General features: G+C 33.2%; 3 long non-coding RNA genes across 5 annotated transcripts; 2 read left to right on the top strand and 1 right to left on the bottom strand.

Moving 5' to 3' along the window:
• The first annotated feature begins 15,434 nt into the window (after positions 1 to 15,434).
• On the top strand, positions 15,435 to 19,034 carry LOC134251319 (uncharacterized). 2 transcript variants are annotated; one of them, XR_009988711.1, is made up of 4 exons: positions 15,435 to 15,563; positions 17,348 to 17,434; positions 17,799 to 17,885; positions 18,538 to 19,034. It is a non-coding gene; the product is annotated as an uncharacterized LOC134251319 (long non-coding RNA). The 2 variants fall into 2 exon arrangements; XR_009988712.1 differs by having other exon boundaries at positions 15,439 to 15,567.
• Positions 19,035 to 43,798: 24,764 nt separating this feature from the next.
• On the bottom strand, positions 43,799 to 49,079 carry LOC134251321 (uncharacterized). The gene is made up of 2 exons (XR_009988715.1): positions 48,470 to 49,079; positions 43,799 to 44,858 (listed from the first exon to the last, which is right to left on the bottom strand). It is a non-coding gene; the product is annotated as an uncharacterized LOC134251321 (long non-coding RNA).
• Positions 49,080 to 50,196: 1,117 nt separating this feature from the next.
• Positions 50,197 to 52,657, top strand: LOC134251320 (uncharacterized). Of its 2 annotated transcripts, none has more exons than XR_009988714.1 (3): positions 50,197 to 50,338; positions 52,117 to 52,203; positions 52,568 to 52,657. It is a non-coding gene; the product is annotated as an uncharacterized LOC134251320 (long non-coding RNA). The 2 variants fall into 2 exon arrangements; XR_009988713.1 differs by having other exon boundaries at positions 50,205 to 50,334.
• The last annotated feature ends 532 nt before the right edge of the window (positions 52,658 to 53,189 follow it).

Genomic DNA, 53,189 nt, shown 5'->3' with positions numbered 1-53,189 from the left:
AAATATATATCTAGATTTCTGTGTGTTTATTTTATAATACATTATGTGTATGGTTAATCTAGATCGAACAATTACAGTAGTAAGTACAAAACGTATGATTCTACCTACTAATAGGCAAGATGTAATTTACGTATACGTTGCGTAATCTACGTTGCCGTCCTATTAATAAAATCTAAGAGTCAAGCAGTATAGATTCTTTTTATGATATTAAAATGATGTTGGGTTATGTTATTGCACTGTATATGACCATCTACCACTTCTGGCTGAACGGCATGCCCGCTAAAGCTGTTCAACTGCGGATTTCAACGTCGAAAAAAGAAACAATAAAATATAGGCCTATGTCCTAATCCAAATTTAAAGGTTAGAAATTATATCTTTTAAATAAATTTTGATTTAATTTATATGCTCTAGATCATATGGTAGATAAGTTCACCCTTCGTAAATTGTAATCATTGAAAATTGTCGGCACGAACAACATGTAATTAAACAGTCATAGTATTGTAAGCTACGTTCTTTGCTTGCTTGTCTATGACTTATCAAGTAATGATTTATATACATGAAAAACTCTGTCTACGAAGTAATTTCATCATTTTATTCAGAAATTTGTAAGGATGAAGATTTAAATCTAACATAGTAACATAGAGTGTCGATAACGTAGCTTACGTTTTATCTCAGATAAAAGAGATATCGAAAACATCAATATAGACAAAGTATAGGGAAATATTGTTAAATTTTGCTAGTTATAGTCTTTTGTCTATCAAAGATCATTCATATATTCAAAAATTTTAGTATGTTATGGTTAACGTCGGTAGTAAATGATGTTTTTTGTAATCTACCTTGTGTACCCTGTAATCTACGTTACAGTAATGATACTCGGTGTTTCTCTTTTCATTTTAGCTTGAAGAAATCTGTGTTTTTGGAAATACATTGAATATGATTTAATCAAACATTTCATTTATTCAGTTTCTAATAATGATGATACTCAAAGTTCTGTTTTAACTTAAAAGATGAACGAAAAAAGTTTTTGTAATGAACAATTGGTGTTATACATTAATTAGTTTGTGTTATCGTAAATACTATAAATTGATTAAGTTTAGGACATTTTTCGAAGAAAAGTAGTTCAACTCATCACAAAACACACATTTTCTTTATTGTTATTAATTCTTATGAGAAATTCTCAGGTTTATCGTTAATGTAATTTTGGCAACGTAAGTTACCTGTAATTTTGATGGGTGTTACTTATGGATTCATATCTTTTACATTTATTTTACCCGAATGTTCAAATTTTGTGAACAAACAGGTGAAATACAAAGGTATAAAATAAAGCCAAAATCATAAAGATAAACCAAAAATATTATTTTCACAAACTCTGTTTGAAAATATCGACTTATTCTGAGAATGGGTGCTGTATTCCCGTTTATTTGTGATAAGACGAAAACATGTTCACATAATAAAATTATGTGTTCAGGTTCCAACCTTAAGATAAGTTGCTAAAAAATGAAAAAAGGAATGATGTTTCGTACAAAGTTAACAAAATTTAAGGTCATAAAATATTTAGTACCCCTTACCTCGCAGAGGAGATTAAATGTTTGTCATAGACGAAGAACAGAATTACTTGAATTCATTCTTTGATGTTAAGTATCGTTTGTATCATAATATTTCCATTTCTAATTTTTTTTCTCTGTAATAACTGTTTGAAAGTTGGGGAAATTTATTTCTTGATAATTCTGCCGGAATGTAAATTAGGCAGGTCGATAGGTCAGAAGCACGCAAATCTCGTGCGCATCTGTCTCTGTGTCTGACGCTAAGGAGGCCAAATATGCATGAAAATCTCGTGCGGCTGCCTTTGTGTTTGACGTCAGTGTGCGAGGACTATTGAAATTGGCATGAAAGTCTTCGTGTAATTTAAATCTATTTTCAATAATTTTTAATGTCTAAGTCTACAATTTTATTTCATAATGAAATCGAAATATCAGGAATCACTGTCTAGTTTTGAGAGTATGCCAGGGACATCAACAATAGTGGGAAACATGGGATAATTTTAGCATAACGGGCGAAGCCCGTTATGCAAATTAGTGATTCCTTAAATAATTAACAGATTCGTGCAATAACATCCCTTTTTTCATGTTAAGAAATGAAATTTGAAACTATTTCCTGTAACCTTTACATAGTATTGCATATAGACATAATATTATTATATTTACTTATTTCGATTCCATATACTGTATAGGGGATTAATTTCACGGGTTGTAATTTTCACGTTTTTCTCTCATCTGACACGATCGCGGTTTCTTGAATTCGCGGAATTTGTATGTATAATAAAGGTTACCTCCCTTGTCTATATCCGTTTTATCCATACCATAGCTGCATGTAAACGACATTAATCAGCCTTGTGTCTTTAACTCACGAACAACAGGGTAGATTAATATAAAATAGTTAGATTTAATAAATAATTGACAATTAATTATAACAAGTGCAGTTATCAAAAGTCCTTGACTAATAAACGTCAAATTGCTTTCCTATATGCTATATACACCCCAAGATCTTCAATACAACGCAGCGAAAAACCACTGGACGGTAATAAATGTGTTAATGTGGGTCGACAAAATAATATTCTTCCACATCTTCAGGTTCCATAGTTAGTTTGAATGATTTTTTAAAACCAAAATGTCGATAAAAAAAAAACTAATATGCTCGATAATGCAGGTAACAAATACACGTGGTAACACTTGTTACGCACGGGGAATCAAAACCCATGGCACACGTGTTTTGATTGAAGAAACATGTAGCGTTGGCAACTAAAAAAGGTTTTTAACAAATACAGGTTATTATCTGCCGATTAATTTGAATTTAATTAAAGCGTGATAATTAAAATAATTATATGACAGTACGGTACTACTCGTAATTACTGAAATGACCGAGATGTACTGCAGGTACATATATATAAACCTATCGTAGTCTATTCTCAAATTTCCAAATAAAACATGGAAATTATTGAAAAATTATTCACTGTTTCTTGAATTCACGGATTTATTAACACCGTGAATATAGCGAATATTAACACCGCGAGTTATTTCCCCCCTATACAGTATATGTAATGCCATCATAAAAACGGAAATATCAGGACACAGACACTTGTTTCAATTCAAGCATAAAAACAGAAAACCTTTTACATAAATTGTGTTTAATTTTCATTCTGTTGATTTTCCCAAAAATGAAAAAAAAAAAATCTTGATGCCTCCTACTAAAATCTCAAAAAGGTTATGAATTGTTTTGGAACACCTCCACCCCCACAATCCCCTAAAACAATGTTCATGTATTGTCATGAAAATTTCAATCGGTTGACTCCATCCAATGATACGAGGTCTAGAAATTATACTTTGAATGATAAATGTTTATATTGCATCACACAGCTCCCTTTCACATTTTTAAAGCTGACATGAATTCTTAAATACGCAACATTTCCATCTATATACGACTTGTTTCATACCAACTATAGCCGTATTCCGCCATATTTCTTTCAGATACCTTGTCTCATTGTAACGATATATACCCCAATGCACTTGTTACACTTGAATGATTTTTTGGATTGGGTATCGACTTGTGCACATCTTCGATGGTAAAGCATATGGGAACACATGAGGTGATCAAGAACATTTCAAAACCAAAATAAACAACATAATAATCATATATTTGAATGATTATTGATTTGAATCAAAAGAAAAAATGCAAGTTTGGAAGAGAAATTTACGAGATGCATGAGTACGTATTTTTACAGTGCGCTAATTTATGCAGAATATATAAACTTGAAATAAAAAGCAGTAAAATATGCAAACACATTTTGAAATTATATCATTTGAATGGAACAAAAGAACCAACGTCTTTGATTTGCAGGTCCTATGCAATTGATGCATATCGAGAAAACGCCTCGAACGCTGTAAACGTACCCATCCTGGTAATATGGTTACTGCATCGGTTCGAATATGTGCACAAGTCAAGTGATAAACACCCTGAATTGCATTTATTGAAATATGCATCATAAAAAACAAAATAAACTCCATAAAAGCTCAATAGTAAACACACTGTCATTTCTCCGTACAGACTAGCACGTCGATACACTTAGTCCGTGCTGATCAGATTTTGGTCAGGGAAAATATCACAAGTGGAGAGAGAAGTTATTTGGTATTTGCGCGGCTGAAAGGGGGGGGGGGGATTATAACTGCTGTTAATAATTGTGAATTGTTTATTTATATGTAATTCTAATATACATTCTATATAAATTCTATACATTCTATATAAAATATATATTCTATAAATTGAATAATCCCAAATTGAAAGACAAACTAGATGCACATTTATTATGAGCAATGAGCTCACTAAATGATACCCCCTGCCTCCCATATGGTTATAATGGCAAAGTCCATATTTTGCTGTTGTTGTTAAACCCGAAATACGTGTCAGATCAAAAAGTAAAATAGGAGGTACATAATGATAATATGTAATAAACTTAAGTTTCTGTGTTCTTAGGTGATATAAGAGGATTTGTGGGTACCCCAAAGCGTATCAGACAGACGGACGGATAACGATTACTATATGCCCTTCCACTTTTTAGGCGGGGGATATGATGAACGTAAAATATACATCACAGGAATGGGAACATTGGGAACTTTCTCGAATACCTTCTCAAACGTACGTGTCGAACTTGGACCTGGACAACAGACAAAAGAATTTTTAAAAAGCTTTTTTTAGGTAGAATGTGGATTTCTCACGAGGAGTTTGCTCTCTTTTCCTATATGCTTTTTCTAATAATCATTAATTATTTATGTCTAGAAATTTAATTCACATTAAATTCTATTTTCATTATCATTGTACCACAGAATCAAACTCGTTTATTATACCCCACTCGTAAGGTATAATAATTTTGACCCGTCAGTCAGTCAGTCTTTTTTTTTTGGTCAGCGCAACTTCTCATAAACCACTGTACAGAGTTTTGTCGGACTTTGCAGATATTTATAGTAGACAATGTGTGTGTAGATTCGCACATCACCAGGAAATTCCGCATTCTTTATTTTTCGGGAATTTCCGCACTTTTACATTTACATTTTGGTCATATCTTGAATATAGAGATGAGCAGATGGTCAGCGCAACTCCTCATAAACCGCTGCGCACAATTTCGTCAAACTTTGCAGATATTTAGGACACAATGTGTATAGATGTGCATATTACAAGGAAATTACGATTCCTTTACTTTTCTGGGAATTTCAGCACTTCGACCTTTGGGGGAGCATGGGGTATGTCAACTTGCTCACTTTTTTCTTTTATAGTGCATAAACTTATAAATAACTTTAAATCAAATTATATTAGGTCTAATAAAGCCAATACACAGTATCTATTTGATAATAACTGATCATAAAGAAATCCAATCTGTTTCAGACGTTTTTCTTACATTATTTTTATGAGAGTGTTATGTATGTTTTATTACGCCCACCCCCTCTCATATCACAGGAAAAAATATCTTCAAAAGTTGCATGAATGATTCGTAATAATGCATGCTTTATTATAAATTTGATGAAGTTAAACCATGTACTTAATCATAAATTTTCTTTACAACATGTACAGACAAGAGTAATGTTTATTATATTTTTTTCAATCAACCCAACTGAGCTTTCAACCTTTGATACTTTCCCTTACCAAATAAAATGATCGGTTGGGCCACGTGTGTCCAAGCATCTTTTACTGTTGAGTTAGCAATGGATTAGATGACTTCTGAGATGCATTTTTCAATAAAAGTAAAATAGGATAATTCTTTCGACATGTGCACATCCCTGTAACGACAGCTGTATTCAGGTAAATGTTTTTATCACTGCGTTTGACGCGTTTTCTCGACCTGCATGGGTGTTTGGTGTACATGTATGTATTCCGTGTTAGTTTATTTCTATATTGCAGCAAATGCATTCAAAAATAATTTAATTCTCGGTATAAATCTATTTTTTGTTGAATTTTTACTTTTCAAACATGTATTTGGTCAGTTTATGGACTTCTGAAAACTTTGTTATCGGAGATGTGTACATGTGGACAGTCAGGCTAGAAAATCACTTAAGTGAAGCAATTGTACAAGGCTATATATAGCAGGTAAAGGTGACCAAAAATTTTCAATTAAATATGGCGGAATCGAAGAAATATGGCGGACTAAGGCGTACAGGAATGTAGTAAGTCGTACAAAGATGAAAAATGATGGCTTTTTAAGAGTTCATGTCAGCTTTAATGACTGTGAGCATATAATCCTGAATGAAATTTAACCTACGCTGGCCAAATGTTAAGACATTGAGCGAACGCACTCGCCCTTAAAAAACAAAGTTTGCCGCAAAAAACAATCTCGGATGACTCACCTGAATGCCATGTCTAAAATATCCCATTATGTTATTGAAGGAGTTATGCTTTACTTTATGCAGTGGATTTGATTGTAAAAGACGTATACCTCATGAATTGTCTGAACAATTCTGATCAATCAATAGATTAGAAAATAAAAATCTTTGTTTACCTAATAGTGTAGGTAAAATAAAATGAAAGCCAAACAATGAAATATATTGTTGATTTATATTTTTGAATTCATTACAATATTTAGCCCCCAAATACCTAGATCAAATTAATAGCAGTTATACTTTGATTGATTTGCAATTAACAATTAAGAAAAGAAATCATTGTGTGAACAGATAATATACAAATTAGACTTTTTTTCTGCTATAATAACCTCTGACCTTGATCTACCCAACATTCTATACTCGTCACGTGATGCCTATTATAAATTTCATAGAATCTCTATTCCCAGTAAGGAAGTGTTAGGACCCTAAGTCCACCTGTTCATTTTTGATTATCTTTTATATTGTATATGGTGTATATTCACCTGGAGTCATATCTTTAATTATGAATTATAGCATGGAATATTACAAATGCAGACCGGACCTTATGCTTAATGAGTCAAGCAAACATCGATATGATCAAGCAAATATCATCATAATCAAGCAAATATTTGCGTGTTTAAGCTATTATTTACATGTATATGCTTATATCTGCATGTTGAAGCTAATATCTACATGATCAAGAAAATATGTACATTTCTTAAATAGTTGTCAGTCTCAACACTAATGGTTTATTATTGTATAAGGAAAGAATAATTTTAGCATTAAATATTAGAAATGAGTCCAGATCTGATGCTTAATGAACCAAGCAAACATCTAGCTAATATCTACATGATCAAGCTAATATCTGCACGTTCAGTCTATTATCTACATGATCAAACACATATGTACATAGTCAAGTAAATATCCACATAATCAAACAAATATCAGCATGATCAATGAAAATGTCTACATGTTCAGGCAGATTCCTACATGACCAAGCAATTAAAAAAGAAAATATTTACAAGATAAAAAAAATTACATGTTCATCCAAATATCTACATGAAACAATAATCTGATCGAGAAAATATCATCTGGACATGTACAAAATAATGTTCAGATAATCAGGGAAAATATGTACAAAACCAAGTTAATGTCTTCATATCGAAAAGATATGTACGTACATGATGATGCAAACATTTATATTTCTTACAATAATAAATTCCTCATCGAAATATATCGGATTATCAAGTTTTCATTTTTTCGTCCAAGTGTAATTGAAATACAGCTTCTACATTTTTATTTTATGGGAATTTTTGAACTGTTATCGTTTATCCAACTTGAGAATTCAAATATCCAGTAAAAGTTATCAAATTTGAACATTTGATCATCAGATGCTCATATCTGACCCTAGATATAAGGAGACCGTTATGCAATTGAATATACGAAGTTTTATATCTAGTAAATATGAATTCATAGAAAGAGTTTTATTTTTAAAAAAAATGTAATATTTGCCATAAAATTTGAAAAAAAAAATCATTTATGTCTGTCACCCAACTAATTAAATGTATTCGATAGTTTATATGCAGAGTGATGATGAAATTGGTAAGTAGCCTTGACATTGGAGAATAATGGGGTACAATTCAGTTTTCATAAAGAGAATGATGTTTGTTGATGATTCGCCCTTAATGCTGAATATTTGCACCGAGACAGATTCCATTTGGAGGGAAAAAAAATCCCAAATATGTGTTAATGAAATGAATTAAGTTAATAAATGTACCTTGTTAACAATATTTCAGAGATATTTAATCGAACTTCAAATAATAACGTAATAGAACATATCAACATGATTTTGAATCTCATTTTTTGCTTATTGTTATAACACCGAGTCGAGGTTTAAAAATTCAATTTACCTTGATGAATGATGTTTCAGTGGCTTCATACAACTTTTTTCACAATTTAAATGACTGTGATCTAACGACCCGGATTGAAACTGTACCTACGTTGGTCTGATCCATCCTTTCAGAAAAAAAAAACACAATGCTGCAGAAACGATCTATGATGACGAACCGTAATACTGTCTATTACTCACAAAGTATTGTGTAATGACGAGCCTCAAAATATGAAGAAATTATGCTTTATTTGTATTTAATGGAATTTTTTTTTTATATAAAAAACGACAGTTTATTTTATGAATTTTCTGAAAAAATCTGATCAATCACTAGATAACGAAATAAATTTTTTAATGCGTAATATTGTAAGTAAAATAAAAAGAATGTCTAACAAGTGAGTAACCATTGTGGTTTTGTTGCGGATGCCCAATATTGTTGTCTGATGAACCCATTGAAACGATTTTATTGCTCTGACGAGACAACATATGTATGGTGAAATACTTGGTTAGTGTGGCAGAATAAAATTCACTCTAAAAAAAAAAAGAACTCAGGTATATATATTTTAAATCTCATTTTCTTGAAAACCTAATAATTTCAGAGAGGTGTATACTTTCGTATTTACACATAACTGATTCTGTTAATTCTTATTTACTTTTATCGTGATTCTAAATTCTAAAAGAATTTTGTTCTATTTTTAAATTATCTATTTATTTATTGGAAAGTAATGTGAAGGCTATGCTTTCATTTACAATCTGGTTAAAACGAGAAAAGTCATGCTTTGGTGGATTTTCAATTAACAATGAAGAAAAAAACGTTGTATGAACAGTTTTTACAGGCATATTTTTGTAAAATGTTTCCAGCTGTAAGGACTTTTGACCCCGATGTACCCGACATAATATGGTCGTCACGGTGTGGCTTGTATAACATTTAAAGAAGCTCTCCAGTCCCAGTTAGGAAGTGCTCAGTACACCTGTTCGTGTTTGATATCCTTTATTCATTCCATATTATTAAATTATTACATAAATATTCCATTTGCCTGGATTCATACCTGTTATCCTCTTTTTAAGGTAAGGTGCAATTCATATTACTAATATGAAACATTAAAAACAGAATGATATTCATAAATTACATCGATAAATAAGGATATAGAGTTGTGTACCGATCGTAAATATTTGAATTTCAATGAAACAAGCAAATATTTACAAGATTAGGCAAACATCCCATTATCAAGCACATGCATATCTATATATATGATCAATTAAATATCTACATGATAATGAAAATATCTTCATAATCAAGCCAAAAAAAAAGATCTTCTTAACGAAGCAACTATGAACTTAGTCTGGCACATATCTTTACATTTATGATCAAGGAAATATAATACTAGTCATAATCATACTGAGCAAATATCTATATGAAGGAGTAAACATCTCCATCATCATCCAAAATTACATGATCGAGTAAAGATCTTCATGATCGAGTAAAGATCTTCATGATCGAGTAAAGATCTTCATGATCAAGTAAACATCTTCATGATCGAGTAAATATCTTCATGATGGAGTAAATATCTTCATGATCGAGTAAAGATCTTCATGATCAAGTAAAGATCTTCATGATCAAGTAAAGATCTTCATGATCGAGTAAACAACTACATGCTTATCAAACAATTCATCTACCTCTCGGCTTAATCCACAATTTAGATTCCTCATCCAGATCGCTCCTATCAGTGACGCCTCATTATAATCAAATAAAAAAAACAAATATTTTATAATTATCTTCATAGATTGCGCAGCATATTTTTAAGGCTGCATGTAGGGGCTTGTGGCTGAACTTTCACGAGAAATGTTCATTGTGTTCTCACGCACAAAAGCCCATTTTATCAATGCAAGAAAATGCAATAAGGTGCAATTTTATTATGTAATAGCGCATTAAACAATAACAAATCTTACCTATCCAGGTAACTCTTGATAGCTCGAACTTCGATTTCTCGAAGTTCTTGATCGCTCGAAGTGAGTCTCTGGTCCCGAATTTTTCCTCTATATAACTAAGCAAAGTCACTCTTGAATTTTCGAACTCTTGATCTCTCGAAACCCCTGATCCCTCGAAGTCAAAATGCAGTCCCGCTATGCATATTCTATTGGAATTTACCCATTCTACCTCGAAGTGGTTATGTGTGTACAAGGTTACATAATTAGCGAGTTTACCTGGACATTTATATGGCCCCAGGCAGAAGACGCGGGTCTCGAGAAACGAGATGTTTATTCAGCTGACACTTAAATTGCAAGGTGGTGATTGATTTATAATTAATCATGTTGCCTATTTGCTATTCAAATAACTATCATCAACTGTCTTACAATAATTTGGAGTGACATTGAAAAATAAATTACAAAACGGAAAACTTAATAAATTTTATTTTTATTTCGAGTCAGCGTCAAAGTGTAACGAAATATGAAAATCAATACATTTGGTAAGACTAATTTTAAAACGGGTTAATAATACCAGGAAAATTCCGGACTCTTGAAAAGTCGAATTCTTGATCTCTCGAAGTTTTTTCTCGGTCCCATGGACTTCGAGGTATCGAGAGTTACCTGTACATTACTTTCTCAAAAAGCAGATTGCAAACATAGCACTGATTACAATGAACCTGTCAACATGACAACATCAAGTTGGTTAAGACAAACCTATTGTATGTGCTATCAAAGGTAAATCAAATATTCTTTTTTTTTATTATAGTTTAATGCATTTCATGAATGAATAGCATTTGCTTTCAAGATTTTAGATGGGTTTGTAATGCAAAAGTAAATTATTTTAATGTGATTAATCAGTAATTGTCGAGAGAATGTATCTTATGTATGCATATTACTGTGTTTTTGTGAGCAGATCTGGCAAACTAAAATCGCGGTGCTTAATTGAATCACTTTATCGTAATGGCATATACATGTGTACTTAATAGATCTTAACCATTTTGAATACATGTATAAATAAAGGATAATATTCATAACTTGAAATGCTGTGCAGCTTTCCCGAATTCGTGAGCATAAATAAATAAATGCATTTAATACTTTGTAAAGGCCATCCATATTTCAACTGGAGCTTCATTACATGAAACAAATCCTAATAAACTACACATTTTATTTGAAATAAGAAGACTTTTTCAGAAAACACAAGGTATAAAGAACTGAACTTATTTTAATTCGCCATATATGTAGCAGTGCTGCTTGCAAAAAGAAAATGCAAAGTTGCATCAAATGTTATTTTCCTATAATACTTTGTTCGGAGAATGAGAGAAAATTGTACATTTTAGTATAAACTTTGCAAAAATACTTTTCCAAAACCAAAGGTACTGAATAATATTCACTATGTAATTTGGACGATAATGTAATTATTTGATCTATAGTACATTGTATTTCGATTCTTCAAAATTTTCACTTCGACTACTCTTTCACTCAGAATCTGATACTGCCAATTTACATGCATTTTCCTCCAATCAAAAGAACAGGAAATGAAATGTAATGGCGGAGAAGCAATAAAGAAGCCTTTGTCAAATATAATTTGGACTTTTAAAGTTTTCATTCTTCGTCCAAGTGTAATTGATATGCAAGGTTTAAATCAAAATTTCTAGGGCATTTTTGCACAGTTATCGTTTATTCCGCTTGATAAAAATAAAAGTATAGATACAATTATCAAATTTAAAAACAAACAAACAAGGAATTAAATTTGAAAACAAAGACAAACAAAAACATATCAATGGCATTGACGAAAATTTAAAATGATTAACTTCATCCATTGATCATGAGATGATCCTATCTGACGCTGGAGATATAAGGAAACCATTAACATGGTAAAGCATTTGATTACACGTATTTTTTTTATAAGTTTGGGGTATAAATTTATAGAAAGAGTTTTTATTAAAAGAGACTTTAACTGATACATGCCAAAAAAGTACAGTTATATCGTTCATCTCCCTTACCCCATAATTAGTCACAGTAACAGAATGTTTTCTTCATAAATATGCCTCTGTGAGGCATGTGCGAAAATTAAACTCTAATGTTTTAAGAAGGCTAGGGAATTGTTACCATTTCTAACCTATATGGATCTCCTTTAGAAGAAGATCTCCATATGCAGATACACACAAATGATCAAATTTTAAAATCTAAATGTATGAAATTTATCTTTGCCAATATAACTGGAAAACTTAAGATATAATAAATAAAAAAAAATTATATTTAAGGGTTTACCCCCCCCCTCCAGCTTCCTTTATAATTTGTATTGTGTAAATCAAACTGGCCGACTGTTCTTGTGCTAATATGACTAAATACATCCAGTTTTGTGCTAATATGACTAAATACATCCAGTTGGTAGTTTACATGGACAATTTTTGTTTCATTGGTAGCAACTCATGATAATAAAAATAAATGGGATGCAAACCAGTCTAAATAAATACTAGTAGACTGATGTTGTTAGATTTTTTTGTCTACTTTTATTTCTGTAGATGTTCCTTAATTGTTGAATATACACTAAAACAAAGAAGTGAAACTTATCCTTTTGAGTGAGAAATTAAAAGAAATTTGTCTTTTTTAAAGAGTTAAAGTTAATGAATCATCCGTGTTAATAATTTTAACAAACATGTTTGAAGTTTTAAATTTTATTTTTGTAAAAGCAAACCTAAAAGTGACTTAAAGTACGAACATTTCTTTTAAGATTAAGAATTCAAATGAATTTTTTATTTAATTTTTCAGCTTATTATTATATCACGGAGACGAGGTCTAGAAATTCTTTCTACCTTGAATGTTAAGAAGTGGTGTCAGTAACAATCATGCAAAAGGCGGCACATTGAAAATCTTGGATTTTAATGAAACTTTCCACAATTCTTCGTAATGATGACGTATGAAGTCATGCAGAGTAAAAAAAGTCAATGACAAGGTTGCTATGGAAAACGACATATTTTTGTTTTCATAGCAACCAGTTGTGTATAGTGTTTTGAAAAATTTTAAAAACTTATTTTTAATAATCATATAAAAAAAGAAAATAACATGTTTTAGAACACAGCAACAGTTTATTAAGAAAAGACAAAGGTTCATTAAAGATAAAATTATACAATACTTTTAAAATACTGCTTTATGGTGTTTCTAGAGGATATCCGAATGGGTACTGTTTCAATGTTTATTCATTTTCTGTAAATTTGACAATTTTAAGGTATTTCAAAGGCATATAAATATAACTAGATCTTTTTGTCGTTCAACAAAAAAAGAGGGCTTTTCGACCCCTTAAAATAAAGAATCTTAAAAGAAAAATCAACATTTTACAATATGAAAAAAATTAATATAATACAATATTGCAAAAGTTCTTCTGAGATTAATATTTAATTGGAAACATAACAATTCTCTTTGTACATCAGTGTCTACTCAAAGAGACTTAACTCTTTCTGGGTTATTAGACACATACGAAAATGTACTGTTTTTCAATCCACTAAATCTCCTAAAAGGGGTCAAAAAGTGACCCACGGCCCATAATTTTTAAACTGTACTCTTTATACCTAATATAATGTCAAAATTAGTTTAAAGATTGGTTGAGAATTAAAAATGTTACAGAGAAAAAGCCGTTTTCTGTACTGACCCCTAAAATCCTTTCTATTTTAGGGGTTTTTTTATTTTCATGATCTCACCACTTGGAGACAATGCTAGAGTCAATATTTGTATGAAATTGCACGAGAATTGCTTGCCTCCCTTTTGAGATAATGGAACAATCATGATTTCAATTTTAACATAGAAATCTCCATAGACAATTTTAAGGGACTCATAAAACCGGAAGTACTCTTTATGTGCATACCAAAACTAAAACTTAGACTCAAAATAAAATATCAGACTCCAAACAGGTCAGGTCAACAAAGACAGACAAGTCTTACATCATGATTTTTTAAATTACTAAAAAATACAATATTTTAGGTCTCTAAAAGTCCTATAAGGGATCAAAAAATGACCCCACGGCCAATAATTTTTAAATTGCCCTTCTTATCCATTACTCAAAATCGAAATGAGTTTGAAGATATGTGAGCAAATGAAAAAGTTACAGGCAAAAAACTGTTTTCAGTTTTGATCCCTAAAATCCCTCATTTTATAGGGAACTTTGTTTTTATGACCTAACCACTTAAAGACAGTGTCAGACGTATTATGCATGTGAAATATTACAAGAATTGCTTGCTTCCCTTTTGAGATAATGGAACAAGCATGATTTCAAACTTAACATAGAAATCTTCAAAGGCAATTTTAAGGGACTCATAAAACCGGAAGTACTCTTCATATGCATACCAAAATTGAAACATAGAGAGCATAGTAGACTACAAACAGATATGCAAAAGGAGATAACTCATGTATAATTATTTTTAAAAGACTTAAAAATGCAATAATTCAGGTCCCTAAAAGTCCTATAAGGGGTCAAAAAATGACCCCACGGCCAATAATTTTTAAATTGCCCTTCTTATCCATTACTCAAAATCGAAATGAGTTTGAAGATATGTGAGCAAATGAAAAAGTTACAGGCAAAAAACTGTTTTCAGTTTTGATCCCTAAAATCCCTCATTTTATAGGGAACTTTGTTTTTATGACCTAACCACTTAAGAGGCCATGTCAGTAACCATTAAGTATTGTATATAAAGTGAGTGGAATGTGAAAAAAAATATTTTGCTTTAATATTTGGGTGCATGGAAGTATAGATGAATGTCCTTTCAAACATGAGTTATTTTGGTCACATCTTCCTTGTTACCATAGCAACGGTGATTTTAATGCCTGAAAAGTGTGAAATTTGATTATTGATAACCCTGTCAAAATTAATTACAGAATCAAACTATGTTTTTCTTAATTTCAATATATATATGGGAGATTTAATTTTTCCCATGTTTATATTAAAGCATTGGGGCCTACTTTGCTTTGTTTCTACTAAATGCTGTAAAATCAACATGATTTTTATAAATATTTTACACGAAAACGCAACCAAACTCTATCATAATCATACATGCAATAGAAACTACGATCTTTAAAGTTATAAATCCAATAATAAAAAATGGTAGTTGGATACTCCATAGCAAATCATTTGATTTAGAATATACCACAAATATGAAAACGCGTGAACGATTATCTCCCTTTTGTGGAACTCTCCTGCTGATAAAGAACAGAAAGTTGCTGTTGCAGCAGAAGTCGGAGAAGAAAAACACCATGTAAAGATGTATAAAGCAGTTCTTGTGCGGTTACAGAGGACATGACAGCATCAAGAGTTTGTAGGTGACTGAAAAGTACTATTTATAGTCCGAAATATCTGACGTTTTCTTGGCTTTTTAACTATTTTATATTTTACGTGCGAGGAAAACGCCAGAACCGGCGCCTTTACGAAAACTGGGAATTCCAAGCAGAGGCGGCATTCTCGGGTGTATTTTCGATACTTGCAATTTATCAATAGTACAATGCCTCTAGTACTTACCAATATAGTTTTTATGGTTTGTTTGTAAATATATGATCCGATGGAAACATTTTCTCTGACTGTCGAGATTTGTTTTCATTTCGTGCGTTTACAAATAAAAAAAAAATATACAAGTCCTGTATCGAAGTGATGAGTGATTATTTTCTTTTCATTGATATTGTCAAGTACTAAAAGCATTGTGCCATTGATAAATTGTGACAACGGCATTTAATGCGGTTCCCAAGTATGGGAAATCAACTCTGACTGGAAATGGCGAAAATTCCAGTTTTCGTAATGGCGCTGGTTCTGACGTTTCCCTGGCACAGAAAATATTAAAAAAAAAAAAAAACTGGAAAATGCCAGATATTTCAGACTTTATTATTTAGAGCATATTCATCCATCACTGATAAGGTGGTAGATTTCCACTCATGTATGTCACAGGGTGACAATTACATGTTTTTATTTTATTTAGTACAGCTGGTATAGTAAGTCAGTATAGTAGATAGCTGTAGTAAATTCCTTCATTCATTCATTCATACCTGGTCATTCATTGTCATCGTGTTTGTATTGTATTCTGGTTTGTCCGGTGTTCCGTGTCACGTGAGTGTTTGGTTGTCACGTGATTGTCTTGTGGTTTATTTTTATCCTGGGTGTGAGTTGTAAAACCAGTATGTATGGGGTGTGGTAGTTAGGTACGCATGTGTGAGTCCTGGTATATATACTTATGCACGGACTATTCCTTTTTAATCTTGACGATACATTGACGATAGTTTGGATGTTCTCCTGCGAGAAATCCATATGAGCAGTTTGTCTAAGAAATTCCTTACGGAATCTTAGTGCCTTAATTGATGTGACTGGTAAGAATAATTTAATATTAATACTGATTTTAACTATTCTAAATTAAATAAATATTAGTGTGTGTGAATTTGTACGAGTGTGTCATTTTCATTGCAGGTCACCTTCGTTCATACGTTTGTTCGTTTATACTTTATTTCATCGTACCTGCAGAAATTGTCAGCTAATAAATATATGAACCTTTACTGAGGAACTGTGTTGTTACATTATTATTCCCTGAGATTGGGAGACCCGTGACATGTATGTTTGCATATTAGTGTTCTTTTGATAAGTAATATTTCAAACAATATTTTTTAAAATTCATAGCCATACCCGCTATACCTCATTATCTCAGGTATATCAATATATATTTTTTCGGAGAGCTACAGTTCTGCAGCTACACTAAAACAAGATGACAAAACTTGAGGTTGCTAATATTGATTTGGAAAGGGGAAGGGAAACTAGGATAACAGACTCAACTCTGGTTTCAAAATTTGCTCCTGACCCTTAAAGTGGAGGGGAGGGGAACCAGGATTTCTAAATTTTAATTACAGGAAATTTTGACTTCCCAAAAAAGTAAGGAGTGGGTGGGGTGCTATTCCTTCTAAGCTGTTGATCAGGTTGGGCACAATTTCTGAATACAATAATTCAGAAAATGTTAGACTAAATTGGAGTATCCCCTTGTCCAGTTTTATGTCTTATATCATATCCCAGTCACTATATATGCTATAGGCTCAAGTACGTTTGTAAACAGGTTTAACATATTTTCAGGAGAACCATGATGATAATCAGTTGCAATGTGAACTACCAAATAACCATTAAGTACAAGCAGATCCAATTAATGTGGAACAAATAAAGGTTTGTATTTTTTACATGCACTGAATTATTATGCCCAAAGAGCATGAACATATTTTTGTTTGTCCTTTCTGTATATCTGTTGTCAGCTTTAACCTTTACCATGACTTTTGAACTGTGAGATCATATTTGGTATACATAATCCACTAATTAAGTTCTTTTAAATTACACCAACGTCAGTAACCTTTAGACCTTGATGTTTTTGCTAAATCTAGCTTTTCTAAATTTGTTGACGCTGGGGGCATACTGTTTCACAAACTTATCTTGCTTTAAATTACTTTTAGCATCAGCTTGTTTATTATAAAGAATCAGCAACTATATGCAGTAGGGTCATGTAAATTTGTAAACAGATATGAAATACTTTCAGGAGAATCATGATGATGATGAGTTGCTATGTGAACTACCAAATAACCATGAAGTACAACCAGATTCAAAGCATATGGAACAAATAGAGGTTTGTACTGAATTTTTTACATGTACTGCATTGTTTAGAACTACTTTGAGCATCAGCTTGTTCATAAGAGCCCAGCCTCAAAGAGTACCGGTAATCACTTTGTTCATCCATTTCTTTGTCGAGAGATAACTCAAATTCTATATGTCCGGGAAACTTCAAACTTGAAAGGATTGTGACTCAATAACTTAAAATTCATTTGACCTATGAACTTCATATTTTAAACCCAGACAAGAAGCCTAAAATGGGCCCATATTGCTCACCCGGTCTTCTGTCAAAGGTTGTTAAAGACTGATATCATAAGGCACATTTGTGTCATGTAAGCTGTGCTTTTGAGGCAGGTATGAAATGCATTTCAGATAAAACAATTTCATTGAAGTCTAATGTGACCTTAGCATTGAAGTTTGACATTGAGTTAGGGTCATGGCACACCACCTAATCATTAGGAGCATTGTATGCCAAGTATGAAGCTGTTCCATGAGGAATATAGAAATACAGACCTGAAAACTCCATCAAATTTTACCTTGACCTTGACATTGAAGGTGTGACTTTGGCTCAGGGCTGTGAAACACTGTCTCAGCATAAGTAAATTTGTGTCAAAATGAACTTGTTTTAAAGTTATTAGTTGGATTGATTTTGTATCTTTCTTTTGTAGGTGGAATCAACTGCAGACGACAACTTTTCCAAACACCTTGTGAAAGTCATCTGAATGCCAGGATTCTCAAGAGCATGAAGATAGTCCATTACATAGAAGGAAGACCTTGATTATGTATCTTGATGCCATTGGTGAAAAGGCAGAGGTCTAACACTGACTGTGAAGAAAATGACTTGACAGCTGAAGGAAACATGAACAATTTGAATCAGATTTCTGATATGGCTCTTAAAGCAATGAACTAAAAAACATTTTCTTACTATAAAGTTTAAGATTTTGATATCAAAGTTTTTGGAAGGGGGATATAGGATTCACCCTGTTTGTTTGTCCATCTGTCTGTGGACAGCACTTGGATTATACTGCTCTAGCTCTAGTTAGTTAAAATAGATAATATCTAAAATCAAATGTGTCATACTTCTTGTTTACTGTGCATAAATGTACTTTGAAGAACATACTGTATAAGTAGAATTTTTAGCAAGGATTTTATTTTGGCATTATTAGAGAGGGTGCTGACATCGCTAAAATTGAATATTGCTAAAAATTAATGCCTTATTATTTGTAATAGCTTCTTTAGTAAACATTTTAAAATCGCTAAAATTACTTCTGGCTAAAAATAAAATACCAGACTTTGGTAGAAATCGCTAAATTTGCATCTTGCTAAAATTTCCACTGATACGATATATTATTATTTCTAGCAAAATATTTCTGTAAAATATTTGACTGTACACTTCAGAAAAAAGTTCAGTCTCAGAATCAGGTACAAGATATGCTGTAATGGTGCCTAGTTGTGTCGCCTGCATAGCAAGGGGACTCTTAGTGATCACTTCTCCATTGTCTGTCAGTCTGACTAGCTGACCATCAGTCTATCTGTCTGTCACAATTTGATATGTCATTCTTGAGACACACATTTTCAATGGAAAACTCTTGTTTTACATTCATATCTGTGATACTTTTAGTGAGCAACTGAGCATTGATATTTGACCAGTTGATTGGTCTATGATAGTAAAAATAAGATAAAACTTGAAATATAAAGTTGCTGTAAACTACATTTTCACAAGCATTGCTGATGTTAAGGTTTATTTCATTTGAATAAGTATAAGGTCGTCTTGTGTTTAACAGACACGACTTCTCATAATACCCCCTGTAAACGAAGTTTAGGGGGGGGGGGTGTATATAGGAATCAGCTTGTTGTCTGTCTGTCTATCCATCCGTCTGTCAAGCTGTGCAAACATGTACGGTCCATATCTTTCTTCCGGAGGAACATTAGAATCTACTACTACAAAGATTACTCATGACCTAAGAGTGTGTCATGACCTTGACTCAAGGTCATTTGGGGAAGTTCAAGGTCACTCGAAGAAAAATTTCATCATTTATGTCCTTTCCATATCTTTCTTGTGGATTAACTTGGTAAGTTCCCATTTTACAAAAAGATTCCTCATGACCTAAGGGTGTGTCATGACCTTGACCCAAGGTCATCTGTGCATGTTCAAGGTCACTAAAAGAAAAATTGTAAAATTCATGTTTGGAACATATCTTTATTTTGGATAAACTTGAATCTACTACTTCACACAAAGAGGGTTTATGACCTTGTGTGATATTGACCTTCAGCAAAGGTTATTTAAGTTCAAGGTCACTGAAAGGAAAATTTCTTAATATGTGCATGGTCCATATATCGCTTATGGATAAACTGGTAAGTTCCTATTTCACACAAAGATTCCTTATAACCTAAGGGTGTATCATTACCTTGATGCAAGGTTTTCTATGCAAGTTCAAGGTTATAAAAGGAACAAGTTCATAATTCATGTTTTGTATATATCTATCTTATGGAAAAACTTGTTAAGTTCCTGTTTTACACAAAAATCGCTTATTGTCTTGAGGATGTGTCATGATCTTGACCCAAGGTTCTTTGTGTAAGTTTAATGTCACTGAAAGGAAAAACTTCAGAATTTGTGCCTGGTCCATATCATTCTTATTGATAAACTTGGATACTTTCTTGTTTACACAAAGATTACTTATGACATAAGGGTGTCTCATGACTTTGGCCCAAGGTCAATTGTCCAAGTTCAAGGACACAGACAGTAAACAACAGGCCCATGGGCCACATCGCTCACCTGAGCACCAAGGGTAGGACTAGTATATAATGGCTTTTTATTGTAAAGTTTAAATCCAAAAGTAGTCCCATAACCAATCACGGATTTGCTATTTATTAGAAAATGATCGAGAAGAAGATTTTTAAAGAATTTTCCTATATATTTTTATGTAAAACATTGGTCGGCCATTTTGGCCCCGCCCTTACCCCGGGGGTCATGATTTGAACAAACTTGAATCTACACTACATGAGCATGCTCCCATATATATATGATGAATTATGGCCATGCATTCTTGAGAAGAAGATTTTTAAAGAATTTTCCTATATATTTCTATGTAAAAATTTGGTTGGCCATTTTGGCCCCGACCTACCCCGGGGTCATAATTTGAACAAACATGTTTTCCCATAAGGCCATAATAAATAAATTGCTAGATTCTCATCCGAATTTTTTTTTAAAATCGAGGCGGGCAGACGGCTTTTATTTTATATTTTTTATTTTTTCAATTTTGCAGATTTTTAGTGACCTGGTCAATCGATGTAATTTTATCTATAATACCCGAATAAAAGTCATAGTAAAGGTTCAATTATCTCTTACTTCACATCATCACCAATCTTTTTCAACCAATGACCCTTGTTTAAAATATATACGCATGTATATTGTATTACAGCAATTGCTAACTTTTCAGCTGTCAAAATCATGTCGACTTTCGCGAGATTTAAAACGAAAGTAGAATGGTAGATAAATATCGACCCCGATCAGAATTAAGACGAAGAAAAACAGAAATAAAAAAAATCGAGGCGGGGGTATAAAATCGGGGCGGGCGGGGATGAGAATCTATAAATATTTTTATTATGGCCTAAGTTTCATCTTTCCTGGCACAGTGGTTCTTGAGAAGAAAATTTTTAAAATATACCACTAAATTTTCATTAATTCCCAATTATCTCCCCTTGAATAAGGGCGTGAATCCCCTTCACCCAAGGATTCTTTGTGGCAAGTTTTGTTGAAATTGGCCCAGTGGTTCTTGAGAAGAAGTCGAAAATGTGAAAAATTTACAGACAGACAGACGGACGCCGGACAAAATGTGTTCACAAAAGCTCACTTGAGCCTTCGGCTCAGGTGAGCTATAAAAAAACATAATTCATGTCTGGTCCATATCTTTCTTATGGATATAAACTTGGAAGGTTCCCATTTTACACAAACATTGCTTTGACCTGAGAAGTTGTCATGACTTCAAACCAAGGTCATTTAAGGAAGTTCAAGGTCACTGAAAAAAAATTTCATAATTCATGTGTGATCCATACATTCAGTCTATTTTTTAGGCTGCACCTTCGTTTCATTTATAAAAAAAAATTAATGAGCATTTACATTTGCACTAAAATGTTTTAGCTTTTCTCTCTTCTCTTAGATCCTTTAAATATTCATGATTTAGCACTTCTGAAAAACCCAGCGGGGGGGGGGTGTATTTTGTCTCATTTAGACAGTTCTAGTTGTGTTTAGGTTTAGAACTTGAATAATAAACATGGTACAGCAATGTAAATTAGCCAGTAGACAGAGCATTGGAGTCCCTTTGGGTTGAACATTGCGACATTGCGTCATTTTGACATATAACTTTGGCTTTTGTTATGTCATATATGGTCTAGTTTTTGCGTATTTGGTCCACATTCTGACTATATTGTATAACTATTAGACATTGTAGAGCAATGGTACTTATTATTACTTATATGATGGGATAAGTACAACAGGGTTGACAGTTGATCAGGATGCCATGACCCAAATATTCCACTTGAGAGGCTTTAATTTCCTGGGTGCATGTTTCATGTTTTGTCGATCCTAATCAAGTCAGTTGCTAGGGTATAAATTCCGTTGCTATGGAGATTTTGTCTCATTTAGACAGTTCTAGTTGTTTTTAGGTTTAGAACTTGAATAATAAACATGGTACAGCAATATAAATTAGCCAGTAGACAGAGCATTGGAGTCCCTTTGGGTTGAACATTGCGACATTGCGTCATTTTGACATATAACTTTGGCTTTTGTTATGTCATATATGGTCAAGTTTTTGCGTATTTGGTCCACATTCTGACTATATTGTATAACTAGACATTATAGATCAATGGTACTTATTATTACTTATATGATGGGGTAAGTACAACAGGGTTGACAGTTGATAAGGATGGCATGACCCAAATATTCCACTTGACAGGCTTTAATTTCCTGGGTGTATGTTTCATGTTTTGCCGATCCTAGTAAAGTTGGTTGCTAGGGTATTAATTCCGTTGCTAAGGAGATTTCTTTACCTATTGTTTTGTAAAAAAGTCGTACATTTTATGGAAATTTTTCTAAAGTACTATGTTTCTATAGATATGGCACCTAACTGTTAAATATCTATTGTTATATTAAAAAAATTGCCAAAACCTGCGAAAATCCATTGAAAAGGTTTTGAAAAAAATGCAAATTTTGATTTCTGAAAAAAAAAATTTGGACATCCGACTACCAATTTTTATTTTATTATTACATAGTATTGGGATATATCTTTAACTTTGTATGACATACAATATCTACAGCTGTTGCGTTTTTAAGTAATCAACTTTTGAAAAACTTAATTTTCCACGGATATTCCCATCATGAAAATCTTGTCATTTTTCGGTTGCCATAGCAACCATATCAAAATTTTTAAAAATACTTACAGACATAAAAATATTTTCTGCTGATGCATCTTTCATTATTTCAGTATAAGAAAACAAATTTAGACCTTCCAATTGTTCTCCCCTCTGCATTTAAATATGTCTAAATTTGTATTATTTTACAATGTTCGTTGATAATTTACTATGCAAATCACATTTGTTGCCATGGAAACCAATGATGATGAATAAATTTGTAAAATTTGTCTCAAATGTGTTTTTTGTTGTTGTTCAAATATTTTAAGGTGGTTTTTGCCCAATTCAAAATTTTTGACTTTCCATGTAAATCTCAATGGTTACTGACACGGCCTCTTAAAGACAGTGTCAGACGTATTATGCATGTGAAATATTACAAGAATTGCTTGCTTCCCTTTTGAGATAATGGAACAAGCATGATTTCAAACTTAACATAGAAATCTTCAAAGGCAATTTTAAGGGACTCATAAAACCGGAAGTACTCTTCATATGCATACCAAAATTGAAACATAGAGAGCATAGTAGACTACAAACAGATATGCAAAAGGAGATAACTCATGTATAATTATTTTTAAAAGACTTAAAAATGCAATAATTCAGGTCCCTAAAAGTCCTATAAGAGGTCAAAAAATGACCCCACGGCTTATATTTTTTAAACTGTCCTTTTCATGCTTAAGTCAAATCTAAAAACTATTTGAAAATTCATAAAGAAATAAAAAAGTTGCAGAGAAAAAGCTGTTTTCAGTACTGAACCCCTAAAATTCCTTTTATTTTAGGGATATTTATATCCATGGCCTTACTACCTTTAAAAAAACGCAAGAGTCAATATTCTTGTGAAATATCACAAAAATTCTTCCTTCCCTTTTGAGATAATGAAACAAATGTAATTTCAAATTTAACATAAAAATCTCCATAGGCAATTTTAAGGGACTCATAAAGCCGAAAGTACTCTTTATATGCATATCAAAATTGAAACATAGAGAGCATATTAGACTCTAAACAGTTTGACAAAGAGAGATAACTCTTACATCATGATATTTTTTTAACTTTAAAAATACAATATTTCAGGTCTCTTAAACTCTTATAAGGGGTTTAAAAGTGAGCCCACGGACCATAATTTTTAGATTGTTCTTTTTATGCTAAAGTCAAATCTGAAAAGTGTTTGAAAATCCATTGAGAAATAAGAAAGTTACAGGCAAAGGTCTGTTTTCAATGATGGCCCCTTGAAATCCCTTATTTTCCTGAATTTTATTTTTATAATCTGTTAAAGTCGGGGCAATATCAGAGGCATTCTTTGTTTAAAATATTACAAGAAAATCATAATGATTTAAAAAGAAAATGGCCCACAACTGATTTCAATTTAACATAGAAACTCCCATAGAAAATTATCAAAGACTTTTTAAACCGGAAGTTCTACTCTGATCGATATGAAACTTACAGGATATGTTCTACTAATTAGTTCTAATATATTTTGATGCTCAAAATAATTTTCTGAATGGTATTGTGACTTTCAATAATTTCATCCCCCCTTCTTCAATGATTTAGGAACCGGTCACGGTAGCCTAGTGGTAGAGCGTTCGCTTCGTGATCGGGAGGCCCGGGTTCGATTCTCGATCGCGGCGCCGCGTCATACCTAAGACGTAAACAAAGGTAGTGACTGTTCCTTCGCCAAGCGCTCGGCACTAGAAGTGAAAGTCACGGGTCTTTCGGATATGACCTTAAAAACGTAGGTCCCGTATCACGGTAGGCGTTGGCACGATAAAGAACCCTCACTGCTCAATGGCCCTGAGTGCCGAGTATAGGTCTAAATTTGAAGCCCTTCACCGGCATCGGTGACGTCTCCATATGAGTGAAAAATTCTCAAGAGGGACGTTAAACAATATACAATCAATCAATCAATCAATCAATCAATCAATGATTTAGGTCTCATATCTCGAAAAGTATATCAGTGGTAGAAAATCACATACGCACACATTTTTAAAGGATTAGTTCTCTAGAATTCATATATTGCATTTTTGGACTCTAAACATTTTAAATAGGATTGGATTTAGGCTCTTTAGTAATTTCAGTTTTCCTTTCCTTACAACCGGAAGTGACTATACCGGAAATTCAAAACCTTACATATGGGAGATATTTCCATTTGCTATATAGTGATCATAGAATGAAATACCTAATCTCAAAGGTACTCCTTAAATGCTGAGCGAAAAAGTGTTTAGTATAATAAGAATAATAAACAAGACGAAAACAAGAGGTCTTTTCGCCGAAAGCGAAAAGCCCTAATTATCGGAAACATTGCAAATTCTGTTGCATATATTATAAACAATGATTACAAGTTGTACTCAAAACAAAAAACAAACGAGTCGGAAACACACACAATAATAATGGTTGCTAGGCAACTCTTTCAGACACATTTCTAACACATTCAAACAAGAAAATGCGCAATGTATTCCATAAAATAGATACATATAATCATGATAAATGATAAAATTTGCTCATCTAGATCTGATGAACATATAAAGCTTGTCCATTACACCATAGCAACCAAGTTTCCATAGCAACACACACAAAATCTCAAGTTTTATTATTACTAGTACTGCAATGTGAATGTAATATAAATAGACCATCAATTAATTTTCTACTTATATGAATTTCTCAAAAAAGACTTCAATTCATGTTCAGTCATTTCACCATGGCAACCAATTTTCCCTAGCAACAATGGAAATTTAGTTTGTTCAATTGAACCATAAAGAGAATATAATGCAAAACTGAACCTATACACAGTCACAATGCAAAAATAATAACACCACATTTACATGGACATGCATTTACTTGTCAGAAAAATACACATCAACTGGTTTAATCATGTCTCCATGGCAACCAATTTTCCCTAGCAACATGGATAGGTTTTGTACAGTACAGTAACACTAAAATGAGATTTTAATGAAATGTTATAACCATAAAATTCTTTATGAGCCATCTCTAAAAAAGTGTTTACTTGCCCTCTGCCCGACTATGGGTAAAATAATTAGGTCGGTAGGTAGGTTAGAAATTTGTATGCCCCCATAAACGAAATTTCTGGGGTACATAGTTTTTGTCATGTCTGTTCGTCTGTCTAGCTGTCTGTCTCTCTGTCTGCAAAAATTTAACCTTGCGCATAACTTCTGATTTGATGAAACTATGACTTTCATATTTCACATGTATATTCCTTGTGACAAGACCTTTCTTTTATTACCACCAAATTTGACCTCTTGACCTTGGAGTTTGACCCACTTTTACACAAAAATTCCAAACTTTTATTTTGGCCTTATCTTTTAAACAGTAGATACCAGGACATTTATACTTCACATATGTATTCTTTGTTAAAAGACTTTTCTTAAGATCCCAACAACCTTGATCTTTTGACCTTGACCTTGAATATTTCAACTTTTGAAAAAACTTTTATCTTGGCTATAACTTGGCTATAACTTTTGAACGGTAAGGGTAGGACTTTCATACTTCACATATGTTATCCTTGTGAGAAGACCATTTATATTAGGGATGTCAATTTTACTCGGACAGCTTAGTCGAATACTCGGATGCTTTAGTCGAACGATAGTCGAATATTCGTTTAATTTTGATAATTTATTTCGTACCAGTTTCACTGCTTGTCTTCTACAGACTATTTTACAATATTTTATCTACGCTATCACTATTACTAGTATACAACAGGTTTCTGAATTGTAATTACAAGTACGTAGTGCAATAAAACTGTACATCAATATGTATCCAATGTATTTTTAATTTCAAAATTAATATATAAGCTGCACATTTTATTTAAACCAGGAAATCAAACGTTTGTATGTGTCCTTTCTATACATAACGGAAGTACATAAACATGTACCCCATAATTGAAGCCAATTTCTACGTGTCCGAAAATGACCTTTGACAGGTAAACAATTAAAGCGTGTCTCTTATGAAAACAAAGAGAGAGCGAGAGCCCGAGAGCTTGGGATAAATTTAAATTATGAAATGTGTACAAACAATCAATGATTGTATGAAATTAATATAAAAAAAAAGAAAACACGGTTTAATTACTCTCATAACTGACCCCGATTTACATGTATTTACAATTTTGTAATACTGTTTAATTAATATTCTTTCTGAATAGTTGTATCACGTCAGATCTTAGTTTGAATCTACAAAACTAAACAGTTGCCCTCTTCATTTCAAACAGTAAGAGGTAAACAATCATTAATAAAATGTTTGATTTTCTTTAATTTCCCATTCTGCTTTTTTTTTGACATTTTTGCGGAGAACTTAATAGAGGAAAAATTCACTTGAAGACTGTGTATATGTTTTACTGATTCGGTATATGATACATCATGTTTGATGTTACACTGCAAAATACAAGTTGAGAATATACTATCACCAATTACTGCAGCTGACGCAACCAAAAAACTGTGGATTTTGAAGACATGTTTGCCGAACATGCATCGACGTACAAATATAATTTCCTTTGAACAGTTATACCATACCCTAAATTTTACATATAAAATATTGATCTGAAAATAAATGAAATGGGCAAATATAAGTTAACTTTATTGCCTTGAATTCAAAATTACTGTGATGAAACACATTTTTAACCAATAACCGACTAAAGAAATTTTAGTCGATAGTCGGTATGATCGAACGATAGTCGAATACTCGAATATTCGTTGACATCCCTAATTTATATCCATAAAAAAAACTTTAATCTTGGCTATAACTTTTGAACGGTAAGGGTAGGGCTGTCATAGTTCACATATGTTATCCTTGTGAGAAGACCATTCATATCCATAAAAACTTTAATCTTGGCTATAACTTTTGAACGGTAAGGGTAGGGCTTTCATACTTCACATATGCTATCCTTGTGAGAAGACCATTCATATCCAGAACTTTGACCCTTTGACCTTGACGTTTGACTTACTTTAAAAAAGCAAACATTGACTAGAACTTTTAAAGGGTTAGGGCTTTTGATTTCATACTTTACATATTTAATGCTTGTGACAAGACCTTCATTTGGTAGCAAGACCTTTGACCCTATGACCTTGGAGTTTGACCTACTTATTAATTTTTTTAACCTTGGCCATAACTTCTGAACGTTAAGGTCAAGATCTAGTAAATAACTTGAGACTAATTTTTTGGTGCTAGATCCATTATGACGTCATAATCAATTTCAACTTTCTTTTTCCCTTACTTTACGGCTTTAGCAGAAATTATGTAGACAATTGGGTATTTTCATGTCATTCAATTTGAAATCATATGAAAAGTAAACTGGATACCTATATCAAATTTGATATTGATTTAAAGAAGAGGCCATGAACATACTAATTACCGTTTTCTGCGAGACTGTAGGCAATCTGGACACATTTCCTTTCACGAATACGAAAAAAACTCCCATATTCATGACAGGTATTCTTAATTTGTCATTGAAAATGACAGTTTAAAATACAGTTTTTCATCTTGTTTTCCTACAAATTATGCCCCGAAACACCTTATTTGACCAAGCTAAAGTTGTAAAGCATCAATAAAGGAATTTATTTCTTAAGTTTGATAAATCTGTAGGCACTTTTCATTTACTAGATCTTGACCTTAAGGAGTTGGGCTTCCACACTTTACATACGTATTCCTTGAGGCAAGACCTTTCATTTGATACCAGTTACCTTGACCTTTTGACCTTGACCTGGGAGATTTTCGTACTTATGAAAAAACTTTAACCTTGGCCTTAACTTTTGAATGCTAAGTGCTAGTGATCTCATACTATATAAATGTAACCCTTGTGAAAAGACCCTTCATTGGATACCAAGATTTCCGAACTGATGAAAATGATTTACCCTGGCCTGATTTTCTATTATAGAGCTGTATTTCCAGTGAGTTTGCATTTAAGAAAAGTATAATCTTTGCTAATCTGTTGCCATACAGGGTCATCAGTGTTTCACAAACACATCTGTTTTTCCAGAAAATTTCAATCATATTTGTTGTCTGGATAAGAGAACTAAAAATAAAATCTTGTTCTGAAATGTAAAAATTACATGCAAATTTATGCTGACGTCAAAAAAATCTTGTGGTCTTGACCCTTTAGCCTATATAAGAAAACTATCAGGATTTATATACAACCTCTGTAATTCCAATAATTAATCTGATACACATGAGGATTAAAAAAATCTACATGGATATGAGAATTCTATAAATCAGTAAACAAGGATGCAACCTCATCTATGGCCTCAATTTTCTCAACCAGAAACATCGTACTATCTAAATCATCAGTACACTTTGGTGATTTTTTTTCTCTGCAGCTAACCGTGAGAAAAAAGAATTGATTTGGCTTGAATCCAAATAATCTTCATGATTAAATAATTTTCTGCCATTTTCTTGCACTACTCTCATGTTTTTTGCAACAGCAACTGCATTCATCCTCTGACCACTCTTGTCACCTTCAGCAAATATGCATCAGACAGTGATCATGCATGGCTGTAAAGGATGGAAATGTTCTGAACATCCATCTGAGCATCCGATACTGTCCTCAGATGTTATTTGTTTTATTGAGCCTTCAACCTTTGTAGGCGGTGAGAAGTCAGCTATAACATTCACTGTCCTACAAATTAAAAGTTATATCACAATTAAAATTAAAAAAATCAGCTGTGTTAAAAGATAACATTTTTTTAAGGATTACAAATCACATTGTTATTGTTGCTACATGTAAGAAAGAAGTCAGTCAGTGGTAATGTAATCTAAGTTCAATCTGCTACAACGTGTATGTGAGAAGCATTTCAGATTTGTCACTGGGGATTCTTCAGGTTATTGAGCAATGTATGGAAAAGGTGGGGAGGTGGAATATGGTAAACTTACCATTTCATTTCCTATCAATTGCCATACTTTTTTCCCTTGCAATGGAGCAAGGAAATTAAGAGCATCATGAATGGTTGCCTGGGCTTTCCTTTTGGAGGTCCTCAGTGTTCTTGGTTTAAGATCCTCTACTCTTTTCTAATTTAGAACTTGATAGGACTTATTTTTCCATTACCAATGATGGCAAATGCTCTATTAATGTCACTAAGGGAGCGACTTTGTTTGCAATTTTCTATACTCCAAGATGATATTTGAGAGGATGGACAGGAAGTCTGAAATTATATTCATAAATAAACCATATTTTATGGTAACATCATTCATTTAGATTATCTATGAAAGTATGTCAAGAGCATAGAATTTGATAGAAAGAAAACTGATTAAACTAGATATCATTGAGATGGTGGCCATCTCAAAAGGCCCAGCCTTCAACAATGAACATGAAAAAGTAATGTAGTTTAAAAGGGTTTATTTTGAAGAGGAACATTTGTGTAATACAGTAAAAGTCATTTAGTACCACTTCACGAATTTAAAGATATCTATCGAAGTTATCTTGTATCCCCAGTTATATAAATTTACTGGAATTAAGGGGAAAAAATTATACACCAAACAAAGATTTTAAACAGAGAGACTAATTCTGACCATGACCTAAAAACTTCGACCATGGTCACTGCACATCCATTGATCAGTGGCACTCTGTGAGTGAAGTATGAGCCAGATTGGTCCAAGGAGAGAGAAGATATGCTCCAGACAAGGATTTTTCATAAACTTCTGCTATGACCTTGACCTTTGACCTTGAAACTTGGTTCACAATCACTGCACACCATTTACCCAAAGGCACTTTATGGGTGAAGTATGAGCCAGATTGGGCCAAGGACAGAGAAAATATGCTCCGGACAAGGATTTTTTAATATTCTGCTATGAAATTGACTTTGAAACATGGTTCATGGAATTTTCATGGAATTCTGCTATGACCTTGACCTTTGACCTAGAAACATAACTCAAAGTCACTGCACACGGATTACTAAAGACAATTTTTGGGTGAAGTATAAGCCAGATTTGGCCAAGGAGAGAGAAGATATGCTCCGGACAAGGATTTATCATGAAATTCTGCTATGATCTTGACTTTTGACCTTGAAACATGGTTCAAGGTCTTTGCACATCGGTTACCCAAAGGCACTCTGTGGGTGAAGTATGAGCCAGACTGGGCCAAGGGGAGAGAAGATATGCTCTGGACAAGAAATCTCGGACGGACGGACGGACAGACTGATCACTATGGCACCTCTCAAGCGGGGCCGGCGCCCTAATAACAATAGAACTCCGTTAACTGAGACAAAAAATATCACTTAATATTTTATGGAAATACTAAAAATATGAAAATTACTTTACAAGAGCCCTTGGGCCACAATGCTCATCTGAGTCAACATGGTCCTGTTCTTCTTCATTATTCAAGGTTTCCTATGCAAAACTTTGACCTATATTGTGCCCCAACCCTACCCCTGGGAGTCATGAAATGAACGCAATGACTAGAGAAGTTGAAAATGTAAAAAAAGTTTACAGACAGACGGAGGATAAACAAAAGGTATCAGACTTTTGATTCAGATGAGCTAAAAATGTACTTGAAATATTACTTGTTATTTTTCTTACAATGTTATAATCATAGAGAAAATCAGTATTACATCATACCGAAAAGTTTTCCGACTCGAACTGTGACATTCTGGTGCATGTTGAATCTATCTCTAATAGATCCTACAACAAAAGGAGATTTGAGCTTCTCTTTCAAAATAAGCATGGCTTTTACTATAAATTTAAACACATGTATACTTAAGGAATCACTGTCTATTTATTATACATGTAGTATACCAGGGCATCAACAATAGTGGGAAACATGGGATAATTTGCATAACGGGCGAAGTCTGTTATGCATTAATTATCCCATCTTTCCCACTATTGCTGATGTCCCTGGCATACTATACTAACTAGACAGTGATTCCTTATATTTACATTTCATTGTGAAATCCAATTGTCGATTTAGACTTTAAAAATGTAGACATAGATTTTAATTATACAAGGACCCCCATGCCAATTACATATGCCAATGGGGATATTGGACATATTGTACCTGTGAATTTAGTATATTTATGTATGAATGTGCATTACTGCGGCTAAATATGAGATCTTATCACTTTCAATCCTTAACCTAGGACTTTTTGAAATGCCCCTCGTATATATAAATATTTAACGATGTCGACCACATCGACACAGCACAAAATCTCATATATGTATATCAATTATTTCAAATTAATGTTGCTGATCAGGAACGATATCAATACGATATTATCGACATAATATTGTTGATATTGACATGGAATTCGTACTTGGACATGTATGTTTCTTGACGACATACCGTTTATCATATCATCAAGAATACACTTTTACGACGTCATTCTACCTATCAGGGGATTTATCTATTTTAAAATCAGTTTAAAACAGTTAATACGCTTTATTTCACTATGATGCGCGAAGTATTGCAAAATAAAAACTCTAGTTGCCCCACTTAAAAAGGAATTATATCATTTACAACTTATTGTTATGACACGGAGACGACGTCTGGAAAACTGAAACAGCTAATTTTCACACATGTAAATGACTGGTATCAAATGACAATGAGTGAGGTTGGTCCATTTGGAAATTCTGATGAATAGCACTCAGCCTTACGGAAAAAAAATATACACGACATGTTGCAAAACGATCTTGTCTGACACACATAATTACCTTGTCTTTCTTTGGGAGTATTTTGTAATGATAACCTAATTTGTTCCAAATATTAAAAGGAATTATGCTCTACCTGGATTTAGTCGTGAAAATGCAAGAGTTCATTTCATTAGTCGTTTGAAAAATTCTGATTAATCACTATATAACAAATATAAATCTGTATAGATCTACGTTATATTATACATATTAATAGAATGAAAGGCCAAATGATATACATATATAAAACATATGTTAAAAAGCTGTGTAACACCTCATATGATTATTTAACCTTATCAACATTGTTCAAGTCAATTACAGTTACGTTTTGGTTGGATTGCAATCAACAATCGGAGAAGTTTGTGAAAATGGGTTATATGCCTATTAAAAAGCCCCCCTCAACTACTTTGAGCTCTGACCCAATCATACTTTGTACATCACTTGATGCATAGTTTAATTTTTCAGAAGATCAAATCCGTAATGTCTTATTACCTATGTTTCATTCTTCTGTTATTTTAATATATTTACATTTGCAAATGTTTTCCTTTATATAACACTACTGAAAGCAAGCATTTTTATAACTGTATAAATACAAGTACGGGGTCAAGAGGTCATACATATTCGTATGGATAAACGTTCGATGTAATTTCTCAGTGACGTCATAAAGGGTCGACTTGCGTTCAGTGGATTATATACATGCCGTTGGGTTTGAAAAATAATGCATTTCACACGTTAAAAGTCACAATCAGGCAAATTTAAAGTATGAATAAGTCACAAATGTAAATATAAGTAATAAGGTATGATTTTTTTTTAGTTTTATTGGGATGTAAAACGGGTTGGCACATGACCAAATCTTCCATAAAGCCCTTCGGGCTTTATGGGATTTGATCACGTGACCAACCCGTTTTACATCTCAATAAAACTCAAAAAATGATACCTTATTTCTTACTAATTTGGACATTTATGCACAGATAGTTTCGCCCTGCTTGAGTATATAAATGTATGACACGCTTTATCTCAGTTGACACAGATAAATACACTGTTTAACGCGGTAATAACCCATGGAATATTAACAGGAATTAGGATTTATTCTCTGGAGGGGATGATAGCATTACATTAATTGTTTTAAAAGTTTGATATGTTAGTTGATTATAAAAGATAGGCGTGTCTACTTAATGCTGCATCATTTTATTCAATGAATGTTAAAAAAAAAACAAAAAAGATAACAAAACCTCTTACTTTATATGCTAGCATATGAAATTTCAGTTTGAAGAAATGATTGTGTATATTTAAAATACCAAAAAACAGCTTTATATGAAACAGCTAATGTAGTAGGGGTGCCAAGCAATCATTTTGAATACTGAAATTAGAACTTTGACAAAAATCTATATAAAATAAAGCAGTCTATAAATTCTTCACCTAAATACCGATAAAATAGCACATTTTTTTCTTGACAAAAAGTTTTTTTTCCTTATTGTTTTGAAACTTAACATGGGTGTTTTAAATCCATTGACAAAAAATCTGACAAGGATCTTTTACTGAGGCAGGAATTCATAAAATGTACTTGTTCGATTTCCTGTAAATTCTTCCCTTAAAAATCAAGTTAATTGTTGTTGATTGATATATCAAATTCACCCCTGACTACTCTAGTCAGAAGCATTGAAACCCATGCATATGAATGAAACAAATTTAAAAGCATTCTCAATTACTATTAGTATTTAACTTATAGGATTAAACGTACGTTCTTTTTTCAGAATTTATCGATGTGTAAACTCTGCCTTTTTACTCACAAAATGAATAAAGTGCGAAGCACTTTTACGTAAAGTTTGTGAGTAAAAAGGCAGAGTTTACACATCAATAAATTCTTAAAAGAACGTTTAATTCTTATAATTCCAATTACGAATTTTTAAAATTATTAAAATTATTTCTTTTCTAGGCCGCCATACAATCTGTTATTTTGTACGGCATAGAATATTATACTTTTATTATATTACATTTTTACCAGTGAAATACTGTGATTTATTCATTGAATAAAAGTGATATCCTGTCACAGTGTGAAAGGATATCAAAATGATATCCTGTCAGAGTGTGACAAATATCAGAAGTGCGGGAAAACTCTCCACTTTCCTTCCAGTAACAAAGAATTTTGAGAAAAAAAATCCCATTGGTTAATTATAAAATAAATATACCATTCTGACATAGAATAAAACTACTAAAGATCCCAAAATATATTGTTAAAATCCTTGTAAATTACGACGTTTTCAATCTCAAAAAACTTAGCTATGACGTCTCAACCGCTCAACTATGACGTCATGTAGCCTATGACTGAATGAGAAAACGACAGAGGAAAAGGGAAAATCAAAGAAAAATGTAATAAATAGAAAATTCAAAGTTTTGTAGTTGAATATGGAATTTATTTCACTCGTGAGACAGGATTTTTTGATATTTTCACTCGTGCTTCGCACTCGTGAAAATATAAAAAAAAATCCTGTCCCACTCGTGAAATAAATTCCATATTCAACTACAAAACATTGAATATCCTCTATATATGCCGCAAAGAAACGTATACAAGATGAATATCGATAAAAGCCAACTTAAGGATTTCAATCCCTAATGGTACCAAATTCTCTACCCTTAAATGTCTGTCAAGTACACAATACTCGGATATTATATTAAAGCATTTTATAGTGGAAAAGGATTGCCCACGAGAAATTTTCGAAAAGTTCATTAATTAAGCAGTAGTTAATTTACAAAGATTGCATTGAAGTCTATGGGGAAAAGCGTTTTTTCAAAATAAAAATTCAAATAATTTGAATATCAATAAATCCTGTGGTGGAAAGATGCATTGAAATATTATAAATAGAATGATAATTGAAAACAATTTTTTTACCAGCTAAATTTTTTTTAATTGATTTTTTTTAATAATTAAAAAAGGGGAGATAACTCTTACCAAAATTCAAGGTCATGAATTAGGACACATCCCACTAAACATACTTATAGTAATAAATGGGAAGTATGTCTAAATAAACTGAGCATTCAATGCCTACATATGTGTTATGTCCTCAATTTCATTGAATTTCTTCCTATTAGGGATTGAAGACCTTAAATTGTCAAAACAATCAATAAATAAACTTATAAAAGCTCACTGAATGTTGTTTAAGTCAACAAATATCGTAAATACGCGTATTCTCCAGAATAATCCGTCCTTGACCATCGCCATGTCTACATTAACGACAACGCGAAAGTTGCAGACCGACGACGTCCTCGATTTGCTCTGGTTCGTTCAAAGATTTAGGGAGAATATGGGATTTGTAGGATGTAAATATATGAATTTTATGCTGATAAGGCAAGAGTCTGAGGTACGTTTCTTTTCCCTGTCACAACGATAGCAACTGAGCTGATTTGGAACGTCGAGAAAATGACAGCATGACCAGCGATTTTTTTAAAATTCACACTCGTGATCCGACAGTGACATAAACATAATATTCCCGTCTGTCAGTCCTGTTTATCTCCTGTTTTGCTCTTTTTATTTCAAGATTCTTGTAATCATAAATTAGCTAAAACGGACTAGAAGTATCTGTTTTCATTGTTTTTACAACAGCCTAGAAGCTATGTCAAAAAAGTAGTTTTCATTAAAAAATTCATCGATGTGTAAACTTTTTTCTTGAATTTGTTCTCGTCCTATCAAAACACAGGGAATCAATAAATAAAATTAAGATTGGAATTATACTGAAAACAAAATAAAACAACACTCATTTAACGACGACGGACCTAATTCATTTCTACAATAGAAAATTTACTCAAATTTTAATATGAGGTAATGTGACTTTTTGTGAGTTAAAATCGATGAAAAAATATATGGTCATCGATATAGATTTTTAATAGGGAGCGTTTCAAAAGTAGGCAACGAAAATCGATGATTACTATAGGAATTAAGTAATGGGAAAATGCGAGTTTGACGTATAAAAGTGATGATTAAAAAAATTCTGCAATAGAATTTTTATTCATATTACGATACAATGTTAACAAGATAATTTAGTAGCAAATAATGCCAAAAAATAAATAGGTCATCGGCCTAGATTTCTTAAGGGGGTGTGTCAAACTCTGGTGAATGGCATATTTTGGGGGTAATTTTCATTGAAAATTCCTTGGCAAAATAAATTGTGTCGTTTTATTTCCTTATTCTTCAATTTACTTTTACACTAAATAAAAATTATAATTTTAAGTTGTTTAAAACTATAGGATGGTGATAAAGTAGGATTTATGTGAAATAAATGCGTATAATATTCAAGGGTTGTCTCAAAGTACGATTTTTGTGACCCACGTCCCATGGGAATCAATATCTGAAAGCCTTAAAAATAAGCATAGATAGTAAAAGTTTAAGTATAAGGGACTGTTTCAAGATAGGTGTTTCTGATTTTTCGTTATATGCGTGCTTTACTGTATATGATCAAATAGTCAAATACTGATGCATTCATCACGAAAATAGTACAGAAAAACAAAAGGCTCATGGGCGACATTGCTCACCTTAGCACACTGGCTAGAGAAAAAAAAAAGCAAAAATCACTTCAGTATTGAGAGTTCACATTGGATGGGGGGGGGGGGGGGGGGCTTGAATTTTAAACAACCTGATGATGCTTCCATAATATAATAATAATAATAATAATAATAATTCTTTATTTAAAGAAGGTAACCCGATTAGTGCACGCACTATTCTTCCCCGGGGCCTTCTATAGACAAAATACATACATATATATAAATATACAAAATCAATAAATAATCATAAGCTATTTCTACATTGTTTTACAAATTTTTTGACTTGATGCTTGAAAGCATTGAGTGTTTGAGACATTCTTATATGTACAGGTAAATTATTCCATAAGATAGCACCAGAGTATTGAAAGGAGTTCTCAAAGAGTTTACATTTATGAGATGGTACACAGAGGTCCAAATTAGATTCAGATCGAAGATTGTATCGATTATTACACTGGAAGTCAAACATACTATTTAAATACGTAGGGTGAGAGTTGAACAATGATTTATATAACAAAACATATTTATTTACAATAAGTTTCTCATACACTGTGAGCCAATCTAGTTTCTCAAAGAGAGGTTGTGAGGGCGCATCAGGAGGAGCATCTAAAATACATCTTGCAGCGCGTTTTTGAAGTTTATATACTCTGTCAAGATTTGAGTGAGATGTATTACCCCAAACAGTTAAACAATAATCAATTGAAGGCATAATATATGCATTGTAAAACAGCTTGCGTGTTTGAATAGGGAGAAACTTTTTAATTCTACGGAGGGCAGAAATTTTACGTGACAGTGTTTTACAAACATGGTCAATGTGTACATTGTATTGTAAAGAATTATCTAAATAAACTCCAAGAATTTTTTCATTTGATACAAAATCAAGTTTTCTGTTAGATACAAACAGATTAATTTCATGCTCAGAAAAATTTGATCTCTTTTGATGCGTACCAACTAACATGCATTTAGTTTTTGTAGCATTTAGAACCATTTGATTTTGAGAACACCATTTTTCTATAAAAGCTATATCCGTTGATAATGTATCTTCAATAGTTTGAGAATCTTTACTTGATGCATGTAAAGTGGCATCATCTGCAAATAAGTCTAATTTGGATTTTGTAATACATAAGGGAAGATCATTAATGTAAAATAAAAACAGGAGAGGACCTAGAATAGATCCCTGTGGAACTCCCGCTGTGACTTGCTGATAAGATGAATGTTTGTTGGACAAATGTACACTTTGAAGTCTTTCACTTAAATATGATCTGAACCATTGTAAAGTTATTGCGTCAAAGTTATAACATTGTAGTTTTTTAAGTAGAATATCATGATTGACAAGGTCAAAAGCTTTACTGAAATCAAGAAAAACAGTACCAACAAGTTTACCTTGGTCCATTTCATTTAACCATTCATCTGTAATTTTTGTAAGGGCTGTTTGGCATGAATGTAGTTCTCTGAAGCCTGATTGAGAGTCTACTATAAGATCAAAATCCGAAAAAAGAGATCGTATATATTTTGCCACATGTTTTTCAATAACTTTTGATAAAGTTGGTAAAATAGAAATGGGCCTATAATTATTTGGATCTAATCTGTTTCCTTTCTTATAGACTGGGGTAACTTTTGCAAGTTTAAAACAATCGGGAAAAATGCCAGTTTTGATACTAGTATTTATAATATGGGTCACAGGTTTATGTATTATCTGTGAAGTAAGTTTCAATAAACGTGGCCCGATGGTATCAACACCTGAAGATTTACTAATATCTAGTTTATTGAGTAAAGCTAGTACTTCATCATGATTTATGAGTGGGATAGAAAACTTGTCTGCTCCCAATTTAGACTGAACAAAATCTAAAAGATCTGTCAAGTCATTTTCCTCCTTACTTATGCCTGAAAGAAGTTCTGTAGAAATATTTGAAAAATGAGAATTAAACATTTCTACTATTTCTTGTGTGTCCTCTGTGATATAATTATTTTTAGCAAGTGCAGCTGGAATATAATTATTAGATTTAGAGGCTAAATTGTTTAGTACATCCCACATTTGTTTTGGATTTTTGTTTTGTTCTATAGCTGTTTTGTAATAACTAATCTTGGCGTTTTCAATTAGTGATGTAACTTTATTGCGCCATATTTTGAAATTTTCAAAGTCTTTATTTTTATGGAGGGTATCACGCATGTGTTGAGCTTGCAGAATTTCTTGAGTTAACCATTTAGGTCTTGTGTCATGCTTAACTCTTTTTGTTTTTACTTTTGCGTGTTTATCTAATACCGCATTAAAAAGTGAACAAAATTTATTAAGTGCTTCATTAGGGTCAGAGAATGATTCCAATGAATGGAAATCAACCTCCTTTAAGTCTGCAAGAAAATTATGTTCATTAAATCGTTTAAAGTCTCTGTATTTTATTTCTATGTGTTTGAATTTGTTGGTGTTAGTATTTAATTTTCTCGTAAAACAAACAGGATAGTGGTCAGATATTGCAATTGACGGTACTGCAGATTCACATATGTTTTCTGGTAGGGTCGTATAAATATGGTCAATAAGAGTTGATGAGGTGTTTGTAATTCGTGTAGGTACATTAATTAGCTGTGTGAAGTCATATTCTTCAAAAGCAGAGGTCCAGTATCTTGGGGGGTCTTTAATCAGGTCGATATTAAAGTCACCTGTTAAAATAATTTCAGCATCGTCACAGCGGGATGCACAATTTATCTCCCGTGTTAGACTTTCTACCCAGCAGGTGGGGCCTATATGTGGTACAATAAAAAAGTGGTTTTGAATTAGGGATATTAATTTCAAGCCATATGGATTCAATATTACCTATTTCAAAATCATTTCGACGTTTGTAATGTAAATTTTTGAAGACATAGACCATTAATCCTCCCCCTGATTTTAGTAACCTATCTTTCCTCTCAAAATTAAATCCTTCCACATCTAACACACAGTTGTCTGTTTGTTCATTTAAAAATGTTTCACAGATACCAAATACATCCATAGAGCGATATCCTGATAAAAGAATTTTAAGTTGATCAATTTTTGGCATGATGTGACATATATTTAGATTTCCAAATCTAAGACCTTTCTTGACGAGTCCGAAATTGTTTATATATTTATTTGAAGTTTCCTTTTGTGAATGACCATTATTAAATTTTGTAGAATTTGTTGAATTGGGAATTTGTTTTGTTGATTTAGTAAAGGAGGATGTACATGATTTCGTATGAAATATTTTTTTGACAGGATTTACATTACAGTTACTGACTGATTGTGAAGAAGAAAACTTTTAGCTACATCCGATCCTACTGATCGGTCTTTGATATTACGTGCAATACAGATATAAGAACATTTGCATGATATTTCACCACATTCAGCACAGAGATTGTTTAAAACACTAAAGGGGTTTGAATTTAAGGGGGTAGAATGTTCGGCATTTTCTTCTTTGCCGAATTTCTAATATGAACAGTGTTTTGCTTTGTGGCCCGGGGAGTGGCAGTTCCAGCAGACAATCTTAAATCCATGCCGACAATTCTGAGAGGAATGGCCAGTTTCACCACAGTAGAAACACACATTCATATTTCCAGGCATATTTTATGTATCGTTTAAACGACGCGTTTTGATAATCCGAACGTAAGAATCGTAGGCTTTCAGGAGTGTTGATGTTCCCTTGTCGGATAGATGGATCCCATCCTTCCAGAACTGATCCGAAGATTGGAACATATTTCGGAGAGAGATAAAATTCACACTGTATTCCTCACAAACAAATTTGATGATTTCATTTATTTGAGAAACACTTGTATCTCTTCGTGGTGGTATCTCTGAGATATAAATTTCGGTGCATGGCGATCTCTTTTGGATATCAAGCACAATTTCGGCGAGATCACATTCACTTGTCTCAATATCTCTGTTGCTGGAAGCATCATTTCCACCGGCAAGGATTACGATTGACTGGAATGGTGTTAGGTCAATTCCCTGAAGAATCCGTCTGATATCGGACAGCCGAGCCCCTCTGTTTGTACGGACTGCAACATTTTTTAGTAATCCACGGGTACGGATTCGCTGTAAGATTGAGCTACCTATTACAAGAACAGATTTTCCAGATGGAACGTCGGTCGCCAGGGTACGGTTCTTTTCCGGTCTGTTGGAGGTTTTCTGCTCTTTTTGGGCTGACAAGGTTTCCGTTGAAGTTGAGAATTCCCTTGTCTCAACTCGGGTATACTGTGTATGTCTCGACACGCCTTCTACACAAGTATCCTTTATGTCACGCGTATCAACAGCTTTGGTTTTTGTATGTGGTTCCCTTGTTTGAGTAGTTGCATCTACTAACTGCGTGTTTTTGTTCTGAAGAGAATGCAACTCCATTTTCAGTCTCGCAACTTCCTCAGAAAGATCAGTAATAGACTTTGTCAGTTTTTGAATAATTTCAGAACTGTCACAGTTATGACATGGTCTGCTTTCCATATCTTGCAATTTACAAGATTTAGGGGTGGAAGTATTTTGTGGCTGTAACATCCCTTCAATTTTACTAACCTCAGTTATTGGCAGGTGAGGAATTTGTCCAATGAATTCTCGTAGCCAGGCAAATCTCTCGCTCCCTTGAACATGGATTGTCTGAGTTGATTTATATAGTGTCGCTGTAACACTGCCATTTTCTGATTTATAAATGCTTCCATTTTTGAACCCATTTTTTGCAAACAGAAGTTCACTGTTTAGAGTGCTCACAATGTCCTCAGTCCTATCCTCATCATAGTTCAAAGTGATACTCTGTTGGTTGAATTTCACTCGTAAGAAATCTGGTACATCAATTAAAGAATCTTCTTCATCATCAGCATTAGTTTTTCCATGTGAAAATGAAAATCCAAAAGTATCCAAAATAGATTTGAACAGACTTGTATTTTCATTCAGATTAATCGATTCCATTATTTACCATGATTAGCAGCACAGGTAATTACTGATAAGGAGGAGCACTGTAAAACACGTCTGGTCACCTTGAGAGCTTATCTATAGCCTTTGACCTTGACCTTATAGATTTCCGTACTTGTGACAAAAACCTAACCTTGGCCACAACTTTTGAATAGTAAGGGATAAGGCTTTCATACTTCATATATGTAATCCATATCAATATAACAACTGGCTTTGCTGTTATTGAGCAGATATTTTTTTTAAATTTATTCATTTGACACCCCCTCACACATTATGGTCCAACCCTACCCCTGGGGCCCCCATTTGAACCAGTACATATATTTCTACCTAAGATTTTTATGCCCCCGTAAACGAAGTTTCGGGGGTTTATAGTTTTTGTCGTGTCCGTCCGTCTGTCTAGCTGTCTCTCTGTCCGCAAAAACTTTAACCTTGCCCATAACTTTTGATTTATTGGAGCTAGGACTTTCATATTTCATATGTTTATTCCTTGTGACAAGACCTTTCTTTGGGTACCACCAAATTTGACCTTTTGACCTTGGAGTTTGACCCACTTTTACATGAAAGTTTTAAACTTTTACTTTGGCTATATCTTTTGAACAGTAGACACCAGGACATTTATACTTCACATATATAATGTTTGTTGAAAGACCTTTCATTGGAAACCAACACTGTTGACCCTTTGACCTTGACCTTATAGATTTCCGTACTTGTGACAAAAACCTAACCTTGGCCACAACTTTTGAATAGTAAGGGATAAGGCTTTCATACTTCATATATGTAATCCTTGTGAGAAGACCCTTCAATGGATACCAAGAACTTTGACCTTTTGACCTTGACCTTTGAGATTGACCTACTTTAAAAAAGCAAACATTGACCATAACTTTTAAAGAGTTAGGGCTAGTGCTTTCATACTTTACATATTTGATCCTTATGACATGAACTTTCATTTGATAACAAGAACTTTGACCCTTTGACCTTGGGAGTTTGACCTACTTTTTAAAAAAATTGAACGTTGGAGATAACTTTTGAACGGTTAGTACTAGGGCTTTCATGCTCTACCTTTCATTTGATACTAATTACATTGACCTTTTGACCTTGGCCTTGGAGATTTTTGTACTTATTATAAAACTTTAACATTGGCTTACTTTCAAATTTCACAATTGTTTTCCAGTGAGAATACCCTACTCTTGGTACCAATTTTTTAAATTTGCATTTAAGAAAAAGCTTAATCTTTGCTATGTTGCCATACGGGGGCATCAGTGTCTCACAAACACATCTTGTTTCTTGGTATTTCTAGATAAAACTTTGATCCCCTATTGTGTCCCACCTTACCCCCCCTCCCTACCCGAGCTGAAATATCTATCAATTTGTAATCTGGGAATGTTTTCGCAAAATTTGACAATAATGCACCTGTGTTATTTTACTCTGAGCCTAGGCTACTATAATTGTAAAAGTATAAGAATTTCACACACAGGTAAAATACTTTATTAATAAAGTATTTCACATTTCAGGACAAAATGATGACAGGTATGACAGATTTAACTATGGTGAATCAGACAGTACCATTCGGTATCCAAAACATGTATTGATGAAATTTAATATACAAAAATATTTTACTTGTATAGGTTTGTTTATAATGATTTCACTCAGTCATTTTAAATAGCTACATGTATTAGCTTTTACCTTATATTCAAACTTTAATTTTTTTAACTATTTTTTATGAGATATAACATATATACATGTGGGGTAAAACTAACCGTACACTAACTAGAGTTCCTAATTATTTCATCACATCTGTATATCTAAAAAATGATGTACATGCTGTTTACATTTGAACAACACTGTAAACTTGCATTCTAATGCAATAGATTTGTAAAACACTTTTTGATTGGCTAATGCGCTCATGTTTGAAGCAGTAAAACGAGCATTAACGAGCGTGAAAGCTATTTCATTGTGACGTCATAATAGAGCGACGCAAAAACACAATGCTCCGTGACGTATTTCTTGTAACAAAATTCATCAAAATGAGACGTAAACAACCAAAAAATGCATGTATTGCATTAGAATGGGAATAACTAATCTGCTAATTTAGTATTTGCGACCGTTAATGCTGATTTAAGGGTCGCAAACATCCGTTTTACCGGCGACGCGTAACTCAGTTTGCGACCGTTAAATCAGCATTAACGGTCGCAAATACCAAATTAGAAGATAGTTATTCCCTAAATATTGTTACATATGAAAAGTATGTAAAAATTTTCCCAGTAGCTAATCATGTATTTTGGTGCTGTAAAGTTGGAGGTCTTTTGGTAGAGAGAGTAAAGGTTGGAACAGCAGATATTGGCACACTAAAGAACCCTCACTCCTCATTGCTCCCAAGTGTCATTCACTGCATCTTGTGACTTCTCATCAGGGTTAAATAATCTTGTAACATGTGTTAAGCTACAACAATCAATCCATGCCTGCAAGGTGCATTTTTGGAAATGCTGGAAATTCAAGAAAAATTCCTGACGACCATATTGTTGTTTCTACCTGAAATACACAAAAAACTATGTGATATTCAGATAAATAAATAACACTCAATCAATATCAAGTGTACACAATTTTTAGCATTTTGTTAACAAAGGTAAAATTAAACTAGAAATATGTCCATAGGACATGAATGCCCCGCCGAGGATATATCAGTAAAGCAACATGAAAATTTGAATGTGTATAAAATTTGATCAGAATATCCAGAATAGTGATGCAGCTGAATTGCTTGTTTGGAAAATATAGGTCAGATCCAGCATCCAAAGCAAGTCTGGTAGTGTCCATCCCTAGATGCATCATCCATGAAAGTTTGGTTCAGGTAGGGCTTATAGTTACTTGGGAATGAAAATATAGGTCAGATCCAGCATCCGAAGCAGGTCTAGTAGTGTCCATCCCTAGATGCATCATCCATGTAAGCTTGGTTCAGGTAGGACTTATAGTTACTAAGGAATGAAAATATAGGTCAGATCCAGCATCCAAAGCAAGTCTGGTAGTGTCCATCCCTAGATGCATCATCCATGCAAGTTTGGTTCAGGTAGGACTTATAGTTACTTGGGAATGAAAATATAGGTCAGATCCAGCATCCGAAGCAAGTCTGGTAGTGTCCATCCCTAGATGCATCATCCATGCAAGTTTGGTTCAGGTAGGGCTTATAGATACTTGGGAATGAAAATATAGGTCAGATCCAGCATCCGAAGCAAGTCTGGTAGTGTCCATCCCTAGATGCATCATCCATGCAAGTTTGGTTCAGGTAGGACTTATAGTTACTAAGGAATGAAAATATAGGTCAGATCCAGCATCCGAAGCAAGTTAGGTAGTGTCCATCCCTAGATGCATCATCCATGCAAGTTTGGTTCAGGTAGGACTTATAGTTACTTGGGAATGAAAATATAGGTCAGATCAAGCATCCGAAGCAGGTCTAGTAGTGTCAATCCCTAGATGCATCATCCATGTAAGCTTGGTTCAGGTAGGGCTTATAGTTACTTTGGAATGAAAATATAGGTCAGATCCAGCATCCGAAGCAAGTCTGGTAGTGTCCATCCCTAGATGCATCATCCATGCAAGTTTGGTTCAGGTAGGGCTTATAGATACTTGGGAATGAAAATATAGGTCAGATCCAGCATCCAAAGCAAGTCTGGTAGTGTCCATCCCTAGATGCATCATCCATGCAAGTTTGGTTCAGGTAGGACTTATAGTTACTAAGGAATGAAAATATAGGTCAGATCCAGCATCCGAAGCAAGTCTGGTAGTGTCCATCCCTAGATGCATCATTCATGTAAGTTTGGTTCAGGTAGGGCTTATAGTTACTTGGGAATGAAAATATAGGTCAGATCCAGCATCCGAAGCAAGTCTGGTAGTGTCCATCCCTAGATGCATCATCCATGCAAGTTTGGTTCAGGTAGGGCTTATAGATACTTGGGAATGAAAATATAGGTCAGATCCAGCATCCGAAGCAAGTCTGGTAGTGTCCATCCCTAGATGCATCATCCATGCAAGTTTGGTTCAGGTAGGACTTATAGTTACTAAGGAACGAAAATATAGGTCAGATCCAGCATCCGAAGCAAGTCAGGTAGTGTCCATCCCTAGATGCATCATCCATGCAAGTTTGGTTCAGGTAGGACTTATAGTTACTTGGGAATGAAAATATAGGTCAGATCAAGCATCCGAAGCAGGTCTAGTAGTGTCAATCCCTAGATGCATCATCCATGTAAGCTTGGTTCAGGTAGGGCTTATAGTTACTTTGGAATGAAAATAAAGGTCAGATCCAGCATCCGAAGCAAGTCTGGTAGTGTCCATCCCTAGATGCATCATCCATGCAAGTTTGGTTCAGGTAGGACTTATAGTTACTAAGGAATGAAAATATAGGTCAGATCCAGCATCCGAAGCAAGTCAGGTAGTGTCCATCCCTAGATGCATCATCCATGAAAGTTTGGTTCAGGTAGGACTTATAGTTACTTGGGAATGAAAATATAGGTCAGATCAAGCATCCGAAGCAGGTCTAGTAGTGTCAATCCCTAGATGCATCATCCATGTAAGCTTGGTTCAGGTAGGGCTTATAGTTACTTTGGAATGAAAATAAAGGTCAGATCCAGCATCCGAAGCAAGTCTGGTAGTGTCCATCCCTAGATGCATCATCCATGCAAGTTTGGTTCAGGTAGGACTTATGGTTACTAAGGAATGAAAATATAGGTCAGATCCAGCATCCGAAGCAAGTCAGGTAGTGTCCATCCCTAGATGCATCATCCATGCAAGTTTGGTTCAGGTAGGACTTATAGTTACTTGGGAATGAAAATATAGGTCAGATCAAGCATCCGAAGCAGGTCTAGTAGTGTCAATCCCTAGATGCATCATCCATGTAAGCTTGGTTCAGGTAGGGCTTATAGTTACTTTGGAATGAAAATATAGGTCAGATCCAGCATCCGAAGCAAGTCTGGTAGTGTCCATCCCTAGATACATCATTCATGTAAGTTTGGTTCAGGTAGGGCTTATAGTTACTTGGGAATGAAAATATAGGTCAGATCCAGCATCCGAAGCAAGTCTGGTAGTGTCCATCCCTAGATGCATCATCCATGCAAGTCTGGTTCAGGTAGGGCTTGTAGTTACTTGGGAATGAAAATATAGGTCAGATCCAGCATCCGAAGCAAGTCAGGTAGTGTCCATCCCTAGATGCATCATCCATGCAAGTTTGGTTCAGGTAGGACTTATAGTTACTTGGGAATGAAAATATAGGTCAGATCCAGCATCCGAAGCAAGTCTGGTAGTGTCCATCCCTAGATGCATCATCCATGCAAGTTTGGTCCAAGGAGGGCTTATAGTTACTTAGGAATGGACCTGTTCCTAAAACTTTTACCTGGTCACTTGTCTTGAAAATGTCGGTCAGATCCAGCATCCGAAGCAAGTCTGGTAGTGTTCATCCCTAGAGGAACCATAGCTCTCATCAATATCTATCAGCATATGAAGTTTGATGAAAATATCTTGGATAGTTTCTTTGAAACTTAGCTTTGAACAGAGCTAAACGCAAAGTGTGACGGAAGGACGGAAGGACAGAAGGACGGAAGGACGGAAGACGGACATGACAAACACTATATGCCCCGGCCATATTCATGGCGGGGCATAAAAAAAAAAAACACTATGTGCCCAGAGGCAACAAAGATTTGAAAAGCTATTTTTAACTTAAGGGTCACAGTCAAGGTCAAACTAAGGGTCATTTTTACCTTGATGTCTTTTGAAAACTTAATTAGTGGAGTGTGCATACCAAATATGAAGTCTCTTTCTGTTAAAAGTTATGGCTAAGGTTAAAGTTGTTATAACATCAAAACAATAAAATATGTTCAAACCAAAGCAAAGTTGACAACAGACAGACAAACAGATAAACAGACAAACAGACAGGACAAAAACAATATACGCCTCTGATCTATCGATTGGGGCACATAAAAAAATAAAAGAATAAACTGAAAGACTCAAAATAAAAATTAATATTCACACCCTAATAAAGCATATGATTAATCAGCATTGTCAGTGTACAAAGAATAGGAGAATGACTTTTAATATTTATCTCCCTTTTGAAAAAGTCATGAGTGAAGTTTTCATTTTAAAAGACTTCAAAAACATACCTAAACAAGTCTTGGGTTTTTTGTTCAACAGCAGGTATTTCCTCAGTACAAGTATCTCAGTCTGCAGATTTTTTCTGTGGTAAAAAAAATAAAACTTTAAATTTTAAATGCAAAATACATTTGAGTATTGTGATCTACATACATGTACATGCATCTTGAATTTGTATAAAATAGTATTATCAGTGTGATTCAGTTTTAAGTTGTTAATTTTTTAAAGCCGTGTGTGCATGTACTGTAAAAGATGAAGGTAACTTATTATTATCTTTTTTGGAGGAAACAATTATGAATGATACACAACTAATAATTCAACAACTTTTTGCATTAAAACAAATGATTCAAGGGTTCAAATACTGTATAATCCCTATTAACCGCCCCGGGCGCTTAGAAAATTGTAAAAAGTGGGCGGTTTTTTTGGTACTCTATTTATGTTATTTAATGTCATATTTTAACTTTAAAAAATCTTTTTAAAAAAATAAAATAAATACAAGGAACCAATAAAATAATGTCTAACTTTACTTAAAGTGAAGATAATACACCCAAATTATGCTAAATTATTCATTACCATTGTCGTTATGAAATATTGGTTAATAGATATTAAGTTTAATTTTCACTTTCTTCAATATTTTGATACGATTCTTGTTGATTTTAATTACTATACTATATAAGTTTGATGTTTAAGTAGTTTTTGCATAAAAGTACAAAACTAAAGTTTAAACTGAACTATAGTTTTAACTTTAATAAAATCGCAACAGATATGAAATATGTGTGGCTCCTCGCTCTCTTTTAGAGGATGTTAACACAACCCCCCCCCCCCCCCCCCCGAACTCCCTCTAGATCCACCACTACATTTCTTCTCTTTCAGTGTGTTGAAATGTGGCGGGAAAATGCTTGGCACATTGTAAAACGTGCATTATCCTAGTCTCCTAAACCAAAATGTTGTAAGATTCTGACTGTGCTTTTTAGAAATCAAGATTTCATCAAATTTTAGAAAAAATTTCATAGAAAATGTTTAAATATACGTCATTTTAAAATAGATACAACAAATCCTGATTAGGCTAAATTTTTTAAAAGAAAGTAAAATTGTTGATGAATAAATCGGTCTTTGTTTAATAGACTATGCCTACATAACGTCTCCGCACTCCAATCATGTCAGAGTTTGGCAATCAGGATTGGATGAAACATTTACCCCCATTATTTATAAAATTTTAAGAGGCCATGTCAGTAACCATTAAGTATTGTATATAAAGTGAGTGGAATGTGAAAAAAAATATTTTGCTTTAATATTTGGGTGCATGGAAGTATAGATGAATGTCCTTTCAAACATGAGTTATTTTGGTCACATCTTCCTTGTTACCATAGCAACGGTGATTTTAATGCCTGAAAAGTGTGAAATTTGATTATTGATAACCCTGTCAAAATTAATTACAGAATCAAACTATGTTTTTCTTAATTTCAATATATATATGGGAGATTTAATTTTTCCCATGTTTATATTAAAGCATTGGGGCCTACTTTGCTTTGTTTCTACTAAATGCTGTAAAATCAACATGATTTTTATAAATATTTTACACGAAAACGCAACCAAACTCTATCATAATCATACATGCAATAGAAACTACGATCTTTAAAGTTATAAATCCAATAATAAAAAATGGTAGTTGGATACTCCATAGCAAATCATTTGATTTAGAATATACCACAAATATGAAAACGCGTGAACGATTATCTCCCTTTTGTGGAACTCTCCTGCTGATAAAGAACAGAAAGTTGCTGTTGCAGCAGAAGTCGGAGAAGAAAAACACCATGTAAAGATGTATAAAGCAGTTCTTGTGCGGTTACAGAGGACATGACAGCATCAAGAGTTTGTAGGTGACTGAAAAGTACTATTTATAGTCCGAAATATCTGACGTTTTCTTGGCTTTTTAACTATTTTATATTTTACGTGCGAGGAAAACGCCAGAACCGGCGCCTTTACGAAAACTGGGAATTCCAAGCAGAGGCGGCATTCTCGGGTGTATTTTCGATACTTGCAATTTATCAATAGTACAATGCCTCTAGTACTTACCAATATAGTTTTTATGGTTTTTTTGTAAATATATGATCCGATGGAAACATTTTCTCTGACTGTCGAGATTTGTTTTCATTTCGTGCGTTTACAAATAAAAAAAAAATATACAAGTCCTGTATCGAAGTGATGAGTGATTATTTTCTTTTCATTGATATTGTCAAGTACTAAAAGCATTGTGCCATTGATAAATTGTGACAACGGCATTTAATGCGGTTCCCAAGTATGGGAAATCAACTCTGACTGGAAATGGCGAAAATTCCAGTTTTCGTAATGGCGCTGGTTCTGACGTTTCCCTGGCACAGAAAATATTAAAAAAAAAAAAACTGGAAAATGCCAGATATTTCAGACTTTATTATTTAGAGCATATTCATCCATCACTGATAAGGTGGTAGATTTCCACTCATGTATGTCACAGGGTGACAATTACATGTTTTTATTTTATTTAGTACAGCTGGTATAGTAAGTCAGTATAGTAGATAGCTGTAGTAAATTCCTTCATTCATTCATTCATACCTGGTCATTCATTGTCATCGTGTTTGTATTGTATTCTGGTTTGTCCGGTGTTCCGTGTCACGTGAGTGTTTGGTTGTCACGTGATTGTCTTGTGGTTTATTTTTATCCTGGGTGTGAGTTGTAAAACCAGTATGTATGGGGTGTGGTAGTTAGGTACGCATGTGTGAGTCCTGGTATATATACTTATGCACGGACTATTCCTTTTTAATCTTGACGATACATTGACGATAGTTTGGATGTTCTCCTGCGAGAAATCCATATGAGCAGTTTGTCTAAGAAATTCCTTACGGAATCTTAGTGCCTTAATTGATGTGACTGGTAAGAATAATTTAATATTAATACTGATTTTAACTATTCTAAATTAAATAAATATTAGTGTGTGTGAATTTGTACGAGTGTGTCATTTTCATTGCAGGTCACCTTCGTTCATACGTTTGTTCGTTTATACTTTATTTCATCGTACCTGCAGAAATTGTCAGCTAATAAATATATGAACCTTTACTGAGGAACTGTGTTGTTACATTATTATTCCCTGAGATTGGGAGACCCGTGACATGTATGTTTGCATATTAGTGTTCTTTTGATAAGTAATATTTCAAACAATATTTTTTAAAATTCATAGCCATACCCGCTATACCTCATTATCTCAGGTATATCAATATATATTTTTTCGGAGAGCTACAGTTCTGCAGCTACACTAAAACAAGATGACAAAACTTGAGGTTGCTAATATTGATTTGGAAAGGGGAAGGGAAACTAGGATAACAGACTCAACTCTGGTTTCAAAATTTGCTCCTGACCCTTAAAGTGGAGGGGAGGGGAACCAGGATTTCTAAATTTTAATTACAGGAAATTTTGACTTCCCAAAAAAGTAAGGAGTGGGTGGGGTGCTATTCCTTCTAAGCTCTTGATCAGGTTGGGCACAATTTCTGAATACAATAATTCAGAAAATGTTAGACTAAATTGGAGTATCCCCTTGTCCAGTTTTATGTCTTATATCATATCCCAGTCACTATATATGCTATAGGCTCAAGTACGTTTGTAAACAGGTTTAACATATTTTCAGGAGAACCATGATGATAATCAGTTGCAATGTGAACTACCAAATAACCATTAAGTACAAGCAGATCCAATTAATGTGGAACAAATAAAGGTTTGTATTTTTTACATGCACTGAATTATTATGCCCAAAGAGCATGAACATATTTTTGTTTGTCCTTTCTGTATATCTGTTGTCAGCTTTAACCTTTACCATGACTTTTGAACTGTGAGATCATATTTGGTATACATAATCCACTAATTAAGTTCTTTTAAATTACACCAACGTCAGTAACCTTTAGACCTTGATGTTTTTGCTAAATCTAGCTTTTCTAAATTTGTTGACGCTGGGGGCATACTGTTTCACAAACTTATCTTGCTTTAAATTACTTTTAGCATCAGCTTGTTTATTATAAAGAATCAGCAACTATATGCAGTAGGGTCATGTAAATTTGTAAACAGATATGAAATACTTTCAGGAGAATCATGATGATGATGAGTTGCTATGTGAACTACCAAATAACCATGAAGTACAACCAGATTCAAAGCATATGGAACAAATAGAGGTTTGTACTGAATTTTTTACATGTACTGCATTGTTTAGAACTACTTTGAGCATCAGCTTGTTCATAAGAGCCCAGCCTCAAAGAGTACCGGTAATCGCTTTGTTCATCCATTTCTTTGTCGAGAGATAACTCAAATTCTATTTTTTTTTTTTTTTTTTTTTTTTTTTTTTTTTTTTTTTTTTTTTTTTTTTTTTTTTTTTTTTTTTTTTTTTTTTTTTTTTTTTTTTTTTTTTTTTTTTTTTTTTTTTTTTTTTTTTTTTTTTTTTTTTTTTTTTTTTTTTTTTTTTTTTTTTTTTTTTTTTTTTTTTTTTTTTTTTTTTTTTTTTTTTCAGTCATGTGAAAAAATTTTAAAAACCCTTTTATTTGCTTAGCAAAATTTTTTTAAAAAAGTTTAAATGCAAACTTTTAAAAAACTTTCAACGTCTTTAAATTAAAAAAAAGGGGGACCCTAAATTTTTTTTTTAAAAAAAAATTTTTACCGGTTTTTTCAAAAAAAAAAAATATTGAAGGCCTGCCGTTGAATAAGAATTCAATG

This window comes from Saccostrea cucullata, unplaced genomic scaffold (genome assembly GCF_032062105.1).
Source record: "Saccostrea cucullata isolate Sc308-1 unplaced genomic scaffold, CSIRO_AGI_Scuc_v1 ctg5008, whole genome shotgun sequence".
Classification (NCBI taxonomy): domain Eukaryota; kingdom Metazoa; phylum Mollusca; class Bivalvia; order Ostreida; family Ostreidae; genus Saccostrea; species Saccostrea cuccullata.
Note: the sequence above shows the minus strand (reverse complement) of the source record. Positions and strands in the feature narration are given on the sequence as shown.